Source organism: Oncorhynchus kisutch, linkage group LG3 (genome assembly GCF_002021735.2).
Source record: "Oncorhynchus kisutch isolate 150728-3 linkage group LG3, Okis_V2, whole genome shotgun sequence".
Classification (NCBI taxonomy): Eukaryota; Metazoa; Chordata; class Actinopteri; order Salmoniformes; family Salmonidae; genus Oncorhynchus; species Oncorhynchus kisutch.
Genome location: NC_034176.2, coordinates 67,723,247 through 67,795,335, shown reverse-complemented (window position 1 = coordinate 67,795,335; position 72,089 = coordinate 67,723,247). Strand labels below are relative to the sequence as shown.

The 72,089-nt window shown below is 43.5% G+C and overlaps 1 protein-coding gene and 2 non-coding genes across 3 annotated transcripts; 2 read left to right on the top strand and 1 right to left on the bottom strand.

Moving 5' to 3' along the window:
* Nucleotides 1–37,698: 37,698 nt before the first annotated feature.
* LOC109888396 (kinesin-like protein kif7) lies at nucleotides 37,699–55,274 on the top strand. The gene is made up of 20 exons (XM_020479559.2): nucleotides 37,699–38,019; nucleotides 43,832–44,246; nucleotides 44,760–44,960; nucleotides 45,123–45,525; nucleotides 45,651–45,998; nucleotides 46,187–46,379; nucleotides 47,418–47,561; nucleotides 47,953–48,111; nucleotides 48,243–48,400; nucleotides 48,516–48,637; nucleotides 48,750–48,884; nucleotides 49,012–49,220; nucleotides 49,364–49,561; nucleotides 49,839–49,964; nucleotides 50,905–51,081; nucleotides 52,680–52,895; nucleotides 53,070–53,276; nucleotides 53,440–53,638; nucleotides 53,958–54,119; nucleotides 54,454–55,274. Exons 2-20 carry the CDS (start codon nucleotides 43,919–43,921, stop codon nucleotides 54,840–54,842), a joined length of 4,074 nt encoding a protein of 1,357 aa, XP_020335148.2. The 5' UTR covers nucleotides 37,699–38,019; nucleotides 43,832–43,918; the 3' UTR covers nucleotides 54,843–55,274.
* A 3,116-nt stretch (nucleotides 55,275–58,390) lies between these two features.
* trnar-acg (transfer RNA arginine (anticodon ACG)) lies at nucleotides 58,391–58,463 on the bottom strand. The gene has a single exon. It is a non-coding gene; the product is annotated as a tRNA-Arg (tRNA).
* Nucleotides 58,464–59,509: 1,046 nt separating this feature from the next.
* Nucleotides 59,510–59,582, top strand: trnar-acg (transfer RNA arginine (anticodon ACG)). Its single transcript has one exon. It is a non-coding gene; the product is annotated as a tRNA-Arg (tRNA).
* Nucleotides 59,583–72,089: the final 12,507 nt, after the last annotated feature.

Below are 72,089 nucleotides of genomic sequence, written 5' to 3'. Positions count from 1 at the left end.
TGATATGCAACTGTTCAGGGAAGTCCGGAACCAATACACGCAGTCAGTCAGGAAAGCTAAGGCCAGCTTCTTCAGGCAGAAGTTTGCATCCTGTAGCTCCAACTCCAAAAAGTTCTGGGACACTGTGAAGTCCATGGAGAACAAGAGCACCTCCTCCCAGCTGCCCACTGCACTGAGGCTAGGTAACACGGTCACCACTGATAAATCCATGATTATCGAAAACTTCAATAAGCATTTCTCAACGGCTGGCCATGCCTTCCGCCTGGCTACTTCAACCTCGGCCAACAGCTCCGCCCCCCCCGCAGCTCCTCGCCCAAGCCTCTCCAGGTTCTCCTTTACCCAAATCCAGATAGCAGATGTTCTGAAAGAGCTGCAAAACCTGGACCCGTACAAATCAGCTGGGCTTGACAATCTGGACCCTCTATTTCTGAAACTATCTGCCACCATTGTCGCAACCCCTATTACCAGCCTGTTCAACCTCTCTTTCATCTCGTCTGAGATCCCCAAGGATTGGAAAGCTGCCGCAGTCATCCCCCTCTTCAAAGGGGGAGACACCCTGGACCCAAACTGCTACAGACCTATATCCATCCTGCCCTGCCTATCTAAGGTCTTCGAAAGCCAAGTCAACAAACAGGTCACTGACCATCTCGAATCCCACCGTACCTTCTCCGCTGTGCAATCTGGTTTCCGAGCCGGTCATGGGTGCACCTCAGCCACACTCAAGGTACTAAACGACATCATAACCGCCATCGATAAAAGACAGTACTGTGCAGCCGTCTTCATCGACCTTGCCAAGGCTTTCGACTCTGTCAATCACCATATTCTTATCGGCAGACTCAGTAGCCTCGGTTTTTCGGATGACTGCCTTGCCTGGTTCACCAATTACTTTGCAGACAGAGTTCAGTGTGTCAAATCGGAGGGCATGCTGTCCGGTCCTCTGGCAGTCTCTATGGGGGTGCCACAGGGTTCAATTCTCGGGCCGACTCTTTTCTCTGTGTATATCAATGATGTTGCTCTTGCTGCGGGCGATTCCCTGATCCACCTCTACGCAGACGACACCATTCTATATACTTTCGGCCCGTCTTTGGACACTGTGCTATCTAACCTCCAAACAAGCTTCAATGCCATACAACACTCCTTCCGTGGCCTCCAACTGCTCTTAAACGCTAGTAAAACCAAATGCATGCTTTTCAACCGGTCGCTGCCTGCACCTGCATGCCCGACTAGCATCACCACCCTGGATGGTTCCGACCTAGAATATGTGGACGTCTATAAGTACCTAGGTGTCTGGCTAGACTGCAAACTCTCCTTCCAGACTCATATCAAACATCTCCAATCGAAAATCAAATCAAGAGTCGGCTTTCTATTCCGCAACAAAGCCTCCTTCACTCAAGCCGCCAAGCTTACCCTAGTAAAACTGACTATCCTACCGATCCTCGACTTCGGCGATGTCATCTACAAAATGGCTTCCAACACTCTACTCAGCAAACTGGATGCAGTCTATCACAGTGCCATCCGTTTTGTCACTAAAGCACCTTATACCACCCACCACTGCGACTTGTATGCTCTAGTCGGCTGGCCCTCGCTACATATTCGTCGCCAGACCCACTGGCTCCAGGTCATCTACAAGTCTATGCTAGGTAAAGCTCCGCCTTATCTCAGCTCACTGGTCACGATGGCAACACCCATCCGTAGCACGCGCTCCAGCAGGTGTATCTCACTGATCATCCCTAAAGCCAACACCTCATTTGGCCGCCTTTCGTTCCAGTACTCTGCTGCCTGTGACTGGAACGAATTGCAAAAATCGCTGAAGTTGGAGACTTTTATCTCCCTCACCAACTTCAAACATCAGCTATCTGAGCAGCTAACCGATCGCTGCAGCTGTACATAGTCTATTGGTAAATAGCCCACCCTTTTCACCTACCTCATCCCCATACTGTTTTTATTTATTTACTTTTCTGCTCTTCTGCACACCAATATCTCTACCTGTACATGACCATCTGTTCTTTTATCACTCCAGTGTTAATCTGCAAAATTGTAATTATTTGCCTACCTCCTCATGCCTTTTGCACACATTGTATATAGACCCCCCCCTTTGTTTTCTACTGTGTTATTGACTTGTTAATTGTTTACTCCATGTGTAACTCTTTGTTGTATGCTCACACTGCTATGCTTTATCTTGGCCAGGTCGCAGTTGCAAATGAGAACTTGTTCTCAACTAGCCTACCTGGTTAAATAAAGGTGAAATAAATAAAAAATAAACAACAGTTTTCAGCTGTGCTAACATTATTGCAAAAGGGTTTTCTAATAATCAATTAGCCTTTCAAAATGATAAACTTGGATTAGCTAACACAACATGCCATTGGAACACAGGAGTGATGGTTGCTGATAATGGGCCTTGGTACGCCTATGTAGATATTCCATAAAAAATCTGCCATTTCCAGCTACAATAGTCATTTACAAAATTAACAATATCTATACTGTATTTCTTTTTTATTTTACCCCCTTTTCTCCCCAATTTCGTGATATCCAATTGTTAGTAATTACTATCTTGTCTCATTGCTACAACTCCCGTACGGGCTCGGGAGAGACGAAGGTCGAAAGCCATCCGTCCTCCGAAACACAACCCAACCAAGCCGCACTGCTTCTTAACACAGCGCGCCTCCAACCCAGAAGCCAGCCGCACAAATGTGTCGGAGGAAACACCGTGCACCCGGCTACCTTGGTTAGCGCGGACTGCGCCCGATTCGCCACAGGAGTCGCTGGTGTGCGATGAGACAAGGATATCCCTACCGGCCAAACCCTCCCTAACCCGGACGACGCTAGGTCAATTGTGCGTCGCCCCACGGACCTGGGCGCGAACCTAGAGTCTCTGGTGGCACAGCTGGCGTTGCAATGCCCTAGACCACCCAGGAGGCTGTGCCACCCTGATCAATTTTATGTTATTTTAATGGACAGAAAATGTGCTTTTCTTTCAAAAACAAGAACATTTCAAAGTGACCCCAATCTTTTGAACAGTAGTCTATTATATAAATATTTATTTATTTATTGTATTCTCGATCCTCGATCTTAACCTTGATCTTGATCTTACAGCTATGCCTCTAATAAAATTAACAGACATTTACACATATTCCTTAGCCCCAATATCTATATTCCTCAGCCCACTTACCCACACACCTAAACCTAATTATCCACACACCCCAGCCCATGTCCTAACCCTAACACCCACAAGCCAATATCCTAATAGTGATACAATAAAGTACCGATACACTCATTTCCTAGCCCTAAATGCCCTATTTGTTATTCATAGACCCAAGTTCCATACAAACCTGGTCTACACTCATACTTCAGCCCCAATATTCTTACAGACCAGGTGTACACCTGCATGTCTAACCCAAGTACTGATTAAAAAAAGAAATAAACAGGAATACTCCTTCGTGTTAGCCCCAATACTCATACAAACCAGGTCTACCACTGTACTTCAGCTCCAATGTACATACCTACAATGTCTGCACCTGTGCTTGAACCTAATTAGTCAACTAAGCCAGGTCTAAATGTGTGTGGCTGGCTTCCGGGTAAAGTGGGCATTGTGTCAAGAAGCAGTGTGGCTTGGTTGGGTTGTGTTTCGGAGGACGCGCGGCTCTCGACCTTCGCCTCTCCCGAGTCCATACGGGAGTTGCAGCGATGAGACAAGACTAACTACCAATTGGATACCATGAAATTGGGGAGAAAAAGGGGTATAAAAAAAATGCAATAATGTAACTTTAATAATGTTTATATATCTTGCATTACTCATTTAATATGTATATACTGTATTCTATACTATCTACTGTATCTTAGTCTATGCCGCTCTGACATTGCTCATCCATATATTTATATATTCTTAATTAAATTCCTTTACTTAGATTTGGTGTGTATTAGGTATTTGTTGTGGAATTGTTAGATATTACTTGTTAGATACTGTCGGAATTAGAAGCACAAGCATTTCGCTACACTCCCAATAACATCTGCTAAACACGTGTATGTGACCAATCAAATTGATTTGATCATGTTATGAGTATGCTTGAAAGGACTGGGGAGTGTTTCAGGATTTAAAAAAAGAACAGCACAGGTAAAATCCTAGAGGAAACCCTGGTTCAGTCTGCTTTCCACCAGACACTGGGAGATGAATTAAACTTTCAACCTGAGGAGGCTGGTGGGAGGAACATTAGGAGAACAGGCTCATTGTAATGGCTGGAATGGAATAAATGGAATGGAGTCAAACATGTGGTATCCATATGTTTGATGTATTTGATACTGTTCCATTCATTCCATTTCAGACATTACAATGAGCCCATCCTCCTATAGCTTCTCCTACCAGCCCACTGCTTTCAACAGGACAATATCACTAAACACAAGGCCAAATCTACACTGGAGTTGCTTACCAAGATGCCAGTGACTGTTCCCGAGTGGCCGAATACAGTTTTCTCTGAAATCTGCTTGAGAATATATGGCAAGACTTGAAAATGGTTGTCTAGCAATGATCAACAACCAATTTGACAGAGCTTGAAGAATTTTGAAAAGAATAATGTGCAAATGTTGCACAATCCGGGTGTGGAAGAGACTTACCCAGAAAGACTCACATCTGTAATTGTGCCAAAGATGATTCTAACGTATTGACTCAGGGGGTTGTATACTTGCCTAATCAAGATATATTGTGTATACAAAAAAATTAAGAACACTTGCTCTTTCCTTGACATAGACTGACCAGGTGAATCCAGGTGAAAGTGTCACGCCCTGACCTTAGAGAGCCGTTTTATTTCTCTATTTGGTGAGGTCAGGGTGTGATGTGGGGTGGGCATTTATGTTTTGTATTTCTTTGTGTTTGGCCGAGTGTGGTTCCCAATCAGAGGCAGCTGTCTATCGTTGTCTCTGATTGGGAATCATACTTAGGTAGCCTTTTTCCCACCTATGTTGTGGGATCTTGTTTTTGTACAGCTCTTGTAGCCTACGGAACGGTACGGTCGTTTTGGTTTCACTTTGTTATTTTGTTGCTGGTTCTCATTTAATAAATATGATGACCACAAATTACACTGCGCCTTGGTCTCCTTCAAACAACGCACGTTACAGAAAGCTATGATCCCTTATTGACATCACTTGTTAAATCCACTTCAAATCAGTGTAGATGAAGGGGAGGAGACAGGTTAAATAAGGATTTTTAAGCCTTGAGACAACTGAGAATGTGTGCCATTCAGAGGGTGTATGGGCAAGACAAAAAATGTAAGTGCCTTTGAACGGGGTATGGTAGTAGGTGCCAGGCGCACAAGTTTGTGTCAAGGACTGCAATGATGCTGGGTTTTTCACACTCAACAGTTTCCCATGTATCAAGAATGGTCCACCACCCAAAGGACATCTCTCTCAATTCAATTTCAATTCAATTTAAGGGGCTTTATTGGCATGGGAAACATGTTACATTGCCAAAGCAAGTGAAATAGATAATAAACAAAAGTGAAATAAACAATAAAAATGAACAGTAAACATTACTCACAAAAGTTCCAAAGGAATAGAGACATTTCAAATGTCATATTATATCTATATACAGTGTTGTAACGATGTGTGTGTGTGTGTCTCTCTCTCTCCCTTTCTCTCTCCCCCCCGCACCTGCCGTCTCAACCTCTGAATGCTCAACTATGAAAAGCCAACTGACATTAACTCCTGAGGTGCTGTCCTGTTGCACCCTCTATAACCACTGTGATTATTATTTGACCCTACTGGTCATATATGGTTTGAACATCTTGAAGTACGATCTAACCTTCAGCCATTTACTCTTATATTCAACACCCATTTACTCTTATATTCGACACCAGCACAGCCAGAAGAGGACTGGCCACCCCTCAGAGCCTGTTTCCTCTCTACGTTTCTTCCTAGGTTCCTGCCTTTCTAGGAAGCTTTTCCTAGCCACCATGCCTCTACATCTGCATTGCTCACTGTTTTGGATTTTAGTCTGAGTTTCTGTGTAGCACTTTGTGACATCGGCTGATGTAAAAAGGGCTTTATAAATATATTTGATTGATTGATTGGAGTCAACATGGGTCAGCATCCCTGTGGAACACTTTTGACACATTGTAGAGTCTATGCCACCAAACAAATTGAGGCTGTTCTGAGGGGAAAAGGGGTGCAACTCAATATTATGAAGGTGTTCATAATGTTTGGTATACTCATTTTATGAGTGTTTTATTTTTCATAATTGTTTTACACATTTCATTTTTCTTTCACTTTGACATGAAGGAGTATTTTGTGCAGATCAAAAAAATCCATTTAAATCCATTTTAATCTCAATTTGTAACACAACAGATGTGGAAAAAGTCAAGGGGTGTGAATACTTTCTAAAGGCACTGTAAATGAGACCTTAGGTCTGGAATGTGGTGATGACATATGCAAACAGATGTCCTTATTTTATTTATGACAAGGAGGAATATTGGAATACTGCTGAAAGGTTATGTCTATTTATGTTGCTGATTAATTTGCCTAGCTTAGATAGCTGTCTGACATCTGAGCTGAGAGGGTGTATTGCAATGAATGCAACGCAATCAAGGATGTCTACACCTGTACTTCAGCTCCAATGTACATACCTACAAAGTCTGCACCTGCGCTTGAACCCAATTAGTCAACTAAGCCAGTTCTAAATGTGTGGAAGCCTGACTACTCATAAACTGTAAACCCGGACTACACCTTTGACTTAGTTCCAATACTAATATAAACCAGATCTACATACGAACCAGCTTTACACCTGTGGCTATGTCCCAAAACTCTGATAAAGCAGGTTTATTACCCTTGTAACTATTAAGCAAAGGTTTTCCAATGCCTCACAAAAAAGGGCACCTACTGGTAGATAAAACATTTTTTAAAGACAATGAATATCCCTTTGAGCATGGTTGTTAATTACATTTTGGAATGTGTATCAATACAACCAATCACTAGAAAGATACAGGCGTCCTTCCTAACTCAGTCACCAGAGAGGAAGGGAATCGTTCAGGAATTTTACCATGAGGCCAATGGTGACATTAAAATGGTTAGAGTTTAATGGCTGTTTGTAAGATTTAAAAAACGAGAATGGATCAACAACATTCTAGTTCCTCCACAATACTAACCTTAATGACAGAGTGAAAAGATGGACGCCCATACAGACTAAAAATATTCAAAAAATATGCACCATGGCACTAAAGTAATGTTGCAAAAAATGTGGCAAAGCAATTAACTATTTGTCCTGAATGCAGAGTGGGGCAAATCTAATACAACACATTACTGAGTACCACTCTCCATATTTTCAAGCATTGTGTTGGCTGCATCATGTTATGGGTACGCTTGTAATCGTTAAGAACTGGGGAGTGTTTCAGGATACAAAAGAACAGCACTGTCACGCCCTGACCTTAAAGATCCTTATTATTCTCTGTGTTTGGTTAGGTCAGGGTTTGACTCGGGTGGGAAAGTCTATGTTTTCTATATCTTTGTTTTTGGCCGAGTGTGGTTTCCAATCAGAGAAAGCTGTCTATCGTTATATAAGTTGTCATTTTCCTTTTGGGTTTTGTGGGATCTTGTTTTCTGTTTAGTGTTTTTTGCCTTATAGAACTGTGCGCTTTCGTTTTCGCTTTTGTTATTTTGTTGGAGTGTTTTTGGAATAAAATAATCATCCACGCTGCGCTTTGGTCTACGCTTCCAACTACCAACGAGAGCCGTTACAAGCACAGGCAAAATCCTAGAGGGAAACCTGGTTCAGTCTGCTTTCCACCAGACACTGGGAAATGAATTCAACATTCAACCTGAGGAGGCTAGTGGGAGGAACTTTAGGAGAACAGGCTCATTGTAATGGCTGGAATGGAATTAATGGAATGGAGTCAAACATGTGGTATCCATATGTTTGATGTATTTGATACTGTTCCATTCATTCCATTCCAGACATTACAATGAGCCCATCCTCCTATAGCTCCTCCTACCAGCCCACTGCTTTCAACAGGACAATATCCCTAAACACAAGGCCAAATCTACACTGGAGTTGTGTGCGTCTGCATTGTACTGGACCATTAGGATGCTGTTGTTGATATGTTGTTTGGACTGTGAATGCTAATTTGAACACTTATAATCCAGTCAATGATAAGAACTTCAACTCTGTATCCTCAGTGGCCTGCGAAAAACTCCCCCCCGCCCCCCATTCCCTGCACGCATGCTCCGACAGACGAACGCACACACACAGACACACTGGGAGGACTGTGAGGAGCGGTGTGGTGGGCTGTGGAGGGACTGTCAGAACCTGTGGGAGGCCTTCCTCTCCTCACCCAATACATTCACAGCCTGCATCACCAGGCGACAGCATTCAATTTAATATCAGCTGTCATAGTGTTGTAACAGGCCTCTCCTCAGGTGGAGATCACGCTTTCAAGACAGCGTCTGTACTGAGATATAAAGCTGCTATGAAATAATGAATTACATGTAGTGAGATCAATAGTTGGGGGCAAACTCCTCCTAAGCCTTCATGTTCTAGTCTTGACATTAGGGTGTGAGAGGGTTCAAGGGGATGGCTCTATTGCTGTTTATTTTCCCTCCGCCAATTAGTCCTTATACTTTAAGTATTTAGCTATTTCCCCTGATGGTCTGCTTTCTCTAACTATTTTTTCATGCTTCTTTTTTAAAATGTCATATTAAAAAACAGTGTCCATGTGACAGCGACATCAGGGGAAAGGGAACAAAATCATTGATGATGAATATGTCAGGGCCGAACGCATAGGGAGGGTCTTATCTCCTAGTTAGTAAATAAATGCACTTTATGCACTCCTTGCTGATGTCAAATGATTTCCCTGTGAAGAGAGAACAATGTAATCAAAACCAAAAGTATGGTGTGTCAATATAGAAGATTTAAATATGATAACGCTATAGAGGAAAAAACACCAATAACTACAGGGATCCATGTAGTCGATACACAGTTGGTAGAATAAGCAGGGTAGCCTAGTTGTTACAGCGTTGGACTAGTAACCGGAAGGTTGCAAGTTTAAACCCCCGAGCTGACAAGTTACAAATCTGTTGTTCTGCCCCTGAACAGGCAGTTAATGAAAATAAGAATTTGTTCTTAACTGACTTGCATAAATAAAAAATACTTTATTTCTCTTTTTTGTCATACATTTATCTATAAACAGATAGAGAATGCATTCTCATTTCCAACAACAGCCAACTGGAGACTTGCAAGAGAGTGTTGAGGGGTTGAATGGGCCAATTAGAAGCTGGGATGATTAGGTTGGTATGATAATACTGTATGAAGGGCCAGATTAGGAAGCTAGGAAACTGGATCGATAGCCCTCCTAATGACAAGTGTCATAAGATCTTTAGTGACCACACAGAGTCAGAAGCTAAGTATGTGACACAATCACTAACAACCTGATTTTCCTTGGAGGTATCCGATCCAAGTAGCTATCCCAGGCCCAGTCCTGCAAATTAGTAACAATTATAGTGACAAATGATCATTTATCAAGCACTTTCCATTGGATTATGCTCAAATTGCAAATAAACAAGTTAAGAGTTGCTGGTCACATACAAGGGTTAAATGTAGAAAGACTGGAGGTGTTTGTCATTAATGACAACCTTATTCCTCTCAATGGGTGCTCCCCCATCACACTGTCACTCTGTAGGACCCAGGGGAAGTGAAAATGACATACCTCCTTCTCTGCGGGACAGAAGGGACCCTGCCCTCTGGTAAGAAACACTCGATAAAATGCCATCTCTCATTAAACCCCCTTTTCTGCCTGTTGGAAGTGACTGGTGAGATAGGGATTTCTGATGTCTGTGGTTCACATAGACAAACACTGTCTTTATGTCTGGAAGTGTTGTTATCTTAAGACAAGGGTCATGCTACAGTCAGAGATGCATAGTCATGGCTTTGGGTCATGCCAAGTCAACCAGTCCAGTCTCAGGTGGATAGGTCATGTACTGAGGATGTAATCAGACGTCAAAGTCAAGACAGTCCTTTGTTGGACACCACAAAGGAGACGACTCCGGGGAAGGTCAAGGACCCTTGTGGCGTGGATTTATTGCAGACTTATGCTCCAGCAAAGAGGAGGGAGTAAGAAAGTAAAATCTCAAAAACTGTACATACACAATATGAACAAATTCTGAGTAATGTTTGGTCCATGTTCAAGATTGAGTAGTGTACAAAATCAAACACCAACAGGAGCAGTATTTAAAGCCAAATGAATACCTGCATGCTGTGTTCATCAGGCAACTACAGTAAGTGGTTGAAACGTTGCTATTAAACCTTGGAAATACTGAAACAGTGATGTTATTCCACTTGTTGCTCATGTAAAAGATTGACAATCAGCATTTGGCCCTAGAATCACAGAATGTTGGTTTAATGTTGGGTTAGTGATGCAGTCGTCGAAGGCTCTTGTTGTTGATGACATGACCTGTTGCTATTGTTAAATCAACCACTGACATTGCAGTTAGGCAACCTCTATTGTAACAAGTGACTGCATAAGTAGAGGCACAGCAGGGTTAAATCATATGGACTTGGCAAAAATCAATACACTGCAGTTTACCACGCAGTGTCACGCCCTGACGCCCTGACCTTAGAGAGCCTTTTTATGTCTCTATTTTGGTTTGGTCAGGGTGTGATTTGGGTGGGCATTCTATGTTCTTTATTTCTTTGTTTCTGGCCAAGTGTGGTTCCCAATCAGAGGCAGCTGTCTGTCGTTGTCTCTGATTGGGGATCATACTTAGGCAGCCCTTTCCCTCCTTCTGTGTGGGATCGTGTTCATTGTTTGTGTGCAGGTAGTTTGCAAAACAAAGCTGGTCGGTCGTTGTAGTCTTTATTGGTTTGTCTTTTCTAAAGTTTCACTTCGTTAATAAATTATGTGGAACTCAAAGAACGCTGCGCTGTGGTCTCCTTCTGACGACACCCGTTACACGAGGCCATAACAAATTGCCATCTTTAAGACAAACCAGAATAAGACCACTTATTTAATTACCACTCAGTAATTACTGAGACTGTGTGTAAAGAACACAACAAGAAATGTGTGTTCGCCATCCATAATTTCTTTGTGCCATATTTAATTGTAGGCCTAAATGTATTTTTGTTATCCATATATATAGATATATTTTACATTCATTCAAATACTAATTTAACTACAGCACATCCTCCCGTACCCCGGCTCTTGGAGAAGTGCATGGTATTTTAGGGCTGCATCTAAAAAGGGTTAAGATTCTTGCCCTTTCCCACTATTACATCAGCTGCATCGTTGCCATGACAACAGCAATTAGCAGGAACTCAGTTTCCAGGCAGGCAGTGAAAAACTCTGTGCCTTGTCACCATGGAAACCAAGATCAGGGCAGCCACACACACATCCGTCTGAAGTGAAAAGCAGCCATGATGGTGTGGAGCAAAGCACATGGGCTTCGCTCTGTGGGGACAGATACAATTTATCAAAATACAACTATCTAAGCTAAGCAAAACATATAGTGCATGACATAGCAGTTGCATTAAGTATTGGGCTTAGTTGATCAGTTCATTTTATTCCTTTGTGTAGTCATATCACCCGTGGCTACTGAAGATATTTGATGCCATGTTTCTTTGAACATAGAAGGACTAATGCACCTGTCACATTCCACAGGGTTGCCACATTTTGAAGAAAGCTTGGAGTGAGATTTATAATTGTGAATTTCAATGCCCAATGCCCTAGACAGGGGTACTGGGTTTCCTCCCCCAGGAAAATGGTACTGTTTTAAAGCTAACTTAAAGTATGTTAATATTTTTTTTAATATATATTTTTAGGTGGTTTGACATTTTATTCAGATAGTAATGAAATGTGAAAGGGAGACGTGAGAAACAGTGGGAAGGTTGGAAGCAGGGTTTGATCCCTATTCTCAGGTGGAAAATTGTATGCAACATGTGCCGGGAAGTGCTACCACTTCACCAAGGCTCTCCACAGGAAATGCTCATATTAATAGTTATTGGCAGTGGGTAACCAAATCATAGATTGTAGTCTCCTTGTCAATAGACTGCTTTCAAGGTAAAGACACAAATATTTAGTATTTTGTAATTAACGATCTCTTTAAAATAGGACTGGAAGAAAATCCTGTTTGTTCTCCAGGAGGGTTTGCCACCCCTGATCTATGTTTCTCACTCCTGATCTTTGTTTCCCACCCCTGATCTATGTTTCCCACCCCTGATCTATGTTTCCCACCCCTGATCTATGTTTCCCACCCCTGATCTATGTTTTCCACCCCTGATCTATGTTTCCCAACTGCTGGGTGTTTGAAAATGTTTTTGTTATAAACAATTCATTTCTCAAAATCACCAAAACCTTTAAGAAAATCTCATAAATATCAATATTCAGGTGCTTCATGCCTACTAGTTGAAGATCCTTGCCATTCTCTTACTCTACAATGACAAAATGTATGTGATTATGAGTTGTGAGTACCCCTAACATCTCCGCCTAGCATGTACAAAATACTATAATGTACAAATTCTATTAATACCCAATGCTTATTTGTATGACTTGTTCAAAATTGTCCATGAATGGCTGCAATAATACATAGCCTCATATAGTTCATTTTCAAAGACAAAAGTAGAAATATTTGATTTAAAATGTGAACACACTGTAAAAATAGTGAAGACACAAGCAGAGTAATTACTCTAAATTAACCCATTGTTAAGAATAATAATTATTGTACTGATTAGATTAAATAAAGTAAATAGATAAAATCTCCCAAAGACACGATTACACAAATTTGCCCCTACACCCTCACAAATAATTTTCCGATTGATTGTTTCCCCTATAGAATCAAACCTACGCTTATGGAATCACAACAGTTTGACAAAATGGTATTCATGGTTACAAATCAGTTCACCCTACCAAACTTCCCTGCTAAAACACACTGTAGGTCTCTGCTGCATTTTCGTTGTTCCAACCTTAATTCCAATCACCAAAAGAGCGGACCAATGCAAGTGTGGATTAGATCGGTTTTAGTACATGCTGTCAAAAGGCTGCATTCTGCAACAGGGACGCAACCAAATTTAGTTGACAACATTGTATATGAAACAACGTTACCACGCTGCTCTTTTTACAGTTTTATAAACTCAGAAGAGAACGTTCTCTCTCCATTCAGCCACTCTAATCTTGAGGGGCGTTTGTTTAAAAAATGCATCCAATCCCCTTGAGCCCTTACATAACTAGACCAATCATATGCTTCAATGTGCCGCAGTTCACAGTGATGTGGCAAAACAGAATAATGATAGAGATTCTGCCCGTGATGTTAAATTGCAATCGCAGATGCTCCGAATTCGAAACGATTTGGAGATCAGTTGAAAAGTCAACGCACTGACTATATAATGGACTAATTAGAAAAATAAAAGCAGTACTTTTCAATGCGTGAGATATAAGAGGTGTGCCGCGTGAGCGTGAGAATAGCGTAAAATGCGTGTGTCTCACAGCCAATGCATGTGAGTTGGCAGCTCTGATGTTACGTGATCTTTTAGTGTTTCTGGCATGATATGATGGCCGCTCACTGGAAGCGTTCATGGGGATGGTACATGTCTTAGTGTGTGTAGTGTAATATGGGAGGTCAACACTGTTGATCAAATCGACTACATTTACTCAAGAGAACCATAATAATAAAGATGTGTCTACTGTTCATCCTGTTCACGTCACAAGTTCAAACATGACCAAAATACATACCCTGTATGCAAAAGGCCTCCGCGCAAAATGCATATGGTAAATGTAGTGGAGCATTAATGGCAACAGGTTTCAGGTTTTTTTATATATATGAGATTACTGTTTCATTGCACATGTTATTTAAAGCAGTTTACAGTTAAGCCATATACTGTATAGACTTGCATGCAAGCACCATGCCTCAACAACCTGAACCATCGGGAACCAAGATTATTTTTGAAAGATTTTGCAATTTAAATTAAAACTGTGAACCTTCAAACTACATATGGACTTCGGAAATAGCCCCGACCATGAGGATAAACTTTTATAAGGTCACTATGCGATCGTAATTTCAAAAATCCACTTTCATGTCATTTGCTCTTGCATGAAGTACCTGCAATTCTCACTTTTCCCAAGTGAGAGAGAGTGCTGAAGTGATTAGACTGAAATAGGGACTCCTGTAGCGTTTTCTGTTTCATATTACAGGTCTGGCAGTCAGGTGAAATCAAATGGAAAGCATTCCACATGCGGACGGACACCCTCACACACACACACCCTCACACACACACACCCTCACACACACACACCCTCACACACACACACACACAGCCTCACACACACACACACACCCTCACACACACACACCCTCACACACACACACCCTCACACTCACACACACACACACACACCCTCACACACACACACACACACACACACCCTCACACACACACACACACACCCTCACACACACACACACACACCCTCACACACACACACCCTCACACACACACACACCCTCACACACACACACCCTCACACACACACACACACACACACACACACAGCCTCACACACACACACACAGCCTCACACACACACACACCCTCACACACAGGGAGCCGCTGTAGAATCACACCTCTCTCAGAGAGAGAGAGTGTAAGTGATAGAAAGTGAGAGAATTGTACACTATCAGTTCACATCACACACATAACACAATCAAGGCAAATTCACAAACTAACACAGAATATTCCAATAAATTATCGACCAGCTCATCGAACACAAATTCAACCCTAAGATGAGGCCGCACCAGCTCCACTAACACTGCCTTGGCATCTCTTGAGCCCACTCACTCTAAATTGTGTTTTTTCTTCCAGATGGCCATCCTGTCCTAAAGAGTAATGTAACAGTCCTTCCTCCTAAACGTGTATCTTAGTTCCCCAATGTCCCCCACCCCCTTCCTACCGAAGGATCAGCGTCTGTTAGCAACAGTTCTGTGAATAATCCTTCACTGTAGAACATACTGTATGTTTCTCTATGGAGGGCTTTCAAGAACGATTCAGGTCAATACAGGACAATATCTCATACTAGGGTTGGGCAGTATACAGATGTTCATACCTTCATACTGTTCTTGTACCATACCGGGGTAAACAGTAGCACCGGCAGTGCACACAAGGGGTACTATTTCTTTCCAAATGTTTAAGAAAAAGAAATGCTAACAAGCAAACATAAACTAATTGCAAGGGCAGACAATCCAGCTCATAAAGTTCTACAACTACTGGATCTTAAAAGGCTACTCACAGTTTGGTGCAACAACAAAACATATTGGGGTGGACGTGGAGTTGGCCGCTTTGCTCAACGCCTGCATGATGTCTGCATAGCGGAACTGCACATATTGAATGGCATCATATATGGATGCCCATCACGTGGGGCACAGTCTTTTCAGGGTCGGGTTTAGAGAAGTGGAGGGGATTGATTGTCTCTGCTGTAACAAAGAAGCTTGATACTGCAAAATCTAGCCACCAAATGCATAGCTGGAGCCCTGAGCTGGAGATTACAATCTAAGATGTGCCAAATAAATTAACTTATAGTTATAAACACTGAGTTTACAAAACATTAGGAACACCTGCTCTTTGCAGGGCATCATACACTGACCAGATGAATCCAGGTGAAAGCTATCATCCCTTATTGATGTTAGTTGTTAAATACACTTCAAATCAGTGTAGATGAAGGGGAGGAGACACGTTAAATAAGGATTTTTAAACCTTGAGACATGGATTGTGTATGTGTCATTCAGAGGGTGAATGGACAAGACAAAATATTTAAGTGTCTTTGAATGGGGTATGGTAGTAGGTGCCAGTGGTAGTAGCCCACACATGTTCCTGTGTGTATCAAGAATGGTCCACCACCCAAAGGACATCCAGCCAACTTGACACAACTGTGGGAAGCGGGAAGCGTTGGAGTCAACATGGCTCAGCGTCCCTGTGGAACGTTTTTGATGCCTTGTAGAGTCCATGCCCTGACAAAGTGAGGCTGTTCTGAAGGCAAAAAGGGTGCAACCCAATATTAGGAAGGTGTCTCTAAAATCAAATCAAATCAAATCAAATGTATTTATATAGCCCTTCGTACATCAGCTGATATCTCAAAGTGCTGTACAGAAACCCAGCCTAAAACCCCAAACAGCAAGCAATGCAGGTGTAGAAGCACGGTGGCTAGGAAAAACTCCCTAGAAAGGCCAATACCTAGGAAGAAACCTAGAGAGGAACCAGGCTATGTGGGGTGGCCAGTCCTCTTCTGGCTGTGCCGGGTGGAGATTATAACAGAACATGGCCAAGATGTTCAAATGTTCATAAATGACCAGCATGGTCGAATAATAATAAGGTAGAACAGTTGAAACTGGAGCAGCAGCACAGTCAGGTGGAAGTTGAAACTGGAGCAGCAGCATGGCCAGGTGGACTGGGGACAGCAAGGAGTCATCATGTCAGGTAGTCCTGGGGCATGGTCCTAGGGCTCAGGTCCTCCGAGAGAGAGAAAGAAAGAGAGAAGGAGAGAATTAGAGAACGCACACTTAGATTCACACAGGACACCGAATAGGACAGGAGAAGTACTCCAGATATAACAAACTGACCCCAGCCCCCCGACACATAAACTACTGCAGCATAAATACTGGAGGCTGAGACAGACAGTCTCTAATGTTTTGTACACTCAGTGTGTATAGAGAGTTGCGCCAATGCAGTTTCTGTCTGAACGTTCCGATAGCAACGACTAAGGAGGAAAAAGTGGTACTAAGTGATATGTTAATTGACGCTTCTGCGTTGTGCTGTTTATTCCTGATAGTTTTCAAAACCTATGAAGATGTCCAACCCCCCCCCCCCCCCATTTCAAAATACCCCGAGATACGGTACACCGCCCATGCCTTTTTCATTACGTTTAATAACCTTGCAATGTGCTAAGGACATACAGTATGTCGCAGCATTGGGTATTTGTTTCAGGATACGTTTCCATGGATAGGTAAGACGTCTTGTGAAAGGCCTTAATGCAAAGTCCACAATGAAAAGACTCCTTTATACAGTACGCAGCTATTACCGCTTTCTCATACAATTGATTTATCCTACAATTTTCATTCATTCCTTTTTTACATTGGATGTACCCAACTATTATAAGCCCATGTTCTTTCAACCCCTACATGTGTCTGTTCGTCAAAAATGAACAAGAATGGCATTTTATACACTTTTTGTGTCGATTATAGCATTCTGTTATTGTATTGTATTATATTTGATATTCCATTTTTTTTTAGGAATAACGTGGTGGGTTTAGATTTTCTTTATACGACAAAGAAAACACAAACAAAAGAAACGTTCTTCTCAGCTTCCTGTTTGATCTTGCGCTGTGATTCAGTGCGCTCTAGCAGCGATGGATGTGTGAATCAAAAAAACTCACAAAAAAGAGCGAAAAAGGCTTAAAGCAGTGGGAAGGACTGCACGCATGGCCTTGAGTGCAGCATAATGGGTCTAACACCAATTATCCCTGTTCCACGCATGGCCACTCTACAACTTATAATTTCCTTTGCTAGCAGCATGTTATAGTACAGTCTAACATTAAAAACAGACTTTAAAAACAAGGGAAAGAACATTAGAGTTTCTTAGTGAACATTGCAGTATGTACTGAGCATTCTCCCTAATAGGGGCTATGGGGACAAAATCTTTTCATCAGGGTAAAACTCACATCCTGTATGTGGAATGCCTGTATCTGTGCCTGTCCAGGGTTGTGCTGAGGACACACACATTTGGCCAAGCGTTTTCCTGAGTACATGACATTATTAGTGTATTTCTAGAAATGCAATTATACCAGTCTTGTTCGCTCAGGCTTTTAGCAGAAGCCTGAGATGTACTATAAAGATAGACTAGACCTGTGGGTGACACAGTGAGAAGGAGAGAGAGAGCAGTACTTGTGCCATCAGCGGAGGAAGGCCGGGGCCTACTTGAGCTCCATTTGGTGGCTCTCACCTGCCTCTCATCTGTGAAAAGCTCCTTTGTTCTGCAGGGTACCATGAGGGAGGTTACAGATGCTTAGGAGGGGGGCTGCATTTTGGTAAGTTGTTCTTCCAGTGTTGTTTAGACATGGTGGGCCAAGCCATTTTAGAATAGGCAAATTATGAAAGGAAATTGAATTCAGGTACAGTCGGAGATCTGTGATGGACGTGACTGAAAAGTTTACTATTAATGTTAAAAAGCGCATGTCTTTATATTATATTAATATACACTACTGTTCATAAGTTCGAGGTCACTTAGAAATGTCATTGTTTTTGAAAGAAAAGCACATTTTTTGTCCATTAAAATAACATCAAATTGATCAGAAATACAGTGTAAATGACTATTGTAGCTGGAAACGGTTGATTTTTTATGGAATATCTACATACAGAGGCACATTATCAGCAAACATCACTCCTGTGTTCCTATGGCACGTTGTTAGCTAATCTAAGTTTATAGTTTTAAAAGGCTAATTGACCATTAGAAAACCCTTTTGCAATTATGTTAGCACAGCGGAAATCTGTAGTCCTGATTAAAGAAGCAATAAAACTGATCTTCTATAGACTAGTTGAGTATCTGGAGCATCAGCATTTGTGGGTTCGATTACAGGCTCAAAATAGCCAGAAACAAAGATCTTTCTTCTGAAACTTGTCAGTCTATTCTTGTTCTGAGAAATGAAGGCTATTCCATGCAAGAAATTGTCAAGAAACGGAAGATCTCGTACAACGCTGTTTACTACTCCCTTCACAGAACAGCACAAACTGGCTCTAAACGGAATAGAAAGTGGGAGTGGGAGGCCCCATTGCACAACTGAGCAAGAGGACACGTTCATTTGTGTCTAGTTTTAGAAACAGACGCCACACAAGTCCTCAACTGGCAGCTTCATTAAATAGTACCCGCAAAACACCAGTCTCAACGTAAGCAGTGAAGAGTCAACTCCGGGATGCTGGCCTTCTAGGCAGAGTTGCAAAGAAAAAAACATATCTCAGGCTGGACAATACAAATAATATATTAAGATGGGCAAAAGACCACAGACACTGGACAGAGGAACTCTGCCTAGAAGGCTAGCATCCCGGAGTCGCCTCTTCACTGTTGACGTTGAGACTGGTGTTTTGCAAATCGCTGTGGTAGACATGCTGGTTACGTGTGCCTTGAATTCTAAATAAATCAACAACAGTGTCACCAGCAAAGCACTCCCACACCATTACACCTCCCCCTCCATGCTTCACTGTGGGAATCACAGATGCAGAGATCATCTGTTCTCACAAAGACAGCGGTTGGAACCAAAAATCTCAAATTTGGACTCAGCAAGCCAACGGACATATTTCTACCAGTCTAATGTCCATTACTTGTGTTTCTTGGCCCAAGTCTCTTCATCTTATTGGTGTCCTTTAGTAGTGGTTTCTTTGCAGCAATTCAGTCATGAAGGCCCGATTAACGCAGTCTCCTCTGAACAGTTGATGTTGAGATGAGTCTGTTACTTGAACACGGTGAAGCATTTTTTGGGGCTGCAATTTCTGAGGCTGGTAACTGTAATGAACTTGGGTCTTCCTTTCCTGTGGCGGTCTTCATGAGAGCCAGTTTCATCATAGCGCTCGAGAGTTTTTTGCGACTGCACTTGAAGAAACTTTCAAAGTTCTTGAAATGTTCTGGATCGACTGACCTTCATGTCTTAAAGAAATGATGGACTGTTCTTGGCATAATATGGACTCTGTCTTTTTCCAAATAGGGCTATCTCCTGTATACCACCCCTACCTTATCACAACACAACTGATTCGCTGAAATGCATTAAGATGGGAAAGAAATTCCACAAATGAACTTTCAACAAGGCACACCTTTTAATTAAAATGTTTTCCCGGTGACTACTTCAGGAAGCTGTTTGAGAGAATGCCAAGAATGTGCAAAGCTGTCATCAAGGCAAAGTGTGGCTACTTTGAAGAATCTAAAATATATTTTGATTTGTTTAACACTTTTTTGGTTATTACATGATTCCATATGTGTTATTTAATAGTTTTGATGTCTTCACTATTATTTTACAATGTCGAAAATAGTACAAATAAAGAAAAACCCTTGAATGAGAAGGTGGGTCCAAACGTTTGACTGATATTATATGCATGTACTAATATATATACACACGCACACACTTATTTTGTGGGGACCAGATAATAAAGAATATATATGCTTTGTTATCTAAAAAGCAATGTCTGACATTTTGAAGAAAGCCTCATTCAGAATTGAATTGAATGACTCACTACATCCTCATCAAATTGTGTAGTACATAAGTGAATAAAAATAGTTTTAGCTCCCATAGAATTACATTTAAGGATGTTCTTGACAAATGTGTCTGAGTAAATGGTACTAGTTTATTCAGATTTATTGAACAATTATCTCCCTTTGGTAATGCCATGCCATATTACTCTAAAGCTCAGAGAAAAGATACTGTAGTTGATCGGCTGTGAAAATCACACAAAATAATGATAAAAATTAAAAATAAAGTTAAATAATAATGGTGGGTGTTTATATTTGTCCTGTTACACACAAGTGTGTAATGCAAATGTGTTTCTTGCATATCTCCACTCCCCCTGAGACACCCGCAGGAAATGAGGTCATGGCAAAGGTCACCATTGTGCTGCGCCCCTGAGCAATCAAGTATTCAAACCAGCGAACTTTTGGTTACTGGCCCAATGCTCTACCCTCTAGGATACCTTTTGAAATATTACTATTCCACTGGAATTGTGGTTTCTCTCTGTGTAACCATGGCATCCTCAAATTTCAGTAACAACCTTTGTAATTCACTCTTTGATGATGATTGGCACACAATTTGTGGCCTGTGCTCCCTCTCCAGTACATAGTTCTTCAAGGGTTCTTTGGAAAGGGTGATGGTTCTATGTTGAACCATAATGACTCAAATATCCCTTTGAGCCCGTCAATGGTTCTTTGCAGTTCAGAAAAGGGTCCTTTCCTCTTTCTGTGATAATTAAAATGTAGGAGCAGCGGCTCATTAGAATATTTTGAGGCGTGGTTTGCGCACAGCTTTTTTTGTGCAAACGTAAGTGTCATTCCAGTTTATCTAATGTGTTGTCTTATACCATTAAATGTTGAACATGACTACAGCCAGAAATTGTGTCTCGTGAAAGACTCACGTAAGTCCTTGTGTAATGGGAACTGTTGTCGAAATCAGTGGTTCTCAAACCTCTCCCTGGGGACTCAGAGCAGTTCTATGTAAATGATCTATTCCAGAGCTAGCTCACCAGATGAATCAACTAATACTATAATAACAACAATGGAATTTTAATTTAAGAGAAAACAATATAATATGGCTAACCAGAATAAATAACCCTGTATGGTTTTCAAAAGGCTATTGAGATTCTCCATAAAGGTTACATACAAAAAAAATGTCATTTATAGTACCAGAAAAGGGTTGTAATGATTTATTGTGCTATATATATATATATATATGGTTCTTTATAGAAGTTTAGAAAATGATTATTGATAGCACAATAATAACTGGGTATTTTGGGTGGCAGGTAGCCTAGTGGTTAGAGTGTTGGGCCAGTAACCGAAAGGTTGCTGGATTGAATAACTGAGCTGACAAGGTAAAAATATGTTGTTCTGCCCCTGAACAAGGCAGCCAACGCACTGTTTCCTGGTAGGCCTTTCATTGTAAATAAGAATTTGTTGTTAACTGACTTGCCTAGTTAAATAAATGTGAAACCTTTAAAAATAAAGGTTCCATTCAGAAATGTATGAGCATGGTTTTTTATAGAACCTTTAAAAACGAGTTCTATATAGCACCTAAAAGGGTTCCTGTATTTTTAAGCTCCAAATAACCCTTATTTGGCTCTATATCAAAAACATATTTAAAAGTGTGTACAACACATGAGTCACGTGTGAAGTGTAAAAGTCACCGTCTCTGTCTGTTTTCCCACCCAATCAGAGGGACTAGTCCTACTCCTCCCGCCCTGCCTGTGTTGCTGGCCAAGCTTCATCCTGTTCACGAATCACGCTGAAAAGGAAAGTCTGCCACTCACTGAAAAACAGCTCAGGAAAATATTGGTTGCTTTTTACTCTAATGCTGGTTGCCATGGAAATAGAAATGTGCCAAACAAAGGACAGAGGGAGAGAGGAAGAGAGAAACAGGAAGGAAAGGAGATAGCTTAACAACTCACATGATGCGTGTGTGTGTGGTTCGTCTTGCATCCAGTAAAATATTTATTCAGGTGTGATGGAGTAAGTGTGTGTTTGCTATAAAGGAAGATCAAAAGCCATCAAGACACCTGTAAATATGTGTGAAACGTCTTGGACTTTTGATTGGTGATTAATTGGCTACTTTTATGCGTATGTTCAAGAGGAAGAGAGAGGAGGGAAGAGGGAGAGAGAGAGACCATGTGTTTGTGTGGGTGTTACGTGGGTGTCCTAACGGATTGGATGACTATGCTCTTGGTGTTGCACGGTTGTTTGCTGTTAAACTAGTCTTCTCTCATGTGGTGAGCTATGTACTCTGTCAGTATTCTTTGATATTACTATGAACTATGAATAGGCATAGTATTGAAAAGGGTTTTACTCTGAAACATTCAAGGAGTATATCGCCTACTCCAGTCACGCTGAAGGCTAAATGAATGTTCGTATCGCCTACAGTCATATCACCCACTATAGTGAAGTTTGATACTGATATTTTTTGCACTGCACTACTACATAAATGGAATATGTTACATCTTTTTCTTTTTTTCACACTTTCCTTTCGAGAGCTGGTGCTGTTGGAGTGTGGGGTGAACTGTAGGAGAACACTAATGAGAGTTTCAGGGAGAGCAAGGTACTGAGCGAAGGAGGAGAAATGGAATAGAGATTGGCCAATCAATTATTCCCTCCATTTTCTAAATGAAGAGCAGAGCACTAAGAGGTCAAGCAGCACTGTGGGTGGGCTGAAGTGAGAACAGACTGACACCTGAGCTCAACAGGAGAAACACTGGGGAGTCCGGGGCTCAAATTCACAAAAACCAACATTGGACTACCAGTGGTTTACTTTTCATTTGCCCCATGACATCATGCTGCCGTTATACCCTAAGATATCAAATCAGTTAGATCTTAAACCAGAACTAAAATCTTGCGTAATTTGGTTAGATATGTCTCGTCTGTCAACAAGAGATTAGTTAGGACCTAAATTGAGGTCATGGTTCTGCAGCATGCATTGCCCGGCTGGAGAGCATTAGCATTGTTTGAGGTTTTACACCCTACCAAAGAAAAGGTCATTAGCTGATGAGGTCAGTTACCTGGAAGAGAGGCACCTGGTTGGTGATTCTTCTTTCCTGTTGGCTGGAGAGATGGAGAGAGAGAGAGAGAAAGAGAGAGAAATAGAAAGAGAGAAAATACATGAGCAGATGCTCACTCTCACACAGCACAGTGAATTGCCCATACCCTGCCTAAACAAACCCAGCCCATCACAGGCAGGTGTGTGTGTTGTAGCACTGATACCGAGTACAGACATCTGTTCTAGTGACCTTTGAACCCCAGGTCTGTTTTCATGGCAGGTAGCAAAGCCCTTATCTCCTGAGAACTCTGAGTGGCTGATTGGAACCATTGGGGAGCATGATGAACCATGGTGTATAAACACAATGTGAGCCACTCCCTCTGGTCTAGGCTTTTTATTAATTGTCTCATTAAGCACTCTTTATACACAGGGATTAAAATAGAATCAAATCAAATGTTATTTGTCACATGCAACGAAAACAACAGATGTAGACTTTATCGTGAAATGCTTACTTACAAGCCCTTAACACAATGCAGTTCAAGAATCCCACCCTTACAGAGAAAATGACAGTATCGACTGGAATTGCAGAAATACTACACCAATATTTTTATTTTATTTTACAAGGCAAGTCAGTTAAGAGCAAATTCTTATTTTCAATGACGGCCTAGGAACAGTGAGTTAACTGCATTGTCCGGGGCAGAACGACAGATTCGTACCTTGTCAGCTCAGAGATTCAATCTAGCAACCATTCAGTTACTAGTCCAATGCTCTAACCACTATGCTACCTGCCTACCCATATCATAATAACCAGAATGTTTCAGTAATAATGTTTCATACATGAAAGAATATCTAAATCTGTGATATGCAAATGTGTTTTCATCGACTACAGTATGTCAGACCCGAACATTTAGTGCCACAATAAAAAAGCTAGTATATTATATTGAAGTCATTAGTATAACGCTCAACAAACTATATTTTTGTGCGCTCTTCATAAGATATATTTCCATATCTCTCATTTATACCCACCAAGACACTCACATACAAATCCAAGCACATTTCTTTGGACAAAATACAAAATTCAGGTGTTCATTCAATCAGGAAAAAACTATACCTCTACATATTTTTAGTAGATAATACTGTTTAAAGCAGCACATTGACATCTGAAAAGATTACATGGTCTCTTGCTTTGTGAAACATTATGAAACTGCTAAATGCCAGTACAGGCTCTTTGCTGCTGTCTTGGATAAAAGAGAGGAAATATGCATGTAAAAAGCCCAATTTGAGATGAATACAGAGAACAATTTGCCTCCATGCGTTCTTCCTGAGGGTGGAGACACTGTTTAAATACAAGCTGTTTCTTTGAAAGGCTGAGGTGCTGGTCTCCAGCGGAGAATGGAGGCGATGTTCTGTATACTGTAGTCTACACACAGTGGGACAAAGCAGGAGCAGATCAGTCAGGCAAGCATACTGGTAGGCTACTATACAGCTACTTATTTAACAGGACAGGAATACAGTGAAACAGTGGTCAACATGAACAGAAGTGTGTTTCTTATTTGAACAATAAAATGCCTTGTGAATAAAACATATAGTGACTTTTATCACATTAAAAAGGAACTACATGATTTGTCCCAATCATTGATATTGTTGCTAATTTCTCTATGATTATCAATGAATTAAGATCATAGATGTAGTCTTAATACATTAAGGGGTTAATTGGAGGTGTTTTCACAATGCATGCAAAAAATGTGGAAGGGGTTTAACCAGATCTAGGACCAACAGGCAACAGCTGTGAAATCTATCTCTAATATGAACAAGTATATAGTATCTTGCATATTCATATGTATCTGTTGAATGGCTTGGTGGAAAATTGGCTGGAGTTGTGGTGTGCCCTTAAAAAAAAAAGATATTCAGGAACTTTCAAATTCAGTCTCCTCGATGGTGACGTCACCGATGTTCAGAATATTGACAGGCCACCTGTCGGGCGACCTGCTCTTTAAAGCGGCAGGACTGTAACAACGCTAGACTTCTCTCTCTTTACACATGGCAAAGAGACGGGCCGTCATCTTTCTTCCTCAACATATAGCAAGAGAGTAAGCGACAAATAAACGGAGGAACAGAGATAGAACAGGTTGACAGAGGGAGAGAAGGAAGTGCTATAGGTTGGCGCTAATTCATGATGTGCAGTTTATACCATCTGAACATAGTCCTTCTCAGCAAACCAGTGACGCGTGTGGCATCAGAAACCAGGGAGGATTGAAGGAAGAAATGCACGCTGTGTCTAAGTACTCTGAAGGTAAGATACTTGTATTTACTGTGTGTGTGTGTGTGTGTGTGTGAGTGAGAGAGAGAGGGATATTATGTTGGGGTCGGGGTGAAAGGAGAGAGGATGCCGGACAGTGCAACAGGTAGGCTGTAGCAAGCAAAAACCAAGCACACCGACGGCTTTTTCCTCCACCTACACAGTAAGCTACTTGGGCTACATTCGTCGGTCAAAAGCATTGGTAAAGAACCCCCGATTGAAATAGATGTATTGTAGGCTAGGTACCATTTATATATTTCCCATAAACTATGACCTTTCGAACCGTAGACTACATTATATATTTATTCACGATTCCTAGGATTAGGATTGAGCAGCTGTAGTGCACCGCTATCAAACGGATTTGCAGTTCATTATTTGTAAAAACGTCTTCTACTTTGCTTTCCGATAAGTAGGCTATATGTAACCATTGCCATTTCTGACATCATTTATTATTGCTTTATGCTACTTCCTGATAGATAAACCATCCATAGCACACACACACACACAGCACTATCATCTGCCGTTCAGCACCACCGATGTGGACAGCTCCTTTCGCTATGGTGTTGGTTGTAATTGGCCTGTTAGTTTCCCACTGTAAATGATCCACGGTAAACACAAAACTAGCAGATATATTTTATACAAATCATATTTGCATAACAATTGCAGGTTAACGAGTATACCCGTTCATTGTTCCTGTTTAACCAATTGAAGTGGCAGAATAGGGCAGCTGTACTTATTGATGCATTATGTTAAACTGGTTGAGAAAATGAGTAGCATATAATATGAGCAAACATGTTTAACAAACAGGTTGGTTAAATTAATTCAGTGGGTTTGGTGTAGTTATTTGGAACCAACCAGTATACATAAATGTAGAAATTAACCAAACCAATTCATGCTAGGAGTCAATCTTTGATGGCTGATTGTTTGTGGAGAAATTATTTATGATATTGATGCTTCTGGCCCCCTCAAGGCTAAACAGATATGTGCAAGCAGGGATGCATCTGCCAGGAGCACATCGCGCGAAATTCCGTCTCAGCGCTAACCTTGAAGAGGGCAATCTGCTTCTGAAAGAGCAGCTCTTTTGAAGTGCCACAGGGTACAGAATACACACACACACAAAAACAGGTCTAAATGTATTTGTATGTGTGTGTGTGTGTGTGTGTGTGTGAGAATGGATGCCATTTAAAGAGATACATTTGAAGTGCAGTCCCAGTAGTTAATGCCCAAGTGGCCGGTTTGTATGTGGGTCCCCATGGAGCCCAGGGGAGGAGACCCAGCATCTGAACTGTCCTTTCATCAGCCTGTCAGGGCAGGGAGCTGGTCACCCACACTGAGAAAGAGCACCCAGACTCCTCATCACCACACAACTCAGATATTTAAAGAAGAAATCCACAACAGCCGAGATGAGACAGGAAAGAACACAGCTGATCAGAGGAAGGGAGAGCAAACATCCCCTCCAAATGCATTAATCTTTCTATGCTCCAATAAAAACAAACAAAGGATAATAGAATAGAAAGTGAATCATGTGTCTAAGCATATCCATCCCTCTTGGTTTGTGACGATAGATTGTTCACACAGCTTTTGGTATCTTAGAATACATTTCCATGGTTTCGCGGAAGCAGAAGGGAAGGAGAAAAAGTGTGAACAGTATCTATGGAGAAGGAGGTGAGGTGGCGGTGTGGATGCATGGTAGAAGTCTGTTATACAGTCAGTTTGGTGGATAACATGTAGTCAGAGTTGAAGCTCAGTCCTAATGTAATGCAGAGGAGTGGGGAAGGAACGTGGCAGATCTGACGCCAGATGGATGAGTTGAGAGTCAGTCAGTGTGGCTGTGTGCCCAGAGAGAGTCACCAAGCCTCTCAGAGGACCATATATTCACTTACTGACATGGACACCATGGCCCTAACCCCCCAGCCGCTGTCTCAAACCAAATACTCATTCCTGGGCATCCACACATCATAATATTACTACTCACATATATCTCATATGACTGACTACATTGCCTCTTATGACTACCTCAACCCCCAACCTTTTCTACACACTTACCCCCACCATCACCTCCAATCACTCTCCCCCACACCTTGAACACCCCCCCAATCTACCACCCTGCATCTACATGTAACCTTCATAACCCATCCCCCTCCATCCCATCCCTACCCCTTCTGCAACAGCAGCCTACACTTCAACCCCAGAATCCCACCCCACCATCACTTTGATATACCTCCTGTGATGTTATGGTAAAAAAAAATATATGCTGATCGCAGTTCTCATGAGTAAAGTAACATTCCCTATACTTTCAATGCATTTTTACGCAAAAGGTGGGTTAACGGCCATAATGTGTGTTTACCTACCACTACACCACTGTATACCTCCATCCCTGATTCCCCTCCATCCATCCCCCAGCACCTTACTTTCCCTGAAATGTGTTTTATTACAGTAACAAGAGGGCTGCCATTTAGAAATCAGAAAGTCCCTGAGCTCGTCTTCTTCACGCCCATCAGAGTGTAAAAAAATCCACTCTGAAATACATCTGGCACAGAAAGAATCTTACACTAGACGGGGTATCGTACTCTATAACGAGGCAAAACGATTTGGAGAGTGTGCAGTGCACACTAACTGAGTCACCATAGAGCACATCCATTGGGGAGGGGGCCAGGGTGGCGGGGAGGGGGCCACTGCCCCCAGTCTTCTCTCCTGCTGAGGCATGGCTGTGGGTGGTGAAACGCCAGGCTCCAGCTGGTCTACTGTCTGTGGCAGCAGCTCTGGTGCAGGAGTGGAGATAGATCACTGCCCTACACATGAACAGGGTCACTGATAGCACAGCACCTGACATGAAATTACACACTAAGTGCAATGAAACATGGAGAATACAGAATAAATACAGCGGACAGTTGCAGACAGGCTACACCTAATGTGATCTTTTACTGTCATTTGATCATACACCAGCAAAATGTTATTTCGGTTAGTGTCTCCTGAAAATGGGATCAAACTGCCGATCCTTTGAGGTGACGGAGAATTGTAATCGAATGTGTATTGACCCAAAGGTGTTTTTATTTGATTTGCTGGGTAATTGATAAGGGAAAATACAGTCTGGATAGCCTGGGGATGTAGTAGATTTGATTTTCCTGCACCCCGTGTCAGCAGCTGTAAGATAAGATTTAATATTAGGACCTACAGGATTTCTTCCATTGTGCAAAATTCAGTTTCTAGCCACAGTTTTTAAAAGAAAGAAGCCACATATTTAGAGCTTGTTTCCAAAGGCACCCAATTGGCCCATAAGAATACCCTTTAAGACAAAACAAAATAAATATACACAATGATAAAAAAATCCATTTAGATAATGGTCATTCTTAATTCAATACTAGGGAGGCTCTCTAGGTAGGACATGTATAGTGTTATTGGGAATCACTCCATGTAGATGAGCTACAGTAGACAATCATTCAATTGCAATTACAGCAACAGTGTGCACTGCACTCTCTCCCAAACATGTTTTCTCGTTATAGAGTACGATTCCCCGTCTAGTGTAAGATTCTTTCTGTGTCAGATGTATTTCAGAGTGGATTTTTTTAGACTTTGACGGGTGTGAAGAAGATGAGCACAGGGACTCTGGACTGATTTCTAAAGCGCAGCCCTCTCGTTACTGTAATAAAACAAATTGTTCATGTAACTCGACAGAGACCTCAGGGGAGACATCATGCTTGAGTAGTAAAGAGAAGCTGAGCTGTGCTCCAGTCATAGCAGACACTGGATCGTGTGCTGTTTCTAGAGCTCTGAAACCTCAGATCTGCTGACAGGCCACAGGCAGGTATTCTATTATTACATACAATAAGAAACAACAAAGCCTGCTGTATTTCATGTTCCCATGCCACTGTAATGTTAGTCTGTCAAACTGCATTTCAGATTGATTTGAGCTGTTTTCTGAGCCGTTTGCTGTCACTCGCGTAAAGATGAAGCCCCTGGGAACAGAGTGAAAGTAGTACCTAGGGCCATAAGGGATTATTTAGTGGTGGATGGGGGGGGGCTGTCTTGGCTCCTAACTCCCAATGTACTCCTGACAGTTATTCCCTCATCAGCTTCTTAATGTGAGATCAATAAGGAAGCCCCCACCAGTGTTTGTGTGTACCTGCATGCATGGGAGTGCCTGTCTGTTTGTTCATCTGTTTCTGTGTTTCTCTCTGTGTGTGTGTGTGTGTGTGTGTGTGTGTGTGTGTGTGTGTGTGTGTGTGTGTGTGTGTGTGTGTGTGTGTGTGTGTGTGTGTGTGTGTGTGTGTGTGTGTGTGTGTTTGTGCATGCACATCATGCAGTATGTATGTATATCTGTGTTGTTATTGGAGATAGGGGAGGGTCTGTTTGTCTCCATAAGTCTCTCCACTAATCAGAGCCGCTCCACGCCTGTGGAGATACAGAACTAATGAAACGAGGTGTGAATAAAATGCCATTTAAGAAATTCCTGCCATGTTCCCTGCTGACAGGGCTGGGTGATGGGATGTTATAATGGAGTTAAGGTGAGGCCAGAGAGCTGCCCTAAGGGCATGATTATTCTCACTCAGAGTTATTGAATTAAAGTCCCCCTCATTCTCATTTCAGTCTGGTTCTGGAAAACTGGAATGCATTTTTCTTTTTACACCTGATTGTTTGGCCTCAGGGAGTCTGTTTTATCTTTCTCCCCCATGCCAGGTGCATGCTGGTCTAGTTTGTCAGTGTTACTTGGAATCAGAATGTTTACAACTGCACTGTCTAGACATTGTGATTTTAAATGTAACGACATATACTGTATCTAAGTGTTCTTCCTCTTTTGTTCACCATTCTACATCTTATGTCGAAAGGAGAATGTGAAATGTTTCAAGGTGGTGTATTTTAGTCACAGGGTCAGGCTGAGACAGGAAGAAACATGCTTTTGTGTTTGTTATTTTCTCCTTTTTTGTGTTGATGCAAAAAAAAGAAGCAAATTGCCAGCATTTTATGAATCATAGTCTGCCATAATCATAGGCGCTCTAGTTGAACATTAGTTTCCATTCAAAGCGCACAAGGACAGAATTGGCCCTGGCCCCTCTCTGCCCGCTGTGTCGGTAATTGTATAGAGGACAGGCCTTCATTTGAGCTGGAGAGCATAATTCAGCCGGCTTTAATAATGCATTACCATTCCATGCTGCACCTATTAGTTCTGCCAGGACTCCAGCAGAAATAAGAGGAACATATTCCAGACCTTTTTCCTCATGAAGACCCCAAGTAAATATATAAATGGATGCAGAGGCAGGCTCTGCTATTTTGAACGAGTCTCTCATATTCACACTAGCGGCTGGCCCTATTATGGTTAATATATATTTAATTGGGAAAACGTATTTGATCCAAGTCAATTTCACTCTCACAGTGGGACTCCTAACGTAATACATTACCCATGTCGGTGGCAAGTTACCCTTTCCTCCCCAGCCAAGTCTGCTCCCATTGAGTGGAGCTGACTCCCATACAATGCTATCCAATTATGACCTCTGCTTTTGTTTGTGATAACCCAAGCAGTTCCTTATGCAAAATAAATGGGACTTGAATATAGGCTAATCAGGCCAGTTAGCACACAGCCAAACCCGTCAGTGGGGGTAATGACAAAAAGCTATTTAGAGACTAATAATTATATATTCATTGATATAGAACGATGTGTTTGTGTAGGCGTGTAGACAAAGAGAAAGCAAGAGGGATGGAGAAGAGTGTAGAGACGATATTGTGACTACTTAGCCTTAGACCATTTCAAATGAAGCAGATTAGCCACAGTTCCAGTCAGAGGTGGCCAACACAGCTCCATACTACCTGCTGAGATCAATGGGGAATCATTCATTTACCCAAGTGCCTTATTTCACATTGACTCGTTTAAAATTCATGGACCCAACTCCCTTTCAGCACCTTTTCAGCATCCAGACAGGTTGAACTGCCTTTGATGAGCAAGTTGCTAACTTAACACTGAAAGACTGTTATACTTCTGCTACTCAGTATGTTCCGACCGTTAAACAGAATGGCTAAATATTCATCAGAGAGGATAGCGGGTGAGGTATCATGTCCTATTTGAACTCTTTATTTCTACTTCAATGCATCCAATCAAGAGATCTGATCGTGATTGAAAGTATCTTGGGAAAATGATGTGCATAAACACGGTCTATTGCACATTTAGTTTCTCTGTGTCCCGCCTCATCAGTTGGAGCATTGGTTGCACTATGCATTAGATGCAGTTTGAGCGTTTACAAGGACACCTTCTCTCCATTGATGGGTTTTATTAGACTCAGAGTGATGTGGCTGTATTGACTGTGTCCTTCCTGACCACTGAGAGAGGAGGGGGACACAGGTGACAGTCTCTGGAAATGAAGGACAATATTAAGGATTTGGGAGGGACTGCCCACTCACAGGAAAGGGCATTGGGATTTTACACCATGACATTATTAACTTCTCCAAAACAGGATTTAAGGGCAGATAGAGCCTTAATAAACAATTCAAACAGTTTAGTAGCTATAACTGCAGTCTTGAATGGTCTTAATGACCTATTAATTAATACAGGTGATAAATTCAATCTTACAATGTGTCTGGCTGGCCCTGATCGAGCTTGTCATGTCTTTTTATTTTCCCTAGGGAGATGACACTGCATCGTGACTCAAGAGGGCTAACATCCAAGCTGACCTTACAGAACGCTACAACAGAAACGGAGCCACAGCTCAAGGTGAAGAGTTCTGACTTTTGTGGTCCTGGACACTATGGAAGACTAGTGATTTTGTTGTTGTAAATTCAGCACCCAGACAACAAGTCATAGTCTACCTCAGTGTCCAGAACTCATGCATCAATGACACCTCAAGAGACATAATCATAGAACGCTTAGGAAGAGTGGACTCTTTTTTTTATTTTTATTGTAGGATGCACTGTAACCTATTGTCATTTCCTATGGCTCATGTGTTCTTTGACGTTTCATCATAAATTCACATAATGTAAGTCTATTACCATTAAAGAAAACTCCCCATCTTGATTGAGACAACTTTTATTCTTCTTTTCTGGCTTTTGTCAGTTCTGTGTTTAGGCTACATCTGATGTTAAAATGGACACGTTTCAGCCATAGAGGCTTCAATCATCAGATGCTGATGAAGACTTTATGGCCAGCCAAAATGGGTCCATTGAGAGTGTTGATATGGAATAAATACTCATACTTAATCCTCTTTGTTCCTATGTGGAACACACGTTTTCTATGAGAGAGCGCCACTGCTGCTGATCTCCAGCCTTTTTGGGAAATGTGTTGAAATATGTTATAAAATAATGGATTACGTGTTGTGATTCCTTATTCGATCAAGTCTTAAGAAATCTTAGCGTAGGTCCTTAACTTCTTTAGTGTTACCAATCAGAAGGTTATTAACACTGTAATAACACAATGCACACACTCTGTTTACAGATATCATTCCATGGCCCTTGAGTAGCAAATAGTAAGTAGTAAGCCTTGGACAGGAAAGCCTTGTCCATGCCAGATGGACCATAGTGCCAAATGACTCTGTATAATTTCCCAGCAGTATAGCCTTGATCAATGTAGTGAAATTCTAGACCTCTATAGAATTTTAAATAAATTTGCCGCAAGGAAAGAAGAATGTATTGGTGGAAATTAGTTGTGTTTATTGAATTTACAGTAGTTACTGGATGCAAAGAGATGGACAGATATGAAATGGAAGCCTAATGACAGCCATTTGTAATAGCTTTTTTTTAAATATGAATATGCATCACAGAGAGTAACAATGAGAGTGGGCGTTACCTTCAACTCTGAGATCAGTGTAGGATGTTTCCATGGTTACTACCATGGCAACCTTTACCAAAAAACAGACATCAGCCTAGAACAAATCAGTATGGAATAGTCTGATTTCCATGGCCTCGAGGGTCATTGTTGGTGAAACTCAACAACCCTTTCACTGTGCTGTAGAACTACATCTCTATGGAAAAGGGGCATGCTGTAGAAAGCTGGATAATTGAATGGTGCCTCAACTGAAATGGACAGACAACCAAAAGATAGACTTAACTGCTACAATAATACCAGGCTATACTGCAGGAAGAATAATCTCCAAGGTCTTTTTGCAACATTGAGTATTACAAATGGCCTGAAGTACAGTGAAAAGATTGAGTTCAGTTTGGTATCATCTATTATGGATTAATTTCAAAATGCGCTGTATAAAACAATGTTGGAAAAATACCTTTGGGATCATTTTAGCAGTAGACCTCCTCTGTCTACATTTTTCTTAGGTCATTAATTGTGCCATAGGGTTACGTTGAGTGGGTTTGAGACAGGGTCTCAGCAGCAATAGCCTACTGAAATGGCTTTCCAAGCATAGATCCAATAGTCTCAAAATCAATTTCTTAAAGATCCAATGCAGCCACTATCTCTATATCAAATAATTTATGGGTAACAATGGGTAACTTACTGTGATTGTTTTCAATCACAGTTGACTGCACAGGGCCTTTAATGAGCAAGGATGTGATACTACAACCAAAACATGACATTTACATAAATTCTTAGTGTTATTATTGGTTTATTTGTAATTATTTGCCATCTTTTATTTTGGATTTGCATTCTAGTATTTGGGAAAGGTCATTTTTAACGTGACTCCAGCTGGCTTTCTGCAGAAACATGACAAACATGATCCATACAGCTAATTTGGAAAGTATTCAGACCCCTTGACTTTTTACATACTTTGTTACGTTACAGCATTATTGGGGCGGCAGGGTAGAGTAGTGGTTAGAGCTTTGGACTAATAACTGGAAGGTTGCAAGTTCAAACCCCCGAGCTGACAAGGTACAAATCTGTCGTTCTGCCCCTGAACCGGCAGTTAACCCACTGTTCCTAGGCAGTCATTGAAAATAAGAATTTGTTCTTAACTGACCTGCCTAGTTAAATCAAGGTAAAAAATAATCTAAAATTGATTGTTTTTTCCCTCATCAATCTAGCACAATAACCCATAATGACAAGGCAAAAACTGTTTTTTTGAAATTGTACCAAATGTATATATATAATGTGCAAAAAAAATAAGAAATCAGGAATTTGCCCCCTTCCTGATTTCTTATTTTTTTTGCACATTTGTCACACTTAAATGTTTCAGATCAAACAGATTTAAATGTTACACAAAGATAACCAAAGTAAACACAAAATGCAAATAAGTGATAATTGTATTTATTAAGGGAAAAAAGCTACCCAAACCTTCATGGCAATATGTGAACAAAGTAATTTCCCCCCTTGTTAAATCATGAATTTACTGTGGTTAATCACATTTTTTGGAAAGCCGAGTTCAATTTCACTAGCCACACTCAGGCCTGATTACTGCCAGACCTGTTGAATCAAGAAATCACTTAAAGAGAACCTGTCTGACAAAGTGAAGTAGGCCAAAAGATCTCAAAAAGCAAGACATCATGACGCGATCCAAAGAAATTCAGGAACAGATGAGAAACAAAGTAATTGACATCTATCAGTCTGGAAACGGTCACAAAGCCATTTCTAAAGCTTTGGGACTCCAGAGAACTACGGTGAGAGCCATTATCCACAAATGGAGAAAATTTGGAACAGTGGAGAGCCTTCCCAAGAGTGGCCGGCCTACCAAAATTACCCCAAGAGCGTAGCGACGACTCATCCAAGAGGTCACAAAAGAACCCACAACATCTTAATAACTGCAGGCCTCACTTGCCTCAGTTAAGCTCAGTGTTCATGACTCAACCATAAGAAAGAGACTGTGCAGAAATGGCATCCATGGCAGAGTTCCAAGGCAAAAACCACTGCTGACCAAAAATAACATAAAGGCTCGTCTCACTTTTGGCAAAAAAACATCTTGATGATTCCCAAAAGTTGAACGAGACAAAAGTTGAACTTTTTGGAAGGTGTGCGTCCTGTTACATCTGGCGTAAAAGTAGCACAGCATTTCAGAAAAAGAACATCATACTAACAAATACGGTGGTGGTTGTGTGATGGTCTGGGGCTGCTTTGCTGCTTCAGGACCTGGACGACTTGCTGTGATTGATGGAACCATGAATTCTACTCTCTACCAAAAGGTTTGTGACCTCAAGCTGAAGCGCACTTGGTTCTGCAGCAGGACAATGATCCAAAACACACCAGCAAGTCCACCTCTGAATGGCTTTAAAAAATAAAATAAAAATGAAGGTTTTGGAGTGGTCTAGTCAAAGTCCGGACTTGAATCCGATTGAGATGCTGTGGCGTGACCTTAAAGGCGCTCGAAAACCCTCCAATGTGGCTGAATTAAAACAATTCTGCAAAGAAGAGTGGGCCAAAATTCCTCCACAGCGATGTGAAAGACTCATTGCCAGATATCGCTTGATTGCAGTTGTTGCTGCTGAGGGAGGCACAACCAGTTATTAGGTTTAGGGGGCAATTACTTTTTCACATAGGGCCATGAAGGTTCGGATAGGTTTTTCCCTTAATAAATAAAATCATCACTTCAAAACTGCATTTTGTGTTTAATTGGGTTATCTTTGTAATATTTAAATTTGTTTGATGATCTGAAATATTTAAGTGTGACAAATGTGCAAAAAAATAAGAAATCAGGAAGGGGGCAAATACTTTTTCACAGCACTGTAAACATATATATATATATATATATATAGTATATACACACACACACACACACACAGACTTTACTCAGTACTTTGTTGAAGCACCTTTGGCAGCGATTACAGCCTCGAGTCTTCTTGGGTATGACACTACAAGCTTGGCACGCCTGTATTTGGGGAGTTTCTCCCATTCTTCTCTGCATATCATCTCAAGCTCTGTCAAGTTGGATTGGGAGAGTCGCTGCACAGCTTTTTTCAGGTCTCTCCAGAGATGTTCGATCGGGTTCAAGTCCGGGCCGTCGACATTCAGAGTCGTTGTCCTGTTGGAAGGTGAACCTACGCCCCAGTCTGAGGTCCTGAGCAGGTTTCATCAAGATTCACTCTGTACTTTGCTCCGTTCAGCTTTCCCTCGATCCTGACTAGTCTCCCAGTCCCTGCCACTGAAAAATATCCCCACAGCATGATGCTGCCACCACCATGCTTCACTGTAGGGATGGTGCCAGGTATCCTCTAGACGTGATGCTTGGAGTTCAATCTTGGTTTTATTAGACCAGAGAATCTTGTTTCTCATGTCAGAGTCCATTAGGTGCAATTTGGCAAACTCCAAGTGGGCTTTCATGTGCCTGATACTGAAGAGTGGCTTCCGTCTGGCTACTCTACCAAAAATGCCTGATTGGTGGAGTGCTGCAGAGATGGTTGTCCTTCTGGAAGGTTCTCTCATCTCCACGGAGGATCTCTGTCAGAGTGACCATCGGGTTCTTGGTCATCTCCCTGACCAAGGCCCTTCTTCCTCGATTGCACAGTTTGGCCTGGCCGCCAGCTCTAGGAAGAGTCTTGGTGGTTCCAAACTTCTTCCATTTAAGAATGATGGAGGCCACGGTGTTCTTGGGGACCTTCAATGCTGCAGAAAACAGCATTACATCCCCAACAAAGACCGAACAAGCAGTAATCTGTCTAATAGAATCTTCAAAATTAAGTATGAATGAAATCAAAGACTGTGGCGTTTGTTGTGTAGCATCAATCATTTATGAAACTCAACAGAAAAACTATAGTAAACTATAGTGCCTTTCCAAATAATGTCCAATCAATTGAATTTACCACAGGTGAACTCCAATTAAGTTGTAGAAACATCTCAAGGATGATCAATGGAAACAGGATGCACCTGAGCAAAATTTCAAGTCTCATAGCAAAGGGTCTGAATACTTATGTATAAGTTTTTCATTTTAAAGAAATTTGCAAACATTTCTAATAACCTGTTTTTGCTTTATCATTATGCTGTATTGTGTGTAGATTGAGGAACATGCTTAATTTAATCCATTTTAGAATAAGGTTGTAATGTAACAAAATGTGGAAAGAGTGAAGGGGTTTGATTCAGATAACATAATATAACCATGTGGATATTGCAATAATAATAATAATGAGACTATGATTAACCATGTTTTAATATTGAAGGATAAACTGCCAAATAACCTACTGTATACTTGTGAGAGTACTCTTATTTTTCCTGTCTTATTCAAATGTAAAAAACCGGAGAAGATTCAGAATCATAGTTTGTTTGATTACAGTCATTGGACCAGAGCGGTTTCAATTGAACACGCTCAGCACATTACTTTGGACGGGTTGTGAATAGATACAGTACAGCTACGAACGGAAGTGACTTTTCATAGTACGCTAGTAGAGGATTTTAGCTAACCCTTTTCCTAACCTTAACCTAGTTATCCTAACCTGCTATGAAAAAGTAACTTACGGTCATGGATGTATACCCAAATGTATGTTCTATCTGTGCCACCACATAGTCGAAACCCTTTGGACGAGCATCTGCTAGTGTTTACTGAATGACATCACTTCATCCAAACATTCCCACACCTTCCCTGCAACTCTCAAGTCTCTCTGCTGGAGGGTAATGGATTGGAAGATGAAAAGTTAAAGTTTTCAGTAAGTGAATACATTGCAATATGTTATTTACGTATTCATTTGACACGTTTTCCTGCTTTATGTATGCATAAGAGGTACGGGATAACTCATTTGTGTGTAACAAGAACAAAAACGTTTTAGCTAATCTTAGCTAGCTAACTTTTTTTGGCCAAATTCTGCTAGCTAACGATGGCGTTCTGTGAAGATACTCAACCAAATTAGCTATTTTGGCAACTAACGTTACGGTATACGTATGTATTTTGTTGTTCTCGTAAAACAATGTTAGCCAGCTAACGCTAGTGAGTTAGCAACAAAAGTTACTTCCCTCGCTAGTTAGCCAGCTAGCTACCGAGACTATCATTAGATCTGGTCCATCGCGCGATGACAACGAATTGGCTGGTCATTTTTTATTTATTTAACTAGGCAAGTCAGTTAAGAACAAATTCTTATTTACAATGACGGCCTATACCAAAAGGCCTCATGCGGGACGGGGGCCTGGGATTAAAAATAAGTACAATATAAATATAGGACAAAACACATCACAACAAGAGACAAAACAACACTTCATAAAGAGAGACCGGAGACAACAACATAGCAAGGCAGCAACACATGACAACACAGCATGGTAGCAGCACAAAATATGGTACAAACATTATTGGCACAAAGGGAAAGGTAGAGACAACAATACATCACACAAAGCAGCCATAACGATCATCTGCTATCATCTTCAGTCTGAGTGTTGTTTTTAGCTGTAAATGACTTTTGTTTAGTGACTGGCATCAATATACCATTGCTGTAACTCAGAGTAAAGATGTTGCTAGAGTGATGGATGACGTTTTCTTAGGTGCGCACATGGTGGCATACCTTTAAGCACTTTGGTCCACGCTCATACGACGGATCGCCACTAGTGCAAGCGCACCCGACGTCAGTGGTCGAAAGTATTTTATTTATGATAAATGGTACCCTCTCGTCATTATATACAGATCTCTGGAACACTTCAAATCATTGATTGGGTTCATATATGTAATGGACGAGAGCTATGCCATCCTGTGTGTAGGTTAAGCTAAAGCTAGCCTGCAGGCTGTGCGAGTTCCAAATCAAAGTTTTTGTTTACTTTGCAGCCAAGACGTCAGACATATTTTCTATGCTAATTAATGTATACAAATCCCCAAAACAAATTCAGACTGGATGTGCTGTTTAGCAGATGACTAGCCATCAAATGACTAGCACATCTTGTTTTGCTAGATGCTTATTTTATTATGACCAGATAACAATGCCATCTATGAAGTTCCCATCATCATAGCATGGACTCATTGGCATTGTTTATATAACGATAGAGCTAGGCCTATATTTAAGCAATAAGGCCCGAGGGGGTGTGGTATATGGCCAATATACCATGGCTAAGGGCTGTCGGCGTGCCTGGATACAGCCCTTAGCCGTGGTATATTGGCCATATACCACAAAGCGTATTGCTATTATGAACTGGTTACCAATGTAATTAGATGGTTTTGTACCATGGTTTTCAGCCAATTGGCCTTCAGGGCTCAAACCACCCAGTTTATAATACAGTGCCTTGCGAAAGTATTCGGCCCCCTTGAACTTTGCGACCTTTTGCCACATTTCAGGCTTCAAACATAAAGATATAAAACTGTATTTTTTTGTGAAGAATCAACAACAAGTGGGACACAATCGTGAAGTGGAACGACATTTATTGGATATTTCAAACTTTTTTAACAAATCAAAAACTGAAAAATTGGGCGTGCAAAATTATTCAGCCCCTTTACTTTCAGTGCAGCAAACTCTCTCCAGAAGTTCAGTGAGGATCTCTGAATGATCCAATGTTGACCTAAATGACTAATGATGATAAATACAATCCACCTGTGTGTAATCAAGTCTCCGTATAAATGCACCTGCACTGTGATAGTCTCAGAGGTCCGTTAAAAGCTCAGAGAGCATCATGAAGAACAAGGAACACACCAGGCAGGTCCGAGATACTGTTGTGAAGAAGTTTAAAGCCGGATTTGGATACAAAAAGATTTCCCAAGCTTTAAACATCCCAAGGAGCACTGTGCAAGCGATAATATTGAAATGGAAGGAGTATCAGACCACTGCAAATCTACCAAGACCTGGCCGCCCCTCTAAACTTTTAGCTCATACAAGGAGAAGACTGATCAGAGATGCAGCCAAGAGGCCCATGATCACTCTGGATGAACTGCAGAGATCTACAGCTGAGGTGGGAGACTCTGTCCATAGGACAACAATCAGTCGTATATTGCACAAATCTGGCCTTTATGGAAGAGTGGCAAGAAGAAAGCCATTTCTTAAAGATATCCATAAAAAGTGTTGTTTAAAGTTTGCCGCAAGCCACCTGGGAGACACACCAAACATGTGGAAGAAGGTGCTCTGGTCAGATGAAACCAAAATTGAACTTTTTGGCAACAATGCAAAACGTTATGTTTGGCGTAAAAGCAACACAGCTCATCACCCTGAACACACCATCCCCACTGTCAAACATGGTGGTGGCAGCATCATGGTTTGGGCCTGCTTTTCCAGGGACAGGGACAGGGAAGATGGTTAAAATTGATGGGAAGATGGATGGAGCCAAATACAGGACCATTCTGGAAGAAAACCTGATGGAGTCTGCAAAAGACCTGAGACTGGGACGGAGATTTGTCTTCCAACAAGACAATGATCCAAAACATAAAGCAAAATCTACAATGGAATGGTTCAAAATAAACATATCCAGGTGTTAGAATGGCCAAGTCAAAGTCCAGACCTGAATCCAATCGAGAATCTGTGGAAAGAACTGAAAACTGCTGTTCACAAATGCTCTCCATCCAACCTCACTGAGCACGAGCTGTTTTGCAAGGAGGAATGGGAAAAAATTTCAGTCTCTCGATGTGCAAAACTGATAGAGACATACCCCAAGTGACTTACAGCTGTAATCGCAGCAAAAGGTGGTGCTACAAAGTATTAACTTAAGGGGGCTGAATAATTTTGCGCGCCCAATTTTTCCGTTTTTGATTTGTTAAATAAGTTTGAAATATCCAATAAATGTCGTTCCACTTCATGATTGTGTCCCACTTGTTGTTGATTCTTCACAAAAAATTTTTGTTTTATATCTTAAAAAAAAAAAAAGCCTTCCTAACCATCTTAAATAAACATGCCCCATTCAAGAAATTTAGAACCAGGAACAGATATAGCCCTTGGTTCTCCCCAGACCTGACTGCCCTTAACCAACACAAAAACATCCTATGGCGTTCTGCATTAGCATCGAACAGCCCCCGTGATATGCAGCTGTTCAGGGAAGCTAGAAACCATTATACACAGGCAGTTAGAAAAGCCAAGGCTAGCTTTTTCAAGCAGAAATTTGCTTCCTGCAACACTAACTCAAAAAAGTTCTGGGACACTGTAAAGTCCATGGAGAATAAGAACATCTCCTCCCAGCTGCCCACTGCACTGAAGATAGGAAACACTGTCACCACTGATAAATCCACCATAATTGAGAATTTCAATAAGCATTTTTCTACGGCTGGCCATGCTTTCCACCTGGCTACTCCTACCCCGGACAACAGCACTGCACCCCCAACAGCAACTCGCCCAAGCCTTCCCCATTTCTCCTTCTCCCAAATCCATTCAGCTGATGTTCTGAAAGAGCTGCAAAATCTGGACCCCTACAAATCAGCCGGGCTAGACAATCTGGACCCTTTCTTTCTAAAATTATCTGCCGAAATTGTTGCCACCCCTATTACTAGCCTGTTCAACCTCTCTTTCGTGTCGTCTGAGATTCCCAAAGATTGGAAAGCAGCTGCGGTCATCCCCCTCTTCAAAGGGGGGGACACTCTTGACCCAAACTGCTACAGACCTATATCTATCCTACCGTGCCTTTCTAAGGTCTTCGAAAGCCAAGTCAACAAACAGATTACCGACCATTTCGAATCTCACCATACCTTCTCTGCTATGCAATCTGGTTTCAGAGCTGGTCATGGGTGCACCTCAGCCACGCTCAAGGTCCTAAACGATATCTTAACCGCCATCGATAAGAAACATTACTGTGCAGCCGTATTCATTGATCTGGCCAAGGCTTTCGACTCTGTCAATCACCACATCCTCATCGGCAGACTCGACAGCCTTGGTTTCTCAAATGATTGCCTCGCCTGGTTCACCAACTACTTCTCTGATAGAGTTCAGTGTGTCAAATCGGGGGGTCTGCTGTCTGGACCTCTGGCAGTCTCTATGGGGGTGCCACAGGGTTCAATTCTTGGACCGACTCTCTTCTCTGTATACATCAATGAGGTCGCTCTTGCTGCTGGTGAGTCCCTGATCCACCTCTACGCAGACGACACCATTCTGTATACTTCCGGCCCTTCTTTGGACACTGTGTTAACAACCCTCCAGGCAAGCTTCAATGCCATACAACTCGCCTTCCGTGGCCTCCAATTGCTCTTAAATACAAGTAAAACTAAATGCATGCTCTTCAACCGATCGCTACCTGCACCTACCCGCCTGTCCAACATCACTACTCTGGACGGCTCTGACTTAGAATATGTGGACAACTACAAATACTTAGGTGTCTGGTTAGACTGTAAACTCTCCTTCCAGACCCATATCAAACATCTCCAATCCAAAGTTAAATCTAGAATTGGCTTCCTATTTCGCAACAAAGCATCCTTCACTCATGCTGCCAAACATACCCTTGTAAAACTGACCATCCTACCAATCCTCGACTTTGGCGATGTCATTTACAAAATAGCCTCCAATACCCTACTCAACAAATTGGATGCAGTCTATCACAGTGCAATCCGTTTTATCACCAAAGCCCCATATACTACCCACCATTGCGACCTGTACGCTCTCGTTGGCTGGCCCTCGCTTCATACTCGTCGCCAAACCCACTGGCTCCATGTCATCTACAAGACCCTGCTAGGTAAAGTACCCCCTTATCTCAGCTCGCTGATCACCATAGCATCTCCCACCTGTAGCACACGCTCCAGCAGGTATATCTCTCTAGTCACCCCCAAAACCAATTATTTCTTTGGCCGCCTCTCCTTCCAGTTCTCTGCTGCCAATGACTGGAACGAACTACAAAAATCTCTGAAACTGGAAACACTTATCTCCCTCACTAGCTTTAAGCACCAACTGTCAGAGCAGCTCACAGATTACTGCACCTGTACATAGCCCACCTATAATTTAGCCCAAACAACTACCTCTTTCCCAACTGTATTTAATTTTAATTTATTTATTTATTTTGCTCCTTTGCACCCCATTATTTTTATTTCTACTTTGCATATTCTTCCATTGCAAAACTACCATTCCAGTGTTTTACTTGCTATATTGTATTTACTTTGCCATCATGGCCTTTTTTGCCTTTACCTCCCTTCTCACCTCATTTGCTCACATTGTATATAGACTTGTTTATACTGTATTATTGACTGTATGTTTGTTTTACTCCATGTGTAACTCTGTGTCGTTGTATCTGTCGAACTGCTTTGCTTTATCTTGGCCAGGTCGCAATTGTAAATGAGAACTTGTTCTCAACTTGCCTACCTGGTTAAATAAAGGTAAAATAAATAAAATCTTTATGTTTGAAGCCTGAAATGTGGCAAAAGGTCGCAAAGTTCAAGGGGGCCGAATACTTTCACAAGGCACTGTATATTATTTACACAATATATTTGCTGTGCCTCTTTCTATTAGTATTTTCTTTCTTTCACACATTTTCTTTCTTTCCAACATGGATCACATTGAATGTTAACATATTTTCTTTATGAGTATTATTGATGGGGTTTTTCTGTATGAGTGTATGAGTTGATTGTGGTTATTTTGGCCTGTGTAGGATGTCCTGTTTAAGATGATTGAACTCACAAACCAGAAACCCTGAAGGGACTCCTGGACCCCTGACAGCTAGCCCAGCCTGTCAGCGATGTCTCCCAAAGTTCCTGGCCAAGGCAGGTCGGAGGACATGGCGGTGCAGGTCGCTGTTCGAGTGCGCCCCCTGCTGCCCAAGGAGCTGCTGCACAGACACGAGAGCTGCATGACGGCTGACCCTGAGCAGCGCAGGGTCACTCTGGGTCACGACCGACACTTCCACTGTGACTTCCTGTTTGAGGAGAACAGCTGCCAGGAGGAGGTGTACGCTGTGTGTGTCCAGCCCCTCATAGAGGCCTTCTTTCAGGGTTTCAACGCCACTGTCTTCGCCTATGGACAGACAGGCTCTGGCAAGACATACACTATTGGAGAGGCCAACATTTGTGAGTTTCTGGTTTCTTCCCTGCTACCTGCAATGTTTGGTCATTTAATCATTTTTGTTCTATGTCTTTTGAGTTCCATCAGAGGAGATGTACTAGCTTGTAGTGTAGAGGAGAATGGATGCACGTCTTCTGGTGTGTGATATATAAATGCTGATATGCAGAGAATTCACACCCATCCTGGAAGCCAACTGCACTTCCTACTATTCAGCTGCCACAGCCTGCGGGAACAGTCCATACCAGAAAGGCTTGCCATCTGAGCTACTGGTGTGTGAGATGGCAAAGCTGTGTGGGTGGGTTATGGTTATAACACAGAGCGTGTGTGTTTGTGTGAGATGAAGTATGTGTTATATTAGATCAGTTCTGCGGTGCATGTGTGTGTCAGAGGTACGTGTTCCTTCAATGAAAACAGTGCAAAGCTGCAGGCAATGGTTTTATATACGTACATATTTAATTATCTTCAGAGGTTACTAGGCTATACCATACAGGGTATATGAACCCAGTGTCTATGTGTAGCTTCCTTTAGGGATGAGGAGCAGGGCATCGTCCCTAGGGCTGTGGCTGAGGTCTTCAAGCTGCTAGATGAGAATGACCTCAGTGACTTCTCTGTCCGAGTGTCTTACCTGGAGGTGTACAAGGAGGACTTCAGGGACCTGCTGGAGGTGGAGACAGCCAGCAAGGACATCCACATCAGAGAGGATGACAAGGGCAACATTGGTATGGATTTTTTTTTCTCCCAACAAATATTTATCACAAACAAGCATCTCTCTGTGTTGTCAGGGATCTTAAATTTCAACATGAGGGTAGGGAGTAGTCAAAGTCATGTGTGTTAGTTATTCATGGCTCTGTCTGTGCTCATGTTTGTGCGCTTCCCTGCAGTGCTGTGCGGGGTGAAGGAGTGTGAGGTGGAGGGGCTGGATGAGGTGCTGAGCCTGCTGGAGTCTGGCAACACAGCCAGACACACAGGCGCCACCCAGATGAATCCCCACTCCAGCCGCTCACACACCATCTTCAGCGTGCACATGGACCAGCGCCGCGGCGGCTCCCAGGCCCATGGTAACCCCACCACGGGCACCGGGCCTCACATCCTCTCCTCTAAGTTCCACTTTGTGGACCTGGCAGGGTCGGAGAGGATCCTCCGCACAGGGAACACAGGGGAGAGGCTGAAGGAGAGCATCCAGATCAACAGTGGCCTACTGGCCCTGGGGAATGTCATAGGAGCCCTGGGAGACCCCAAGAGGAGAGGCACCCATATACCATACAGGGACTCCAAAATCACCAGGTATGTAGTCCTCTAACATTTGGGGACTCATAAAATGGTGTGCAGGATATATTGCTTTCCTCCTTCTTTTATTTTGCTAATTATTTTCCCCCGATTGACTTATGACATTTAAAATCTGTATGCAGGATCTTGAAAGATTCTCTGGGAGGAAACGCCAAAACACTAATGATTGCATGCATCAGCCCCTCCTCTGCGGACTTTGACGAGAGCCTGAACACACTGAACTACGCCAAGCGGGCCCGCAACATCCAGAACCGGGCCACGGTGAACTGCCGAGGAGAGCCGGACCGTGTGGAGGGGCTGGAGCAGCAGATCCGGGCGCTCCGCAGGGCCCTAGAGAACCGTCAACGCTCAGAGACCCGTATCATCGCCCGCTTGGACCCAGACAAGCGGTCGCGCCCAGGAGAGGGAGAGATCATCAGACTGCAAGCCCAGAGTGCCCACTACAGGACCTGCACTGACACTGCATACAGGTGAGATGAAACTGCTTCATTTTTCTTAATAATCATTGGCAATAAGTTCAGTAGTTGACTAGATGTAATATAATCAGTTTCATAAACAAAGTGCACTTTATTGTGAGGACAGATGTGTGTGGGTTTTGTTTGGCTAATGAGCTCAGGAGTAGTTGTCTGAATATGTAAGTCTGTGTACCCATCCCCAGGTTGCTGTGTGAGCTGCAGGGTGAGGGGACACTGTCTGCGGAGCAAGTCCTGAGGGTGAAGGACTGGCTGTGTTCTGTGGAGGAAGAACGCAGCGGCCTGACCACTGCCTCAGGACCTGACAGCGGCATCGAGAGCAGCTCCACTGAAGACACCTCCGCTCTGAGGAGGGGGAGGGCTGCTGTCAAGAACCAGGTCATACACACATTAACAATCACTACATCGCTCACTACATATTCATAAAGCTCCAATTTATTAAAAGAAAAGGCTTAACAAAATATTTTAGCTTATCAACAAGAGGTTCATCCTAGGGCTGGGTAATATATCGTATTTTGAGGTATACCGGTATGGACTGCTATGGGTTTTAGCTAAAACGTTTTTGTTGTTGTTACACACAAATGAGTTATCTCCTATGCATACATAAAGCAGGAAAAAACGAATGTGTAAAATGAATACGTAAATAACACTGAAAACTTTAACTTTTCATCTTCCAATCCATTACCCTCCAGCAGAGAGACTTGAGAGTTGCAGGAAAGGTGTGGGAATGTTTGGATGAAGTGATGTCATTCAGTAAACACTAGCAGATGTATACTGCTATGGGTTTTTACAATGCTGTTTATAGCGATATGTTGATACAGTGCTAAGTTAACAGTTCTATAAAGTGGACTACTTCACGGTCAGTTTTTTCCTAGTTTGATTTGAGTTTAAAGCAGTCAGAATGGCAGAAGCCCAGTAAAAACACTTAAAATGAATTTGTTGTTGTAACTCACCAAAGTAAAGTTGTTGCCAGAGTAATGGATAACATTTTCATATGTATGCACATGGTAGCATACTTTTAAGCACTTTGGTCCACATTAATCCGTCGGATATCCACTAGTGCACCCAACGCTAGTGGTCGAAAGTTTTTTCTCGTGGATAAATGATACCCGGCACACACAGAGAAGGTTCCGGGAAGATATGAAGAAAGAGGTTTCACTGCTCATAAAACATACTTAGAATGTTTATTTTTCAGAAACATAAAATACTGTCAAATACCGCCATGCTGTCAAAAATGAGAAAAATATTGTCATGTGATATTTTGGCCATGTCGCCCAGCCCAAGTTCATCCTATCCTAAAACATTCAAACAACCTGATGGAGTTATGGTGGTAAAGCATCAATCATCTCACCGAACAATCCAGGAAGTGTTGTTGTGCTCTGTGACTCATAATGTATCTGTTATTGAACCCCACAGGAGGCAGAGAGTGGTGGAGAGGAGTTGGGCCGTGAGAGGGAGGAGAGTGTGGCTCAGCTCCAGGGCCAGGTCCAGCAGCTGGAGAGAGAGAACACAGACTTCCTGGCTGCTCTGGAGGATGCCATGGAGCAGTACAAACAGCAGGTCAGAACTACACAGCATTTTGACTTCTTACTGGCATTTTGGTGTTCAACATGACAGCACTGTAATCATCAAATCAAATAAATTTATAAAGCCCTTCTTTTCTCAGCTGATGTCACAAAGTGCTGTACAGAAACCCAGCCTAAAACCCCAAACAGCAAGCAATGCAGGTGTAGAAGCACGGTGGCTAGGAAAAACTCCCTAGAAAGGCCAGAACCTAGGAAGAAACCTAATCATCAAAGAATAAAAGCAAATACATTTTGTCTCATTTCTTAGTCTGTCCTCACTTGCCTCCTATATTTCAGTACTAGTCTCTGTCGATAATAATTTCCATCTTGAGAGATGATCAACATTGTTCATTGTTTCAATGTTATATTCTCTCCCCCTCCCCTAGAGTGATAAGCTGCAGGAGCAGCAGGATGTGATAGTGGAGCTGCAGTGTCTGCTCTCAAGGCCAGGTGTACCGGGGCTAGGATTACACCTGACACCACGCCCCCACACCGCCCCCCAGGGCTCCATGCGCCACTCCCACAATGGACTCACCAACAGACAGGTAACTGACTGATCAGCACCTTTTAGTAGTGGATTGAAAACTGGCATGAAGTTCTAGTCTCAACATTAATCAGTAGTGTGTTCCACAGTGTATGTCGCTGTGTGCTATGAGTGTGACTGTGTTGGCTCTAGGTTGGTCCACTGGGCTGTGTGGAGAGCAGCTCGATTGGTGACCAGATCCAGTGTGGTTATGGTCAATCTTCTCATGACCACGAGGACCTGGGAGGGGGAGAGGTGAAGGACTCTGAGGAGGAGGACACTTACGTCAACATGAGCCATGACAGACGGAAGTATGGAGAGAATATCACATCTTTATTTAAAACTGAGTGAGATCAGGCAGATTATAGAATGCCCAAGCATCATTGACTGTCTAGGTTATTGATGGCTACTGTATGTATCTCTTAGACACGTGAATCTGACTTGGACTAAGAGAGATATCATGGGTGGATCAGCAGCTGGAGGGCGAGGTCTCCTGTCTCAGCTGCCTGGGCTGCCTGCCTCTGAACAATTCTCCACCAGGCGACCATGTGAGTCCCACAGCAGGACGAGACCTAATAAAATTCTAAATTAACTAATTCAAAGTTAAGTTATGACTGTGGAAGCACTAACATGTGTTTGCGTCCCCTTCTCTCTGTGCAGCCAACTCCAGTGTAGGGGAGAGCTCAGTGGGGCTGGGGTCAGAGTGGGGCCTGCTACAGGCCCAGCAGAAAATCAGAGAGCTGTCTGTCACCATCCGCATGAAGGAGGAGCTCATCAGAGAACTGGTCAAGACAGGTACATACCTAAGACCATTCCTTCCTGGCTTTCTATATGATGGCAATCACATGCCTGTTTTTGCCCCATAAACAATACGTAATGTACCATGGAGTGGTGGGACAGATGTTATCGTGTGTTACTGTAGGTAAGGACGCCCAGGCTCTGAACAGGCAGTACACCCGTAAGATCTCTGCCCTGGAGGGGGAAGCTGAGCAGGCCAGGCAGGAGGTCAAGGAGGCCCAGAGACAGCTTCAGGACCTGGAGAAACATGAGAAGGAGACCAGCGGTGTCACTGACAGGACCAGGGCCCAGGAGTGTCGCAGGAAGATAGCTGCAGCACAGAACAAAGTACAGGTTGGTCTGTCTGAGTCAGACTCCTACACTAATGCATACTGTACACTCGTAACATCAGTTAGTGTCTGCTCATAGTGGATGTTTGTATTTGCCTGTGTCGGTTTGTTCATATATATATATGTGTGTGTGTGTGTGCTCGTTAGGTCCTGAGCCAGCGTCAGAGGGACACTGCACGGCTGGCCTTGCTGTCTGCGCAGAGCGAGCGGCGTGTTTTGGAGCTGGAGCGCAGCGTGCAGGGCATGAGGCAGCAGCAGGAGCAGCTGCAGAGACGTCTGCGACACGAGAGCCAACAGAAACGACGCCTGGAGACAGAGATGCAGCGACGCACGCACAGAGTCAAGGTGCAGCCCTGGAGAATGTAGAATACCTGCTAAGAAACAGAGTGGAGCAGGACAATGCTGTGGTTTTTACAGATTGGCATTTGTCACATCAAAAGTCTCCAGTGATCACATGGCATCAACACATGACTAATTTGCATTCATAGCATATTCCATACACTCCACTGGGGCCTAAATTCTGTGGACAGAATCATAAAATATGATGCCTGCCTACCTTGGTATCCCTGTTTTTACTGAATACTCTCTCCCTCCCTCTTTCCATCCCTCCCTCCCTCCCCAGGAGTTGGAGATAAAGAATGAACAGCAGCAGAAGATCCTGAGGATAAAGACTGAGGAGATTGCTGCCTTCCAGAGACAGAGACGCAGCGGCAGCAACGGCTCTGTCATATCACTGGAGGAGCAACTGGTGTGACATGGGTCTTCTACAATGCTTATGAAGCATTTATATAGCACATATAAACAGTTGATTAAGTATTTATCCACCAGTTATATAATAGGCATAGAACCTCAAAAGCATTTATATAGATGTTACATACAAACCATGTTCATTCACCTCTATGCAGTAGTTCTACACCATTTATAGAGTAATTCTACAGCCTTTTCACGTATTTTATGTGGTTTTACACAGTTTCCTCTATATTTGAGCCAAGGACATAAAACAACAAAACACTAGCCTGGCCAGGAGATCAGCTGGTTACATATTTAGCCAAAAGGCATGTTTCAACATCCAAAGGCTTTATTTCCATTGTTAAAAGTTAAAGACGAAAAATGCCTCGTATCCCCCAGCAACTATATGCAGCTGAGTTTCCCCTGTGTGTCTTATATCTCACACTCATAGTACACATTGAGTGGAGAGAGTCTCAAGTCATTAACTGGTGTGCCTGGACAGGCCCAGAGCTCACACTGACGCTCACACTGACACTCACACTGGACCAATGTGATACGCGGCCACCATACTGAACTCTGTGGGAAAGCCTGTTTTAGTGGGTCTCTTAGCATGGTCTTTTTAATGAATAGAGTAAGAGACCTGGCAGTCTGTGGGATGGAGATAGGTGCGATATAGATCAATACACTGAATGATGGGCAATCAACAACAAAAACTCCCAGCTGCCTGTCAGTTATAGATTTACAAGTGTTTAATTGTTCTTTTCTGAGCTTCCAATGAGCAAAATGGCTTGTCTTGTTATTGAATGTTCTTCAGATGTGGGGTGTGTCTACATTTGCTGTGTGTGCCCCTTTGTGACGCAATGTGTGTTACTTCTGAAATATTGAGTTCCTTTGTACGGTACTACCGTGTTTCATTGTGGATCCAAATTAAGTGTCTGCATGTGTTCCCGTGCGTGCAGAAGATTGAGGAGCAGAAGCGCTGGCTAGATGAGGAGATGGAAAGTGTTCTGGAGCAGAGGAAAGGACTGGAGGACCTGGAGGGAGAGCTGACCAAGAGGGAACAGATCCTAGCCAAGAAGGAGGCCCTGCTGCAGGAACGCAGTGGCCTGGAGACCAAGAGACTCCGCTCCAGTCAGGTACACACACATTAAACAGGCCCCACACACTCAGTGGCCCTACAGGTACAGTGCCTTACGAAAGTATTCGGCCCCCTTGAACTTTGCGACCTTTTGCCACATTTCAGGCTTCAAACATAAAGATATAAAACTGTATTTTTTTGTGAAGAATCAACAACAAGTGGGACACAATCGTGAAGTGGAACGACATTTATTGGATATTTCAAACTTTTTTAACAAATCAAAAACTGAAAAGCATCATGAAGAACAAGGAACACACCAGGCAGGTCCGAGATACTGTTGTGAAGAAGTTTAAAGCCAGATTTGGATACAAAAAGATTTCCCAAGCTTTAAACATCCCAAGGAGCACTGTGCAAGCGATAATATTGAAATGGAAGGAGTATCAGACCACTGCAAATCTACCAAGACCTGGCCGTTCCTCTAAACTTTAAGCTCATACAAGGAGAAGACTGATCAGAGATGCAGCCAAGAGGCCCATGATCACTCTGGATGAACTGCAGAGATCTACAGCTGAGGTGGGAGACTCTGTCCATAGGACCACAATCAGTCGTATATTGCACAAATCTGGCCTTTATGGAAGAGTGGCAAGAAGAAAGCCATTTCTTAAAGATATCCATAAAAAGTGTTGTTTAAAGTTTGCCACAAGCCACCTGGGAGACACACCAAACATGTGGAAGAAGGTGCTCTGGTCAGATGAAACCAAAATTGAACTTTTTGGCAACAATGCAAAACGTTATGTTTGGCATAAAAGCAACACAGCTCATCACCCTGAACACAACATCCCCACTGTCAAACATGGTGGTGGCAGCATCATGGTTTGGGCCTGCTTTTCTTCAGCAGGGACAGGGAATATGGTTAAAATTGATGGGAAGATGGATGGAGCCAAATACAGGACCATTCTGGAAGAGAACCTGATGGAGTCTGCAAAAGACCTGAGACTGGGACGGAGATTTGTCTTCCAACAAGACAATGATCCAAAACATAAAGCAGAATCTACAATGGAATGGTTCAAAAATAAACATATCCAGGTGTTAGAATGGCCAAGTCAAAGTCCAGACCTGAATCCAATCGAGAATCTGTGGAAAGAACTGAAAACTGCTGTTCACAAATGCTCTCCATCCAACCTCACTGAGCTCGAGCTGTTTTGCAAGGAGGAATGGGAAAAAATGTCAGTCTCTCGATGTGCAAAACTGATAGAGACATACCCCAAGCGACTTACAGCTGTAATCACAGCAAAAGGTGGCGCTACAAAGGGCTGAATAATTTTGCACGCCCAAATTTTCAGTTTTTGATTTGTTAAATAAGTTTGAAATATCCAATAAATGTCGTTCCACTTCATGATTGTGTCCCACTTGTTGTTGATTCTTCACAAAAAAATACAGTTTTATATCTTTATGTTTGAAGCCTGAAATGTGGCAAAATGTCGCAAAGTTCAAGGGGGCCGAATACTTTCGCAAGGCACTGTAGTGGTTTGCCAAGTTAATTTCACTGTCAATTTAATGATTTTTTGTACTTCTATTTGATAAATCATTCATAAATCTAGTACGGCCGAGTAGTGTCTTTCCTTCAACTGTAGTGTATCTCTTCTCTCTCCGTAGGCCCTCAGTGAGGACCTGGTGACATTGTCTGGCCGTATCGAGTCTCTGGAGCGGGAGCTGAGTGAGAGGAATGGCCTGCTCCGCAGCAGCAGTGCCCAGGACTCCCAGCAGATCCGCCAGGAGATCAACAACCTGCGCCAGGAGAAAGACACACTGCTCAAACAGAGAGTGGAGCTGGATGACAAACTACGGCAGGGTAGTCTGCTCTCACCAGAGGTCAGAGACCCTACAGGCTTACAGAAGCTTCTAACACCGCCCCAACACTTCTCTGTGGATTCTTTCCATACGTAGTATTTGTATAGTTTGGTATATTGTAGTTTGGTATATTGTGTGTGTGCCTGTATACCTCCCCCATTTCAACCCCTGTGGTTCTCTTTGTTCTGTCCCCAGGAGGAGCGGTCTGTGTTCCAGCTGGACGAGGCCATCGAGGCTCTGGACGCTGCTATAGAGTATAAGAACGAGGCCATCACCCAGAGACAGAGGCAGCTGAGGGCCTCTGCCAGCATGCTCTCCCAGTGGGAGATGAACCTCATGGCCAAACTCAGCTACCTGTCCGCTTCAGAGACCCGTGCACTGCTCTGCAAGTACTTTGACAAGGTCTGTCTGTGTGGCCCTCTTCTCTACTGTTGTGGTTTTCACTGTGTCTGCTCAAATACATGGCCGCATAGCCTATGTGTACACAGCAAATCTCCATTATGATTCAAAGCAGCATGGAAATGGAGAGAGAAAGATAGGGAATGTAAGTTGTTTGTGTGTGTAGGTGGTGTCGCTGCGGGAGGAGGAGCGTAAGCTGCAGCTGGCCCTGGCAGATCTAGAGATGCGTGGTGAGGAGCAGCTGCAGCTGGTGCAGTGGCTGGAGAACGCTCTGGACCGCACGCAGCTCGACACGGACCGCAGGCTCACACAGCAGCAGAAGGAGCACGAGAGGAGTGTACAGCTACTGCTGCAGCAGTGCCGAGGTGGGCCTCACACACCTGTAGGATTTAGGCAGAACATGTCAGAATATAACCAACATTTTTTGTTTTCAACGAAGATTTAGGCACATTTGCCGTTTTTGCTCCACCTCAAGCCAACAAAATGAGACACAGGCACAACTACGCATATCTTTAAAAAGATATATATATATTGTTGATATTTTATCTCCATTCAGTTTGCCATGTCTATACCTCCCATTCAACCCTCCTACACCCAGTGTGATAACAGCCACCAGGCCCATTATCTGCAGCGCAGTGTTCCTCAGGTATTGTTGTGGTCCCCCTGATGTTTACTTCCCTACAGAGCAAATGGACGAGGGCCTGGCGGGGAGGCAGAGGCAGTACGAAGGCTGGATCCATAACCTCAGTAAAGAGCTCAACCACTACAAGACTGCCAACCTGGAACTGAGCAACCGGTTCAGGGAGCTGTGTGGCAACACCAGCCAACCCATGGAGCAGGGAAAGGGTAATGTATGGCTCATTTTGGATAGGGACATACTATTGTTATTTTTTTCAAAGCGCTCTAGTCAGTGGGTAAAGTACATTAATGTAACATAATGTAGGTAAGATAACAGAAGGTATGGGTATTAAAAAACAATCCAATCTCTGATTTCTGCTAAAATAATCCTCATCTGCTCAAATACTCAGACATCTGCTCTATCTCTCATGTAAAATATGCACATCTGTCAGGGAATAATAAGTATTCAGTGTTTGTGTCTGAGTATTCCTCTTAGTCTGTCCTGTTCAGTGCTGGGCTGTGAGGCATGTGAATATTCATTATCTTATATGTTGCGTTGCAGTTTCAGTCTTTGAGGGCAGAATAGACAGTGGCAGTGTGGAGAGGCTGAGCCGTGGCCCAGACAACAGCCGTAGGGGAGGGCCAGGGGAGCCAGAGAGACCAACCAGGTCCCGGGAGGAAATAAGGGAGCTGGTCAACGCACCTCTCCCTGCCACATGGAGGCGTTCCTCCCTCCCCACCGAGGACCCCTGCGGCATGAAGGAGCTACAGCAGCAGGTGGCCATGGAGACGTCTGTAAACCGGGTGGTTCAGACTGGTACGGGCCCTTGGAGTGGGACAACATCTCTGCCATTTGCCAAATCACGCAGAGAGTCCCGCCGATCCAGCCTCAACACCGGACCACTGATCTCAAACAATTCCAGAATTGATGTGAGGAAAAATCCTCTTTAAAAGCACAAGGACCTCATGGTAGAATCAAGTTGAAATGCAAAAGGACCTTAGGCAGAATTCAGTTTAAATGCCAAAGGACTTAATGGCAGGATCCTGTTTAAAATGCAACAGAATGAAGTTCAATTCAACATGTCAAAATAACTTATTTTTTTATCCTGTTTTCGTATTGTATGTATTTGTTTTATAACCTGTAAGTATCTTTTGTATTCATTCATTCATTCTTATTTTTCTATATTTGTGGTTTTATGAATAGATGTTGGAAGAATGCTCTTCATTTTCTATATCGAGCACTTTTCTTTTCCTCCGGTGTAATTCATATCCGCTTTTACAATCATAGACGTTGTCATCATCGGTTATACTCTTCACTGTTGCTATTTTGTCATCACTACCCATTTCTGTATGTGAAATAAAATACGATTCTTGCTTCTGTAATCTCTGACTGACTAATATGTTGTAAAGGCGTAATATAAAAAATATTGAAAGTTGTGGTTTGTTGGCTAAATATTTTATAAAAATTGCTATCTTAAATGCATAATGCCATACATTTGGACATCAATCAATCAAATGTATTTTGTAAAGCCCCTTTTACATCAGTGCTATATAGATACCCAGCCTAAATCCCCAAATGGCAAGCAATGCAGAGGCACAGTGGCTTGGGAAAAACTCCCTAGAAGGGCAGAACCAGGCTCCGAGGGGTGGCTAGTCGTCATAGAATTAGAATACTATGGGAATTAAACTTATTACGATGGGATAAAAATCAACCATTTTGGTCAGGGAGTTGGTCTGTGCTGTGATAAAATATTGTGTGAAATAATGAATTTGAAGAATGTAACTACACTGTATGATTGTTAGTTAGCCAGACAGTTCTAGAAGAATGATTCCATACATTTTTCCATTAACTTCCAATATGCCAAAATGACATTCAAACAATGCAGTCACTCCACAGCCATACACTGGCTGAAATCAGTTGATGGCAAGTTGTAGATGCAACTTGATATTGTATCATATAATAGCACTCACAGCTTTCCAAGAAAATAAAAATAGACATTTATGATCTATTTACATATACATTACCAAATGTATGTGGACACCTGCTCGTCAAACATCTCATACTAAAACCATGGGCATTAGTATGGAGTTGGTCCCCCCTTTGCTGCTATAATAACCTCCACTCTTCTGGGAAGGCTTTCCACTAGATGTTGGAACATTGCTGCTGGGACTTGCTTCCATTCAGCCACAAGAGCATTAGTGAGGTTGGGCACTGATGTTGGGTGATTAGGCCTGGCTTACAGTCAGCGTTACAATTCATCCCAAAGGTGGTTGAGGTCAGGGCTCTGTGCAGGCCAGTCAAGTTCTTCCACACCGATCTCGACAAACCATTTGTGTATGGACCTCGCTTTGTACATGGGGCATTGTCATGTTGAAACGGGAAAGGGCTTTCTCCTAAACTGTTGCCACAAAGTTGGAAGCACAGAATCGTCTAGAATGTCATTGTATGCTGTAGAGTTAAGATTTCCTTTCACTGGAACTAAAGGGCCTAGCCCAAAAAAAAAAAAAATTGCCCCAGACCATTAGTTCTCCTCCACCAAACTTCTCAGCTGGCACAATGCATTGGGACAGGTAGAGTCTTCATGGCATCTGCCAAATCCAGATTTGTCTGTGTTCTTTTGCCCATCTTAATCTTTTCTTTTTATTGGCCAGTCTGAGATATGGCTTTTTCTTTGCAACTCTGCCTAGAAGGCCAGCATCCCGGAGTCGTCTCTTCACGGTTGACGTTGAGACTGGTGTTTTGCGGGTACAATTTAATTAAGCTACCAGTTGAGGACTTGTGAGGTGTCTGTTTTTCAACTACACACTCTAATGTACTTGTCCTCTTGCTCAGTTGTGCACCGGGGCCTCCCACTCCTCTTTCTATTCTGGTTAGGGCCAGTTTGCGCTGTTCTGTGAAGGGAGTCAGACGCTGTTCTGTGAAGGGAGTAGTACACAGCGTTGAATGAGATCTTCCGTTTCTTGGCAATTTCTCACATGGAATAGCCTTCATTTCTTAGAACTAGAATACACTGACGAGTTTCAGAAGCCTTTTAAAATTATAAACTTGGATTAACTAACACAACGTGCCATTGGAACACAGGAGTGATGGTTGCTGATAATGGGCCACTGTATGCCTATGTTGATATTCCATTAAAAATAAACTGTTTCCAGCTGCAATAGTCATTAATAGTCAACAATAGTCAACATTAACAATGTCTACACTGTATTTCTGATCAATTCTGTTGTTATTTTAATGGACAAAAAAATTGCTTTTCTTTCCAAAACAAGGACATTTCTAAGTGACCCCAAACTTTTGAACGGTAGTGTAGTCTATAAATGAATTTGGTTGCTACAGAGGGCAAATATGGTACACAATGATTTCTAATACTGATCTAACGATCTAACGATATGCCTCAATGTAAGGGGCAAAAACTTTCGAGCTTGTGTAACCGATGTGAAATGGCTAGCTAGTTAGCGGTGGTGCGCGCTAATAGCGTTTCAATCGGGTGACGTCACTCGCTCTGAGACCTGAAGTAGTTGTTCCCCTTGCTCTGCAAGAGCCGCGGCTTTTGTGGAGCGATAGGTAAACGAAACTTCGTGGGTGACGTGACTGTTGTTGATGTTCAAGCCGAGGTAGGGGCGAGAGGGACGGAAGCAAGCGGTTCCACTTGCCAGAATTCGAACCTAGAATCTTCTGATCCGTAGTCAGACGCGTTATGCGCCACAAGCCCGCAGCTGCAAAAAGACGCCAAAATTGCTATTTTGTAATTGGTCAATTCATGGTAAATTATTAGTAGTGAAACTGTATAATCTGTTTCGAATTGGCAAAACATAAGGTATGTTACACATTCTAGCTAGGTGACTAACGTTAGCTAGGCTAGGGGTTAGGGTTAGATAAAAAGGAAGAGTTAGCTAACATGCTAAGTAACGTTAGTTGCAAAGTAGCTAAAAAGTAGTAATTAGTTGAAAGTTGTGAGTTATTAGATTTGAACTCACAGACTTTAGGTTGAAAATGCAGAGCTATATGGAAACCTCCACATTGTTACAAAATGTGGGAGACACAAAGCAAAGAGCTCCATTTGGCCTCTGCGTGCCTACTGAGATTCCGGAAATAGCATCACACCATTCATATGGCGCCTCCGACCAAATTTTCAGATCAAGCATAAATTGGCTCTTAACACTACTGTCTGTGATGATAACCGGGCATCCCCCATAACAAATCACCTCCTCCTACTGAAATGTAGACAATGTTCTTAACGTTTTATCTCACTCAGTACAGCAGCCCGGCCCCGATTTGTGTGGTTGTTGGCAAACTGTGTTATGAATAGCCTGCGTGATGATAGTGGAATAAAGCTTACTTTAGCTAGTTTACGCTACTTTGCTTCACATATGCCTATATTACTGATAACAATGCATTGTTTCCGCAGAGCCTTGTTATTTGGATGAACTGAATAGACAACCCATCATGTGAGAATCTCGTCTTGTGATTTGGATGGTTGGCGCAAAAACAAAATGAACGAGCTTGCCAGGAGTCGAACCTAGAATCTTCTGATCCGTAGTCAGACGCGTTATCCATTGCGCCACAAGCCCTCTCCTGCTCTAAATTGCCAAAATAGCAACTTTTTTATTGGGCAATTCCTGGTAAATTAGTGAAACTGAATGTGATTGGTTAGCATAAAGCTAGCAGCTTGGTCAATCTAGCGTCAGCAATAGACATACAGCGTTTACTGAGATGCGGTCTGTGCAGAAGGCAGGGCACTCATACTGCGTGGAGCAGTATGGGAGATACTGATACAACAGATACTGACTGTTACTTTTTATTTTGACCCCCCCTTTGTTCAGGGACACATTATTCAATTTCTGTTAGTCACATGTCTGAGGAACTTGTTCAGTTTATGGCTCAGTTGTTGAATCTTGTTATGTTCATACAAATATTTACACATGTTAAGTTTGATGAAAATAAACGCAGTTGACAGTGAGAGGACTTAGAAACCTAGGCCTAAAATGGCTGCCGGCCACAGTTGCAACAACCACTGTTTTGGTAAAAAGCTGAGGGGTGGGGCAGGAGAAATGTAACAACACTCTCAAATTCATAGACAGAAGATGGCCATCCTTGATATCAAAATTATAGAAGCTACACAGTGTACATGTACTTACATTTACAGTGTAAGACCAACATTGGAGTAATGACAGCTAAGCTCATGGGGCATTTAGTCATATGTATATTATATTTAGGGGGATACATGTATTAGGGGATACATGCAAATCAAATTGTATTTGTCACATTCGACGAATACAACTGGTGTAAACTTTACCGTGAAATGCCCTCAACAATGCAGTTTGAAAATAAAATAGTAACACAAGAGTAATAAAATACAATACACAAGAATATAACTATATATATGTTAGAATTAATACATACAGTGTCAACAATAGGTCCCCTGGACAAAATGCTCGACGTGTAGCTATCTCAGAAAAACGAATAAAAAAATGCACCTAAGAAAATCTTTGATGTCCCCGAATATTAACAGCAGGGTGAGGACCAATCATATAGCTGTCCGCCTCCGAAAAAATTACGCACAAGCCAGGAATAAACCAATGATAAGAAGGCAATGGTGGGTGTATGGTATAGAAGCGGGCTTGTGGCGCAATGGATAACGCGTCTGACTACGGATCAGAAGATTCTAGGTTCGACTCCTGGCAAGCTCGTTCATTTTCTTTTTGCCTCACAAAACTAGATTCTCACATGATGGGATGTCATTGCATCCAAATAAAAAGGTTCTGCTGAAAATAGCCATTGTTATCACCAGAGAGGAATATGTGAAGCTAAATAACATTAGTTAAGTTAGATCTTTGTTATCATCACGCAGGCTATTCATATCACAGTTGCCGACCTCAAATCGGTGCCCGGGCTGAAAAACATTGTCGATATTTCAGTTGCCTGGTTGGCAACACAGACAGTAACGTTAACGTTAAGAGCCAATTTATGCTTGATTTGAACATGTGGGCGGAAGCGCCTTACGGATGGTGTGACGCAATAACGGAGTAACGCAATAACGTAGGCATGCCGAGGCCAAATTGAGTTCCGTAATAGCATACTTTGCGCCTCCCAAACGTTGTAACAATGTGGAGGTCTCCATATATCTCTATATTTATATGATTGGTTAACGGGAGGTGGCACTGCAGGTCCTGTATAAACACAAACGCAACAGCTCTGCTCCATGAATCACAAGAAGTATGAATGCCCTGACTTCTGCAGAGGCCCAGGCAAAAAACGAAAGGAGGGTGTTTGGTCACGTAATCAAAATGTATACATTCAAATATAATGACAACTGTAGCTAATTAGCAACTTTTCAACTAATTACAATTGTTTAGCTACTTTGCAACTACTTAGCATGTTAGCTAATCCTAACCGTAACCCTTTAACCTAACTCCTAAATTTAACTCTATCATGAACCCTAACCCCTAGCTTAGCTAATGTTTGCCAGCTAGCTAACATTAGCCACTTTGCCAGAATTTGTAACATATCATATATTTTGCAAATTCAAAACATATTGTACGAATTGGGTATTGGACATCCACAAATTAATTCATACCATACGAAATGTAACCTATCATATTAAATGGGGCGTCTTCGGATTTAGGTACAGAATAATACGAAATGCTCTGAAACCAGGTTGCAAATCGAGCTCTGTCTTGTACCACACAGCTTCCCAAATTTTGTAACAATGCTGAGGGCTCCATAAAGCTCCGCAATGAGATGATTCGTGGACGGTAGGTGGGGGTGGTACATCCTGTATATACACAAACTCCTGCTCCAGAGTACAGGCATCGGTGTAATGCACATTCCTTCGACGATAAACGCAAATCCAACCATCACCCCTGGTGAGACAAAACCGCGACTCGTCAGTGAAGATAACGTTTTGCCAGTCTTGTCTGGTCCAGCGACGGAGGGTTTGTGCCCATAGGCAACGTTGTTGCCGGTGATGTCTGGTGAGGACCTGCCTTACACCAGGTCTACAAGCCCTCAGTCCATTCTCTCTCAGCCTAATGCGGACAGTCTGAGCACTGATGGAGGGATTGTGCATTCCTGATGTAACTCGGGTAGTTGTTGTTGCCATCCTGTACCTGTCCCGCAGGTGTGATGTTCGGATGTACCGATCCTGTGCAGGTGTTGTTACACGTGGTCTGCCACTGCGAGGACAATCAGCTGTCCATCCTGTCTCCCTGTAGCACTGTCTTAGGTGTCTCACAGTACGGACATTGCAATTTATTGGCCTGGCCACACCTGCAGTCCTCATGCCTCCTTGTAGCATGCCTAAGGCACGTTCACACAGATGAGTAGGGACCCTGTGTCACGTCCTGATCTGTTTCACCTATTCCTGTTATTGTCTCCACCCCCTCCAGGTGTCGCTTATTTTCCCCAGTGTATTTATCCTTGTGTTTCCTGTCTCTCTGTGCCATTTGGTCTTGTCAAGTCAACCAGCATGTTTTTCCCATACTCCTTTTGCTATTCTCTTTTTGATAGTCTTCCCGGTTTTGACCACTGCCTGACTCTTTCCCGCCTGCCTGATCATCCTACCTGCCCTGACATTGATTCTGCCTGCCCTTCGGTACCTTTTGGACTCTGGTCACTGGTTTTGACCCTTTTGCCTGTCCACGACCATTCTTTTGCCTTCCCCTATTGGTTAATAAATATTGTAAGACTCCAACCATCTGCCTCCTGTGTCTGCATCTGGGTCTCGCCTTGTGTCATGATACCCTGGGCATCTTTCTTTTGGTGTTTTTCAGAGTCACTAGAAAGGCCTCTTTAGTGTCCTAAGTTTTCATAACTGTGACCTTAATTGCCTACCGTCTGTAAGCTGTTAGTGTCTTAACGACCTTTCCACAGGTGCATGTTCATTAATTGTTTATGGTCCATTGAACAAGCGTGGGAAACAGTGTTTAAACCCTTTACAATGAAGAGCTGTGAAGTTATTTAGATTTTTACGAATTATCTTTGAAAGACAGTGTCTTGAAAAAGGGACGTTTCTTTTTTGCTGAGTTTAAATTACACCAAATACCAGTTGGATAACAGTTGAATAGTTAGTAAGCAGGTAATAACTGTTTGTTACATAGAATACAACAGGTGCATCAACTAATACACAAAGACACTCTGGCCCCACTAAGTCTACTTACTTTGGGCAGTGAAGCACACACACTAAAGGAGTCCAGATGAAGGGTGTCAGGAGGTGGTAATAATTTAATGGGGAAGTCTAGAGGTGAAAGGAGCAGCACAGAGATACAGGAGCATCCACTCTCTCTGTGCAGTTGAAAGAGACTGTAGTGATGGGTCGTTGACAAACGATTCGGCTCGAAGAGGTGAACGTTGGGAGCCGGCTTGCATATCAGAAGAGCCGAATCTATTTATAAAAATATTTAAAAAATAAAGATTTGAATAATCTCAAAAATATTTTCTGTTGGTCACATTTCTATGGAACTTGTTCAGTTTATGTCTCAGTTGTTGAGTCTTGTTATGTTCATACAAATATTTACACATGTTAAGTTTGCTGAAAATAAACACAGTTGACAGTGAGAGGACGTTTCTTTTTTTGCTGAGTTTAGATAGTATAATCTGTTGCATAAATATACTTTACCAAGTTGCATAGCATGGTCTAGTTATGAGTAGATTTACTGTTTCATTTTTTGCTGATTTTACATAAAAAAAGTTACACTTTAAATGCACATGTGTAATAGCATCCTTGTTTTTTACATTTATTTCAATTGGTGGAATGCTGCAGTTTTGCAAATTGTTATTTATTTTTCTTTGATATGGTGCAATATTCTATTATGCTGTTCAGATTGTATTCGTTTTGAATGGTTAGATTTATATGCACTTTGTTTATATACATTGAGAAGTTATACTTTAAATACAAATGTTTAATAGCATTATTTTTCATAACAAACCAATGCATTTTTAAATACATTGTGGTTAAGGTAGAGTATGATTTCATTTAATAATTTTATTAGAATTGTTTTAACACCAATCATAGTCAAACTATCGCAAAACTGTTTGACTTGAAAAAATACAAAGCATATATTTTTTTAAAGTTGTTTGGGAGCCAAAAGAGCCGGCTCTTTTTGGAGTGCTGAGCTGAATGAGACGGCTCAGTGAGCCGGAATGCCCATCACTAGGAGACTGACATTAGAACCAGCCTGAACTGGTCAAAACCAGGTAATTGTCTGCAGCTGATTGGCTAAATAGCTCTGGCACTCAGAATCACAGTTGCCGGGCTACATGGCAACAAATCAGAGGTTAGGTGGCCAAGGTCAAGAAGGTGAAAGAGTTCAACAGCCAGACACTTCAGCACTGTAATGATGAGCGGTGTCAGAGGGAAAAGGCTATGATCATTGCTATATGGGATCCTTGGGATGTCCTTACCCCTTTGAAGTTGATATTTAAATGGTTAGGGTTGGTTATTAAGGGATATGGTTAGGGCAAGGGTAGGGGTTAAAGTTAGGGTTTAGGGTATGGCTGTCACAAGGATCCCATATAGCACTAACCATAAGGCTATATGGACACTGCTGACCTGCACATTAGGTTTAAATTAGGTTCAGGTTAGGGTAAGGGTTTAGGATAGGAGGATATTGTGAACTAATGTCTCATGGGGAAAATTGTCTTAGACACTGTACATTACACACTCAACACAATACATACATTGCATGATAAACTTATCATCATACACTTCTCATATAGCCACATACATAATACTTTGAATATTCCCTTATTCTGTCAGCAGCATACTAACACAGCTCAGCCATACTTATTGCTGTTTAGGTATTAGATGGATATGGGAATGAAGCAGTGCTTACACCTGTTCAGCTTACATGTGGGTACCATATAGCAGGGGTACTGAAGTACTATTTGAGAAGCTCCGGTCACACAAATGTCCTAGGTGGCAAAGGTCCGGATGGATAATGTAATTTATCGGTGTAGTAACAAAACCCCACCTCGCAACCCATGCGACCGAAAACTGTTCACACCCCTCTTGTTGGTGGAGAGAAAATGTTGCTGTTTTAAAGCTAATTTTCCGCAATTCTACACATTTTGCATGTGGCAAACATTTTTATTTTCTGTTTTAAAGCTATTTTCCTGCAATTCTATGCATTATTCCATGTTTTATGTGTGTTTTTATGATACAAAGAAGCCCGGTTTGTATTGACCCCGTTCTTGGTCCGGCTCCCATTCGCAGCCCGCCCGTTGAGTATAGGTGCCCTCGTGTCTGCCTGAGGGGAGCTAGTGATACTCAGACTAAATTACATGGGAGGGATCTGAAACACCTTTCTGTGCTTGTCTGATAAAGGTCTGTTCAAATACAGTCTGCAGGGAGAGATGTTGCCTCACACCGATTACCTTCATGGCAATTTGTATCAGGCAGGCAATTTAGGATTTAAGTTGGACTGATACATTGACAAACCAGACTGTGATGCCATATCTCAGGATACTAAATGACCAGTGTCTCCCGTAGACAGTGTAGTATGATCTAAAATAAAGACGCACGACAACGAGGTTCTAGCTCCAGCCTGTTTATTAACCTAACCCTTGCATGTCCTACCTAGGTACGGATGCCCCCAAGGTGTCACGCCTTGGTCATTGTATTTTGTGTTTCCGTTATATATTTGGTCAGGCCAGGGTGTGACAGGGGTTTATGTTATTGTATTTCGTATTGGGGTTTGTAGTATTTGGGATCGCGGCTGATTAGGGGTGTTGTATAGGCTTGGCTGCCTGAGGCGGTTCTCAATCAGCAGTCAGGTGATTCTCATTGCCTCTGATTGGGAACCGTATTTAGGTAGCCTGAGTTTCGCTTTGTCTTTCGTGGGTGATTGTTCCTGTCTCTGTGTAGTTTCACCAGATAGGCTGTAATTACGTTTCACATTCCGTTTGTTGTTATCGTATTTATTAGTTATTTTCATGTATCGTCATTTTTCCTTCATTAAAGACATGAGTAACCACCACGCTGCATTTCGGTCCGACTCTCTTTCAACAAACGAAGAAAGCCGTTACAGAATCACCCACCACACACGGACCGAGCGGCGTGGTTACAGGCAGCGACCGCAGGAAAAGCGAAAGGAGGACGTTATGGACAGCAATGGCATGGAGTATACGACGTGGGAAGAAATCGACAGGTGGGCGGCCGACCCAGAGAGAGTGCAGGAGCCCGCATGGGATTCGCTAGAGCAGTGCGAAGAAGGCTATAGGCGAATGGAGTTGGAGAAACAGACACGGCGGCGCAGAGCGAAACCCGAGAGTCACCCCAAAAAATGTATTGGGGGGGGCTCAGAGGGAGAGTGGCTGAGTCAGGAGATGGACCTGAGCCAACTCTCCTTGTTTATCGTGAGGAGCCAAGGACGAGACCAGAACCAGAGCCGGTGTTAGAGGTGAGCGAAGCAGAGACTGTGAAGGAGTTAATGGGGAAAATGGAGTGGAGAGTAATGAGGGAGTTGCTAGCTTGGTGCTATAGATATCATATTCGTCCGACGGATCGTGTCGGGGATTTGATGGCACCTGAGTTAGCGCTCCATACTCGTCCTGAGGTGCGTGTTAGTCGGCTGGTGAAGTTGGTGCCAGCCTCACGCACCAGGCCTCCTGTGCACATCCCTAGCCTTGCACATCCTGTGCCACCTCCACACACCAGTCCTCCGGTAGCAGCTCCCCGCACCAGGCTTCCTGTGCGTGTCCTCGCTCCAGTATCACCAGTGCCCGCACCACGCATCAGGCCTACAGTGCGCCTCGCCTCTCCTGCTCTGTCGGAGTCTCCCGCCTGTTCAGCACAGCCAGAGCCTTCCTTCCCTCCTGCGCTGTCGGAGTCTCCCGCATGTTCAGCGCTATCAGAGCCTTCTTTCTCTACAGCGCTGCCGGAGCCTCCTGCCTGTTTGAAGCAGCCTGAGCTGCCAGTCTGCAGGGTGCTGTCAGCCTGCATGGAGCAGTCAGAGCTGTCAGTCTGCATGAAGCAGCCAGAGCTGCCAGTCTGCAAAGAGCTGCCAGTCTGCAGGGAGCTGTCAGTCTGCATGGAGCTGTCAGTCTGCAAGGAGCTGCCAGTCTGCAGGGTGCTGTCAGCCTGCATGGAGCAGTCAGAGCTGTCAGTCTGCATGAAGCAGCCAGAGATGTCAGTCTGCAAGGAGCTGCCAGTCTGCAAGGAGCTGCCAGTCTGCAAGGAGCTGTCAGCCTGCATGGAGCAGTCAGAGCTGTCAGTCTGCAAGGAGCTGCCAGTCTGCAGGGAGCTGTCAGTCTGCAAGGAGCTGCCAGTCTGCAAGGAGCTGTCAGTCTGCAAGGAGCTGTCAGCCTGCATGGAGCAGTCAGAGATGTCAGTCTGCATGAAGCAGCCAGAGATGTCAGTCTGCAAGGAGCTGTCAGTCTGCAAGGAGCTGTCAGTCTGCAAGGAGCTGCCAGTCTGCAAGGAGCTGCCAGTCTGCAAGGAGCTGCCAGTCTGCAAGGAGCTGCCAGTCTGCAAGGAGCTGTCAGTCTGCATGAAGCAGCCAGAGCTGCCAGTCTGCAAGGAGCTGTCAGCCTGCATGGAGCAGTCAGAGATGTCAGTCTGCATAGAGCAGCTAGATCCGCCAGTCAGCCATGATCTTCTAGATCTGCCGGTCAACCAGATTCTTCTAGATCTGCCGGTCAACCAGATTCTTCTAGATCTGCCAGTCAACCAGATTCTTCTAGATCTGCCAGTCAACCAGATTCTTCTAGATCTGCCAGTCAACCAGATTCTTCTAGATCTGCCAGTCAACCAGATTCTTCTAGATCTGCCAGTCAACCAGATTCTTCTAGATCTGCCAGTCAACCAGATTCTTCCAGATCAGCCTGTCAACCAGAATCTTCCAGATCTGCTAGTCAACCAGAATCTTCCAGATCTGCTAGTCAACCTGAATCTTCCAGATCCGCCAGCCAGCCAGGATCTACCGGAGCCTACTACCTACCTGAGCTTCCTCTCAGTACTGGGCTTCCTCTCAGTACTGGGCTTCCCCTCTGTTCCGGGCTGCCCCTCAGTTCCGGGCTGCCCCTCAGTCCCGAGCTGCCCCTCAGTCCCGAGCTGCCTCAGTCCCGAGCTGCCCCTCAGTCCCGAGCTGCCCCTCAGTCCCGAGCTGCCCCTCAGTCCCGAGTTGCCTCTCAGTCCCGAGCTGTCCCTCAGTCCCGAGATGCCCCTCAGTCACGAGCTGCTCCTCAGTTCTGTGGGGTTCTGGGTGAGGACTATTAGGCCATGGTCGGCGGCAAGGGTGGATTATCCCAGGACGCGAAGGGGAGGAACTATGACATTTATGGAGTGGGGTCCACGTCCCAAGCCGGAGCCGCCACCATGGACAGACGCCCACCCGGACCCTCCCTATGGTTTTGAGGTGCGTCCGGGAGTCCGCACCTTGGGGGGGGGGGTTCTGTCACGCCTTGGTCATTGTATTTTGTGTTTTCGTTATATATTTGGTCAGGCCAGGGTGTGACAGGGGTTTATGTTATTGTATTTCGTATTGGGGTTTGTAGTATTTGGGATCGCGGCTGATTAGGGGTGTTGTATAGGCTTGGCTGCCTGAGGCGGTTCTCAATCAGCAGTCAGGTGATTCTCATTGCCTCTGATTGGGAACCGTATTTAGGTAGCCTGAGTTTCGCTTTGTCTTTCGTGGGTGATTGTTCCTGTCTCTGTGTAGTTTCACCAGATAGGCTGTAATTACGTTTCACATTCCGTTTGTTGTTTTCGTATTTATTAGTTATTTTCATGTATCGTCATTTTTCCTTCATTAAAGACATGAGTAACCACCACGCTGCATTTCGGTCCGACTCTCTTTCAACAAATGAAGAACGCCGTTACAGAATCACCCACCACACACGGACCGAGCGGCGTGGTTACAGGCAGCGACCGCAGGAAAAGCGAAAGGAGGACGTTATGGACAGCAATGGCATGGAGTATACGACGTGGGAAGAAATCGACAGGTGGGCGGCCGACCCAGAGAGAGTGCAGGAGCCCGCATGGGATTCGCTAGAGCAGTGCGAAGAAGGCTATAGGCGAATGGAGTTGGAGAAACAGACACGGTGGCGCAGAGCGAAACCCGAGAGTCACCCCAAAAAATGTATTGGGGGGGGGCTCAGAGGGAGAGTGGCTGAGTCAGGAGATGGACCTGAGCCAACTCTCCTTGTTTATCGTGAGGAGCCAAGGAGGAGACCAGAACCAGAGCCGGTGTTAGAGGTGAGCGAAGCAGAGACTGTGAAGGAGTTAATGGGGAAAGTGGAGTGGAGTGGAGAGTAATGAGGGAGTTGCTAGCTTGGTGCTATAGATATCATATTCGTCCGACGGATCGTGTCGGGGATTTGATGGCACCTGAGTTAGCGCTCCATACTCGTCCTGAGGTGCGTGTTAGTCGGCTGGTGAAGTTGGTGCCAGCCTCACGCACCAGGCCTCCTGTGCACATCCCTAGCCTTGCACATCCTGTGCCACCTCCACACACCAGTCCTCCGGTAGCAGCTCCCCGCACCAGGCTTCCTGTGCGTGTCCTCGCTCCAGTATCACCAGTGCCCGCACCACGCATCAGGCCTACAGTGCGCCTCGCCTCTCCTGCTCTGTCGGAGTCTCCCGCCTGTTCAGCACAGCCAGAGCCTTCCTTCCCTCCTGCGCTGTCGGAGTCTCCCGCCTGTTCAGCGCAGCCAGCGTTTTCCTCCTCTCCTGCGCTGTCGGAGTCTCCCGCCTGTTCAGCGCTATCAGAGCCTTCTTTCTCTACAGCGCTGCCGGAGCCTCCTGCCTGTTTGAAGCAGCCTGAGCTGCCAGTCTGCAGGGTGCTGTCAGTCTGCAAGGAGCTGCCAGTCTGCAGGGAGCTGTCAGTCTGCAAGGAGCTGCCAGTCTGCAGGGAGCTGCCAGTCTGCAAGGAGCTGCCAGTCTGCAGGGTGCTGTCAGCCTGCATGGAGCAGTCAGAGCTGTCAGTCTGCATGAAGCAGCCAGAGCTGCCAGTCTGCAAAGAGCTGCCAGTCTGCAGGGAGCTGTCAGCCTGCATGGAGCAGTCAGAGCTGTCAGTCTGCATGAAGCAGCCAGAGCTGTCAGTCTGCAAGGAGCTGCCAGTCTGCAAGGAGCTGCCAGTCTGCAAGGAGCTGTCAGCCTGCATGGAGCAGTCAGAGCTGTCAGTCTGCAAGGAGCTGCCAGTCTGCAGGGAGCTGTCAGTCTGCAAGGAGCTGCCAGTCTGCAAGGAGCTGTCAGTCTGCAAGGAGCTGTCAGCCTGCATGGAGCAGTCAGAGCTGTCAGTCTGCATGAAGCAGCCAGAGATGTCAGTCTGCAAGGAGCTGTCAGTCTGCAAGGAGCTGCCAGTCTGCAAGGAGCTGCCAGTCTGCAAGGAGCTGTCAGTCTGCATGAAGCAGCCAGAGCTGCCAGTCTGCAAGGAGCTGTCAGCCTGCATGGAGCAGTCAGAGATGTCAGTCTGCATAGAGCAGCTAGATCCGCCAGTCAGCCATGATCTTCTAGATCTGCCGGTCAACCAGATTCTTCTAGATCTGCCGGTCAACCAGATTCTTCTAGATCTGCCAGTCAACCAGATTCTTCTAGATCTGCCAGTCAACCAGATTCTTCTAGATCTGCCAGTCAACCAGATTCTTCTAGATCTGCCAGTCAACCAGATTCTTCTAGATCTGCCACTCAACCAGATTCTTCTAGATCTGCCAGTCAACCAGATTCTTCTAGATCTGCCAGTCAACCAGATTCTTCCAGATCAGCCTGTCAACCAGAATCTTCCAGATCTGCTAGTCAACCAGAATCTTCCAGATCTGCTAGTCAACCTGAATCTTCCAGATCCGCCAGCCAGCCAGGATCTACCGGAGCCTACTACCTACCTGAGCTTCATCTCAGTACTGGGCTTCCTCTCAGTACTGGGCTTCCTCTCAGTACTGGGCTTCCCCTCTGTTCCAGGCTGCCCCTCAGTTCCGGGCTGCCCCTCAGTCCCGAGCTGCCTCAGTCCCGAGCTGCCCCTCAGTCCCGAGCTGCCCCTCAGTCCCGAGTTGCCCCTCAGTCCCGAGCTGTCCCTCAGTCCCGAGATGCCCCTCAGTCACGAGCTGCTCCTCAGTTCTGTGGGGTTCTGGGTGAGGACTATTAGGCCATGGTCGGCGGCAAGGGTGGATTATCCCAGGACGCGAAGGGGAGGAACTATGACATTTATGGAGTGGGGTCCACGTCCCAAGCCGGAGCCGCCACCATGGACAGACGCCCACCCGGACCCTCCCTATGGTTTTGAGGTGCGTCCGGGAGTCCGCACCTTGGGGGGGGGGGGTTCTGTCACGCCTTGGTCATTGTATTTTGTGTTTTCGTTATATATTTGGTCAGGCCAGGGTGTGACAGGGGTTTATGTTATTGTATTTCGTATTGGGGTTTGTAGTATTTGGGATCGCGGCTGATTAGGGGTGTTGTATAGGCTTGGCTGCCTGAGGCGGTTCTCAATCAGCAGTCAGGTGATTCTCATTGCCTCTGATTGGGAACCGTATTTAGGTAGCCTGAGTTTCGCTTTGTCTTTCGTGGGTGATTGTTCCTGTCTCTGTGTAGTTTCACCAGATAGGCTGTAATTAGGTTTCACGTTCCATTTGTTGTTTTCGTATTTATTAGTTATTTTCATGTATCGTCATTTTTCCTTCATTAAAGACATGAGTAACCACCACGCTGCATTTCGGTCCGACTCTCTTTCAACAAACGAAGAACGCCGTTACACAAGGGACATGAACAAGAACTCAACATGCATAACCACTGAAGCATAACTGAAATGCAATTTGGAAACCAGTATTATTCTCTAACATGCTACTTCCCATCCTGAAACAGTATGAAAGCATTAAATCACACAGTATGAACATTAACTTAGGTACAGTCTCTTTTTGCTGGGTATGTTCCCCAGCAGTATGTTTTCTCTTCACGTAATATAGTCTTTCAGCCACTCTGGTGGCTTCACATCCCTTTTTGGGCACGCTTGTGGCTCTGTGGATGCCCCCAAGGGACATCCTACTACAGACAGAGTAGGGCTTGGACCAGCCTTTGGTTCTCCATCAGCAGAATCTGGTGCTTTGTGTCTACAACTTGCTGTCCCACTGTCTCTCCATCAACATCAGCTGACACCCCAGAGTCTGCAGTCTGAACCCAGAACCACCCATAGAGAAAAATACCCGGGGCAAGGGGTTATTGAAGTCTTCATTAAAAATGTGTTTTCTGTCTCTCAGAACTTTATGCCTAGTTATACACAGAATGTACAAAACTTTAGGAACATCTTCCTAATATTGAGTTACACCCCCTTTTGCCATCAGAACATCCTCAATTTGTCAGGGAATTGACTCTACAAGGTGTTGAAGGGTTCCATAGTGATGCTGGCCCATGTTGACTCCAATTTATTTATTTTTTTATTTTTTTATTTTTTTATTTCACCTTTATTTAACCAGGTAGGCTAGTTGAGAACAAGTTCTCATTTGCAACTGCGACCTGGCCAAGATAAAGCATAGCAGTGTGAGCAGACAACAAAGAGTTACACATGGAGTAAACAATTAACAAGTCAATAACACAGTAGAAACCAAAGGGGGAGTCTATATACAATGTGTGCAAAAGGCATGAGGAGGTAGGCAAATAATTACAATTTTGCAGATTAACACTGGAGTGATGAATGATCAGATGGTCATGTACAGGTAGAGATATTGGTGTGCAAAAGAGCAGAAAAGTAAATAAATAAAAACAGTATGGGGATGAGGTAGGTGAGAAAGGGTGGGCTATTTACCAATAGACTATGTACAGCTGCAGCGATCGGTTAGCCGCTCAGATAGCTGATGTTTGAAGTTGGTGAGGGAGATAAAAGTCTCCAACTTCAGCGATTTTTGCAATTCGTTCCAGTCACAGGCAGCAGAGTACTGGAACGAAAGGCGGCCAAATGAGGTGTTGGCTTTAGGGATGATCAGTGAGATACACCTGCTGGAGCGCGAGCTACGGATGGGTGTTGCCATCGTGACCAGTGTGCTGAGATAAGGCGGAGCTTTACCTAGCATGGACTTGTAGATGACCTGGAGCCAGTGGGTCTGGCGACGAATATGTAGCGAGGGCCGACTAGAGCATACAAGTCGCAGTGGTGGGTGGTATAAGGTGCTTTAGTGACGAAACGGATGGCACTGTGATAGACTGCATCCAGTTTGCTGAGTAGAGTGTTGGAAGCCATTTTGTAGATGACATCGCCGAAGTCGAGGATCGGTAG

What these genes read in the sequence shown, in the direction of transcription:
- LOC109888396 (XM_020479559.2), top strand. Translation starts at nt 43,919, where the DNA reads ATGTCTCCCAAAGTTCCTGGCCAAGGCAGGTCGGAGGACATGGCGGTG. An exon ending in ATTCTCCACCAGGCGACCAT is followed by an intron (nt 48,638 to 48,749) that starts GTGAGTCCCACA and finishes CTCTCTGTGCAG; the next exon opens with CCAACTCCAGTGTAGGGGAG. An exon ending in CAGAGAACTGGTCAAGACAG is followed by an intron (nt 48,885 to 49,011) that starts GTACATACCTAA and finishes GTGTTACTGTAG; the next exon opens with GTAAGGACGCCCAGGCTCTG.